At 42.9% G+C, this 72089-nt stretch overlaps 1 protein-coding gene across 1 annotated transcript; it reads right to left on the bottom strand.

Moving 5' to 3' along the window:
- Positions 1 to 18333: 18333 nt before the first annotated feature.
- On the bottom strand, positions 18334 to 67921 carry LOC112217434 (potassium channel subfamily K member 3-like). The gene is made up of 2 exons (XM_024377720.2): positions 67445 to 67921; positions 18334 to 21389 (listed from the first exon to the last, which is right to left on the bottom strand). The coding sequence occupies exons 1-2, from the start codon at positions 67725 to 67727 to the stop codon at positions 20452 to 20454; spliced, it is 1221 nt and encodes a 406-aa protein (XP_024233488.1). The 5' UTR covers positions 67728 to 67921; the 3' UTR covers positions 18334 to 20451.
- Positions 67922 to 72089: the final 4168 nt, after the last annotated feature.

Here is a 72089-nt window from a genome sequence, read left to right as displayed (position 1 = left end):
AATTCAACATTGAGTGGTTTTGAAGGAATCAGTGACAGTGGCTCACGTTAACTGCAAGCATTGCAAAGCAATCACTAGCCTTCTATTCAGTGAAGTGGCTGTATGGTCCCAAATCTGGGATTAGTTAGGGATAGGGTCTAGTTTCCTGAATTTCCGCCAGACTGACATGCCCAAAGTAAACTGCCTGTTACTCAGGCCCAGAAGCCAAGATATGCATATAATTGGTAGCATTGGATATAAAACACTTTTACATTTCTAAAAGTGTTATAATAATGTCTGAGACTGTAAAAAAAATGTATATGGCAGGCAAAAAGCTGAAGAAAAGCTCACAGGCTCTTATAATGGGAACCTATTGTTTCTATGTAAATCTGTCTCCCAGATTGCAATTCCTATGGCTTCCACTAGATGTCAACAGTCTTTATTCAAGGTTTCAGGCTTGTTTTTTGAGAAATGAACAAGTATTTGGAGTTTTTGTGAGAAGAGCACCGGAACAATATCAGTCTTTCAGCTTGTGAGGGAGAGGGCGCGTGCTTACTAATTTTCCTTTCCTATTGAACATACTACTTTCTGTATGAAATATTATAGTTTACTTACATTTTAGAGTACCTGAGGATTAAGTAGAAACATCGTTTGACTTGTTTGGACTAAGTTTAGCGGCAGCTTTTTGGACTCCTTTGTCTGCAAGTGGAACGAGTGGATTACTGAAATCGATGGCACCAACTAAACAGACTTTTTGGGACATAAAGAAGGATTTTATCTAACAAAATGACCATTCATGTTGTAGCTGGGACCCTTGGGATTGCAAAAAGAGGAAGATCTTCAAAAGTAAGTGATTTATTGAATTGCTACTTGTGATTTTATGAAGCCTGTGCTGGTTGAAAAATATGTTGACGTGGGGCACCGGCATCAGACAATCGCATGGTATGCTTTCTCCGTAAATCCTTTTTGATATCGGACAACGGATTAGATTAACAAGGATTTAAGCTTTTAAATTATATAAGACAGTTGTATGTTCATGACACTTGTATGGTTCTAACGCCAACCCTTCAATTTCACAGGATTTTGTCGGCTTGTGTCCAGCTAGCGAGACACCTATCCCTAAAGTTCAAAATAATAAACATTCAACGTGGCCATTCTGTCAATGAAGCATGATTTGTGCCGCACTCAAAACAACTGTTAACTCGGAACTACGAAAACCTGACTATACAAGCTCTGACTGGGAAAATACTTTTTGAACAGTCATCCAACTCGAATTGTAAATCCGGCCTCTTTCTAGAGCTACGACCTGAAGATCAAAGATGTCATCATGATTTGAATTGGTTTTTTTTCCGAGTTCCTAGTTGTTTTGAAGCACCATAAATCCAGAGAATGCCAGATTTTTGATGATAAAATTTGCCCACGAAGGACCGGTCGCCTCTGAAGTGAACACAGCAAAACAAGGTGAGTCCAAAAATGTATTGTATGCTGCTGAATTAATGATGTAATATGTCAGGGAGATATAAATACTGTAGCTAAGAAAGTAATACTAAGTCTATGTTGTGAAGTAAGATGTTAGTAGGCCATGTGCCTCACCCTAATAATTTGGTCTATTTTACCCTTCTTAACTTCACCTACTGTTCTGACTTGGTGGTGCACATGTAGCCTATAACCTGTTTTAGAGAAATGTAATCATTGAATATTGTAAGAGCTTTCATTGTTTGCGTATATGCCCCCTTTATTTATCATATGGTTCTGACTTGGTTTAAAGGGTGAATACTGTAAGAATGGCCCATGTTCTGAATTCTGTTGCTGTATATTTTAAAAGTGCTAAACAAATAGTTCTATTGACTACGTCCATCCTAGCTCACTCATTAATGTCTTAATCAAAATTATAGATAGTCTCTTTTCCACTTGTTGTCCCCTTATGCCATAGTTTGTACATCTCAATTGCCATTAGAAACCACATTTGTTTAAGCAAGTCAGCCATATCAGCTATGTTTTTTTAAAGGCAGTAAATGAGTCTGAATGAACTGTCAGACAAGTCTGAATTTCACTGTCAGACAAGGCAAGGACTGCTGTTGGGGCAGCTTTATGTAGGCCGTTCGTGGCTACCATTTGTCACCGTTAGAGTGCAATTTAATGTTGTGTAGTGGCTTTTGCCCCACCAAGAATTACATGCGAAAATTGTCAATGTGCATGACGCCAACACAGAGTGCCTGGATACAGCCTTTAGCCGTGGTATATTGGCCATATATCACAAACCCCAGATGTGCCTTATTGCTATTATAATCTGGTTACCACTGTAATTAGAACAGTAAAAAGTAACGTTTTGTCATACCCATGGTATACAGTCTGAAATACCACAGCTTTTAGCCAAACAGCATTCAGGGCTCGAACCGCCAGGTTGATAATTAGAGTTAGCAATCTAGTTAATATGTTTTCCGTTTCCACTTCCTCATGTGTTGAACCCCAAAATTAATAACCATATGAAATTAGTTAGTGAAAATAAAGAATGTAATTCATCTCTATTGAACAAAAAAAATCTGGAAAATCTGGAGTCCTATAGTCTATAGTACTATAGTCTAATTGTCATCACAAAATTCATGTCAGTCACTTTATTAGGTTGCACATCAAATAATCTTTAATCATGCATTCTTGCTTGGACGTGTTAAATGAAATGAAACAACTTCTTTATTGAATACCTCAGTTGCCTATTTATTACATTTTCTTAATAAAGCACTATGAATGACTTTATAACTTTATAATGACTTTTCTAATCCAACGAAGATGGCATAGCAGTCAGACATCTTTTGTCCTCGTCTTGTCGTGTCCCGTATATATATTTACAACTTTCTTCGCATACCTTTTTATATATATATTTTTTCTTTTCCATAAACTCATCTTCAAAACACTCTCCTGCAACCCGCCTCACCAATTTATATTAAAAAAAGAAAGTATTATTTACCTCAAATCTGTAATCCTCCATAGAAGCTAACCAGAAGCTAGCCAGAAGCTAACCAGAAGCTAGCCAGAAGCTAACCAGAAGCTAGCCAGAAGCTAGCCAGAAGCTAACCAGAAGCTAGCCAGAAGCTAGCCAGAAGCTAACCAGAAGCTAACCAGAAGCTAGCCTGAAGCTAACCAGAAGCTAATCAGAAGCTAGCCAGAAGCTAGTTAGCTTCTTTACTGGCTAATCGTTAGTATTCAGCTAACCACGGTTTGTGGTCATCAGCTATCCTTTAGCTCGAAAATCTATCGGCAGTTTTATACGGCCTATTTTTCTCTCGATGTCCCCGGATTTCAACCGCAAGCTCTGGACATTTATACCTGGATCTCGCAGCTAGCTAGCTGCTATCCGTGTGACTATCGTCTATTCCGGAGCAAACATCAATTATTCCGGAGCTAGCCATTTGAAGAGTTCCATCAGTCACTCCTGGGCTACAATCACCTATCCGGACCCGTTTTACTGCCAACGCGGAGCCCCACCAGGCCTTCACAACTGGACTACCAACGTTATCTGCCCGAGGGAGTTATCCAGCTGGCTCCTCCGTCGCGACGTTACCTGAACGCCCATCTGCGGTCCGCTAATCGTTAGCTGTCTCATCGGCTGCTATCTGAATAGACCTATCGGACAAAAAAAATGTTCTTCTAGGGCCTCTATAACTAAATCTATTTTTATTTTTTTGCGAATTGGATTGATCCCCTCTACCACACGGAACCCCACTAATATAACCGACGGAAACGCACGAGGTGGCTAAGAATAGACCTCCATCCTATGCAAGCTTGCTACCGATGGCCCGGCTAGCTGTCTGAATCGCCGTGACCCCAACCAACCTCAACACTCACTGGACCCTTTTGATCACTCGACTAAGCATGCCTCTCTTTAATGTCAATATGCCTTGTCCATTGCTGTTCTGCTTAGTGTTTATTGGCTTATTTCACTGTAGAACCTCTAGTCCTGCTCACTATACCTTATCCAACCCACACATGCGATGACATCTCCTGGTTTCAATTATGTTTCTAGAGACAATATCTCTCTCATCATCACTCAATACCTAGGTTTACCTCCACTGTATTCACATCCTACCATACCTTTGTCTGTACATTATACCTTGAAGCTATTTTATCGCCCCCAGTAACCTCCTTTTACTCTCTGTTCCAGACATTCTAGACGACCAATTCTCATTGCTTTTAGCCGTACCCTTATCCTACTGCTCCTCTTTTCCACTGGTGATGTAGAGGTGAATCCAGGCCTTGCAGTGCCTAGCTCCACTCCTATTCCCCAGGCGCTCTCTTTTGATGACTTCTGTAACCGTAATAACCTTGGTTTCATGCATGTTTACATTAGAGGCCTCCTCCCTAAGTTTGTTTTATTCACTGCTTTTAGCACACTCTGCCAACCCAAATGTTCTAGCTGTGTCTGAATCCTGGCTTAGGAAGACCACCAAAAATTCTGAAATTTTCTTAACTACAACATTTTCAGACAAGATAGAACTGCCAAAGGGGGAGGTGTTGCAATCTACTGTAAAGATAGCCTGCAGAGTTCTGTCCTACTATCCAGGTCTGTAGCCAAACAATTTGAACTTCTACTTTAAAAAATGCACCTCTCTAAAACCAAGTCTCTCACCGTTGCCGCCTGCTATAGACCACCCTCTGCCCCCAGCTGTGCTCTGGACACCATATGTGAACTGATTGCCCCCCATCTATCTTCAGAGCTTGTGCTGCTAGGCGACCTAAACTGGAACATGCTTAACACCCCAGCCATCCTACAATCTAAGCTTGATGCCCTCAATCTCACACAAATGATCAATGAACGTACCAGGTACCTCCCCAAAGCCGTAAACACGGGCACCATCATAGATATCATCCTAACCAACTTGCCCTCTAAATACACCTCTATTGTCTTCAACCAAGATCTCAGCGATTACTGCCTCATTGCCTGCATCCGCAATGGGTCAGCGGTCAAACGACCTCCACTCATCACTGTCAAATGCTCCCTGAAACACTTCAGCGAGCAGGCCTTTCTAATCGACCTGGCCGGGGTATCCTGGAAGGATATTGATCTCATCCCGTCAGTAGAGGATGCCTGTTTTTTTTTTTTAATGCCCCATTCAAGAAATTTAGAACCAGGAACAGATATAGCCCTTGGTTCTCTTGGTTCTCCCCAGACCTGACTGCCCTTAACCAACACAAAAACATCCTATGGCGTTCTGCATTAGCATCGAACAGCCCCTGTGATATGCAGCTTTTCAGGGAAGCTATAAACCATTATACACAGGCAGTTAGAAATGCCAAGGCTAGCTTTTTCAAGCAGAAATTTGCTTCATGCAACACTAACTCAAAAAAGTTCTGGGACACTGTTAAAGTCCATGGAGAATAAGAACACCTCCTCCCAGCTGCCCACTGCACTGAAGATAGGAAACACTGTCACCACTGATAAATCCACTATAATTGAGAATGTCAATGAGCATTTTTCTACGGCTGGCCATGCTTTCCACCTGGCTACCCCTACCTGGTCAACAGCACTGCACCCCCCACAGCAACTCGCCCAAGCCTTCCCCATTTCTCCTTCTCCCAAATCCAGTTAGCTGATGTTCTGAAAGAGTTGCAAAATCTGGACCACTACAAATCAGCTGGGCTAGACAATCTGGACCTTTCTTTCTAAAATTATCTGTCGAAATTATTGCCACCCCTATTACTAGCCTGTTCAACCTCTCTTTCGTGTCCCAAAGATTGGAAAGCAGCTGCGGGGTCATCCCCCTCTTCAAAGGGGGGGGGGGCAGTCTTGACCCAAACTGCTACAGACCTATATCTATCCTAGCCTGCCTTTCTAAGTTCTTCGAAAGCTAAGTCAACAAACAGATTACCGACCATTTCGAATCTCACCATACCAACTCTGCTATGCAATCTGGTTTCAGAGCTGGTCATGGGTGCACCTCAGCCACGCTCAAGGTCCTAAACGACATCATAACCACCATCGATAAGAGACATTACTGTGCAGCCGTATTCATCGACCTGGCCAAGGCTTTCGACTCTGTCAATCACCACATTCTTATTGGCAGACTCGACAGCCTTGGTTTCTCAAATGATTGCCTCGCCTGGTTTACCAACTACTTCTCTGATAGAGTTCAGTGTGTCAAATCGGAGGGTCTGCTGTCCGGACCTCTGGCAGTCTCTATGGGGGTGCCACAGGGTTCAATTCTTGGACCGACTCTGTTCTCTGTATACATCAATGATGTCGCTCTTGCTGCTGGTGATTATCTGATCCACCTCTACGCAGATGACACCATTCTGTATACTTCTGGCCCTTCTTTGGAAACTGTGTTAACAACCCTCCAGGCAAGCTTCAATGCCATACAACTCTCATTCCGTGGCCTCCAATTGCTCTTAAATACAAGTAAAGCTAAATGCATGCTCTTCAACCGATCGCTCCCTGCACCTGCCCGCCCGTCCAACATCACTACTTTGGACGGCTCTGACGTAGAATATGTGAACAACTACAAATACCTAGGTGTTTTGTTCGACTGTAAACTCTCCTTCCATACCCACATCAAACATCTCCAATCTAAAGTTAAATCTAGAATTGGCTTCCTATTTCGCAACAAAGCATCCTTCACTCATGCTGCCAAACATACCCTTGTAAAACTGACCATCCTACCAATCGTCGACTTCGGCGATGTCATTTACAAAATAGCCTCCAATACCCTACTCAACAAATTGGATGCAGTCTATCACAGTGCCATCCGTCACCAAAGCCCCGCCCCATATACTACCCACCATTGCGACCTGTACGCTCTCGTTGGCTGGCCCTCGCTTCATACTCGCCTCCAAACCCACTGGCTCCATGTCATCTACAAGACCTTGCTAGGTAAAGTCCCCCCTTATCTCAGCTCGCTGGTCACCATAGCATCACCCAACTGTAGCAAGCGCTCCAGCAGGTAAATCTCTCTGGTCACCCCCAAAACCAATTATTTATTTGGCCGTCTCTCCTTCCAGTTCTCTGCTGCCAATGACTGGTTAGAACTACAAAAATCTCTGAAACTGGAAACACTTATCTCCCTCACTAGCTTTAAGCACCAGCTGTCAGAGCAGCTCACAGATTACTGCACCTATACATAGCCCACCTATAATTTAGCCCAAACAACTACCTCTTTCCCTACTGTATTTATTTTATTTTATTTATTTTGCTCCTTTGCACCCCATTATTTTTATTTCTACTTTGCACATTCTTCCACTACAAATCTACCATTCCAGTGTTTGACTTGATATATTGTATTTACTTTGCCACCATGGCCTTTTTTTTGCCTTTACCTCCCTTATCGCACCTCATTTGCTCACATCGTATATAGACTTGTTTCTACTGTATTATTGACTGTATGTTTGTTTTACTCCATGTGTAACTCTGTGTCGTTGTATGTGTCGAACTGCTTTGCAGGTCGCAATTGTAAATGAGAACTTGCCTACCTGGTTAAATAAAGGTGAAATAAAATCAAATAAATAAATAAGATGGACCTAAATCATGGGCTGGTGCCACCAATTGTAAAAGTAAGTGGCAACAGTGACACCAGGGGAAAATGTTAGTCTAATTAACAGTTAGAGTAGGTGTTGATTCAGTAAAAAATACAGTATATGACAGGCACTAATTTGTATATAACCTAAGTCGTTAGCGTGGCTTTTATAACGTATAAGGCTTAAGCAGACAGGCAGTGATGTGGTATGGATTAAATGCTAGGGCTGAATTCTCATCACAGTACGCCCCTGGCCCAGTGTCAGGCAGCAGCAACACACATACACACACACACACACACACACACACACACACACACACACACACACACACACACACACACACACACACACACACACACACACACACAGACACACGCACTGTGCCTATTGTCAGGCTGCAACAACAGCAAAGCTGGAGGTTACGGTTCCATAACACAGCCTCCAACTCAGAGAAAATGGCAGCCGGTGACATGGATTCCGGGGTTTCATCTCATGCGATGGGGTTGACATCAATTGCATGTCAACCCCATCGCATGAGATGAAACCCCGGAATCCATGTCACCGGCTGCCATTTTCTCTGAGTTGGAGGCCAGCTAAACAATCACCCATTACAGTTGATTTGAAACAACTTTCACAACCAAGCAAGCTCCATCACCGAGACCAGCCTGCTCAGTTCAACGGTTGTGAAATTAAAGTAAGTAGCGTTGTCGTATAAGATTGAATGGGCATCAAAACGTCCTTTTTCATATGATCAGAGACAAGTAAACACACCACGTATGCCTCCCCCCCCCCCACACACACACACACAAGCACTCATACATGCACTTCTCACACATGCAGAGTGTTTGAGTTATTTAGAGGCCTCTTCATGCAATTGCTCTCTGCTCTTGGGCCAGTTGATCCCCAGCATATAAATGCACCAGCGGGTTGATTAAAAGCCTTTATAGCTCCCACGCAGGGCCTTTGGGTTAGCTCCGCTGTGAGCAAAAATAGAGTGTGTCAAGAGGAGAGAGATGTGGTAAGAAAGATGGCTCCGACAGATATAGTAGATCTGCTTCTAGCTGCTAGGCAATTCTGCAGTATTTTGCTTTGTGTGTTATTTCGCCATCGCACTGCACACTGTCCTATCCCATCTGGACAAGAGGAATAGCTATGTAAGAATGCTGTTCATTGACTACAGCTCAGCATTCAACACCATAGTACCCTCCAAGCTCATCATTAAGCTCGGGGCCCTGGGTCTGAACCACGCTCTGTGCAACTGGGTCCTGGGCTTGCTGATGGGCCGCCCCAGGTGGCGAAGGTAGGAAACAACACCTCCACTTCACTGATCCTCAACACAGGGGCCCCACAAGGGTGTATGGTCATTCCCCTCCTGTACTCTCTGTTCACCCATGACTACGTGGCCATGCACACCTCCAACTCAATCATCAAGTTTGCAGATGACAAAACAGTAGTAGGCCTGATTACCAACAATGACTCCTCCTACAGGGAGGAGGTAAGGGCCCTGGGAGAGTGGTGCCAGGAAAATACCCTCTTACTCAACGTCAACAAAACAAAGGAGCTGACCGGGACTTTAAGAAACAGCAGAGGGAGCATCCCCTATCCAAATCGACGGGACCGCAGTTGAGAAGGTGGAAAGCTTGAAGTTCCTCAGCGTACACATGACTGACGATCTGAAATGGTCCACATACACAGACAGGAGGCTGAAGATATTTGGCTTGGCCCCTAAAACCCTCATACTTGGGCTGTATCACCGCCTGGAACGCCAACTGCACCACCCACAACTGCAGTGCTCTCCAGAGGGTGGAGGGTCCAACGTATCACCGTGGGCAAACTACCTGCCCTCTAGGACACCTACAGCACCCGATGTCACAGGAAGGCCAAAAGGATCATCAGAGAAATCAACCTGCTATCGTCTAGAAGGTGAGGTCAGTACACGCACATCAAAGCTGGAACAGAGACTGAAAAAAAAGCATCTATCTTAAGGCCATCAGACTGTTAAACAGCCATCACTAGCCGGCTTCCACCCGGTTAAGCAACCTTGCACCTTCGAGGCTATATACAGCTGAAGTCGGACGTTTACATACACCTGTTAGGTGCCTCTTAAGAAGAGGTAGGTGTAGGAGTCAGGAGCAGGAGAGCAAGGAATTCCAGTTTGCACAGTCGTTTAATATAAGTCCCAACCCACCAACAACAGGCGGGGAAAATCATGAAACACACGGAGCAGAAACCTCTACTCCGAAATATAGTACCCACGTTACAACGGCTGTCAGGAAAAAACTCTGTGGCGCAAACACGCACCCCTAACAGAGCTAACAAGCACAATCAATCCCGCACAAAGACTAGCAGGCAGCGGAGGTTAATAAACCCACTGAAATAACTAATCAGACACAGGTGATAACAATAACAGACACAAACGAAAAGGAAAAATGGATCGGTGGCAGCTAGTAGGCCGGCGACGACGACCGCTGAGCACCGCCCGAACAGGGAGAGGAGCCACCTTCGGTGGAAGTCGTGACAACACCTTAGCCAAATACATTAAAACTAATTACAATTCCTGACATTTAATCCTAGTAAAAATTCAATGTCTTAGGTCAGTTGGGATCACCACTTTATTTTAAGAATGTGAAATGTAAGAATAATAGTAGAGATTTAATGAATTATTTCAGCTTTTATTTCTTTCATCACATTCCCAGTGGATCAGAAGTTTACATACACTCAATTAGAATTTGGTAGCATTGCCTTTAAATTGTTTAACTTAGATCAAACGTTTCGGGTAGCTTTCCACCAGCTTCCCACAATAAATTGGGTTATTTTGGCCAATTCCTCCTGACAGAGCTGGTGTAACTGAGTCAGGTTTGTATAGGCCTCCTTGCTCGCACACGCTTTTTCAGTACTGCCCACAAATTTTCTATAGGATTGAAGTCAGGGCTTTGTGATGGCCACTCCAATACCTTGATTTTGTTGTACTTAAGCCATTTTGCCACAACTGAGGAAGTATGCTTGGGGTCATTGTCCATTTGGAAGACCCATTTTGCGACCAAGCTTTATCTTCCTGACTGATTTCTTGAGATGTTGCTTCAATATATCCACATAATTTTCTTTCCTCATGATGCCATCTATTTTGTGAAGTGCACGAGTCCCTCCTGCAGCAAAGCACCTCCACAACATGATGCTGCCACCGCCGTGGTTCAAGGTTGGAATGGTGTTTTTCGGCTTGCAAGCTTCCCCCTTTTTCCTCCAAACATAACTATGGTCATTATGGCCAAACAGTTCTATTTTTGTTTCATCAGACCAGAGGACATTTCTCCTCTTTTTGGAGGTTTTGGAGCAGTGGCTTCTTCCTTGCTGAGCGGCCTTTCAGGTTATGTCGATATCGGACTAGTTTTACTGTGGATATAGATACTTTTGTAGCTGTTTCCTCCAGCATTTTCACAAGGTTATTTGCTGTTGTTCTGGGATTGACTTGCACTTTTCGCACCAAAGTACTTTCATCTCTAGGAGACAGAACATGTTTAGTTCCTGAGCGGTATGATGGCTGCGTGGTCCCATGGTGTTTAAACTTGCGCACTATTGTTTGTACAGATGAACGTGGTACCTTCAGGAGTTTGGAAATTGCTCCCAAGGATGAACCAGACTTGTGGAGGTCTTCAATTTTTTTCTGAGGTCTTGGCTGATTTCTTTTTATTTTCCCATGATGTAAAGCAAAGAGGCACTGAGTTTGAAGGTAGGCCTTGAAATTCATCTACAGGTACACCTCCAATTGACTCAAATTATGTCAATTAGCCTATCAGAAGCTTCTAAAGCATTGATATAATTTTGGGGAATTTTCCAAGCTGTTTTAAAGGCACAGTCAACTTAGTGTATGTAAACTTCTGACCCACTGGAATTATGATACAATGAGTTATAAGTGAAATAATTTGTCTGTAAACAATTGTTGGAAAAATTACTTGTGTCATGCACAAAGTAGATGACCGACTTGCCAAAACTGTAGTTTGTTAACAAGAAATTTGTGGAGTGGATGAAAAATTAGATTTAATGACTCCAACCTAAGTGTATGTAAACTTCTGACTTCAACTGTACCACTGGTATGCCATTTTTTTATTGTTCTAATTAGGTTGGTTTCCAGTTTTTAGTAGCATCAGACACCGTTGGGGTTTGTGGTATATGACCAATATACCATGGCTAAGGGCTGTATCCAGTACACTACATTACCAAAAATATGTGGACACCTGCTCGTCAATATCTCATGTCAAAATCATGGGCATTAGCATGCAGTTGGTCCCCCCTTTGCTGCTATAACAGCCTACACTCTTCTTGGAAGGCTTTCTATTAGTCAGAGCTGACAGACAGGTTGGTTGAGTGGCCAATTTTACTCAACTTAATTTCTGTCTCTTTACTAAAAATCCATTTCCCTTGCCAAAAACGTTGTGCTATTATCTTTAATCCTCTGTCTGGGGAAATGCTTTATCCATAACAGTTATATGGGGTCTACTGTCCTCCCCGGGAAACCTTTGTGCACTCGAGGAGTTAAATAGTTTGTTTTCTTCTATTACTAAATCAGAAGTTATTATTCTGGGTGACCTAAATCATGATTGGGAAATGCAGGCTTCAGGCAATCAAAAAAACATGTGTAATGATCTAAACCTAATCCAGCTGGTGACTAAGCCTACATGGCCCAACCCTAGAGATCCATCAGTCAACTCTGATTGATCTTATTTTAACGAATAGACATCTCCTTGGCCCGGGAGGCGTTCGGCGGTCGACCTCACCGGTCTTCTAGCCATCGCCGATCCACCTTTCATTTTCCATTTGTTTTGTCTTGTCTTCCCACGCACATGGTTTCAATTCCATCATTACATGTGTATTTAGCCCTCTGTTCCCACCCCCATGTCCTTGTCCGGAATTGTTTATTGTAAGTGCTTGTGCACGTTATATCTGGTGTGCTATGGGGTTTGTACCCATTGTATTTTGATTGTTTTGTTTACAGTGATTTTTATTATTAAAAACTTAGGGCTGCAATACCATTAACGGGATCGATATGACAACAGCCAGTGAAAGTGCAGGGCGACAAATTCAAAACAACTGAAATCTCATAATTAAGATTCCTCAAGCATACAAGTATCTTATACCATTTTAAAAGTAATCTTGTTGTTATACTCTGTTATACTCACAGACATCATTCAAACAGTTTTCGAAACTTCAGAGTGTTTTCTATCCCATACTAATAATAATATGCATATGTTAGCAACTGGGACTGAGGAGCAGGCAGTTTACTCTGGGCACCTCTGGGCACCTTTTCATCCAAGGTACTCAATACTGCCCCTGCACCCATAAGAAGTTAAACTGCGCCATTGTAACATAGTTTTTGCTCTCCTGCGCCTGACTTCTCTGCCGCCAGTACGCACCCGTTACAACACCAGTGTATTATATTTCTACTGGTGTCTTCACATTAGTAACCATTTCCCAATTGTTTGTGTTAGAGACGTGAGAATACAAAATAATAAGCCTCGTATCATCACAAAGAGGAATTTTAAAAACTTCAGTGAACAGACTTTTTTTTACATGATCTTTATTTTAGTGTCCTTGATTGTATTTCAGCTATACCTGAACCTGATTAAGCTTTGAGCGTCTTTGCAGATGTCTTCAATGCTATCTTCTATAATCATGCTCCCTTCAAAACATTATGGGTTGAAAGTAGATTGAATGCCTGGTACACTCCAGAATTATCAGAAGTAATTCTAATTCATAAAAGAGATGAGGCCAGGAACACCGGCTTAGGCCCAGACTGGCAAGCTTTTAACACTAGAACCTCCTGGTCTTTCAACCTATAAAAGTCGACAAAGTTGCCAGGCGTTCAATTTAGCATACACATCAGATGCATGTCAACCCGCAAAGTACGCAAACATAAGCACCAAGACTTGATAATTAGTGCATAAACAATTGTAAAGTATGAACTGCATGAAGAAATATTAGTGGAAATACAGTACCAGTCAAAAGTTTGGACACTACTACTCATTAAACGTGTTTTCTATATTTGACTATTTTCTACATTGTAGAATAATAGTGAAGACATCAAACTATGAAATAACACACATGGAATCATGTAGTAACCAAAAAATTGTTCAACAAATCAAAATAGATTCTTCAAAGTAGCCCGCCCCCCTTTGCCTTGATAACAGCTTTGCACACTCTAGGCATTCTCTCAACCAGCTTCACCTGTTGTAATGGAAACTATCGGCCTTACGACGAAGCAAGCTACATGAATGGGCAGCTAGGTGGGGTTCAGGCATTTGTGAAAACGTACTGTCAATATGCCCTGCTCATTCATTGTTATTCACACAAACTAAACGTAGTTTTAGCACAGTGGACAAGCAATATTCAAGACGCAAAGTATTTCTTTTGTATCATTGACAGTTTTCATAACTTTTTTACCTGGTCATACAAAAGGACAACCATGCTTACTGAGATTGACAATACCATTGTGATAACGGGAGGCTTTGCTATTCATTGGAACTTCAAAAGTAGAGCAGTGCATGCTGTGCACCAAGGCCAGAGATAATTGGATATTGTTAATTGAAATGCATTCCAGGTGACAACCTCATGAAGCTGGTTGAGAGAATGCCAAGAGTGTGCAAAGCTGTCATCAAGACAATGGGTGGCTACATTGAAGAATCTCGAATATAAAATACTACATGATTAGGTTACTACATGATTCCATATGTGTTGAACGAGACAAGTTCTGTGTCCTAGAGATGAACGTACTTTGGTGCGAAAAGTGCAAATCAGACCTATATCTATTCTACCCTGTCATTCTAAGGTCTTCGAAAGCCAAGTTAACAACAGATTACCGACCATTTCGAATCCCACCGTACCTTCTCTGCTATGCAATCTGGTTTCAGAGCTGGTCATGGGTGCACCTCAGCCACGCTCAAGGACCTAAACGACATCATAACCACCATCGATAAGAGACATTACTGTGCAGCCGTATTCATCGACCTGGCCAAGGCTTTCGACTCTGTCAATCACCACATTCTTATTGGCAGACTTGACAGCCTTGGTTTCTCAAATGATTGCCTCGCCTGGTTTACCAACTACTTCTCTGATAGAGTTCAGTGTGTCAAATTGGAGGGCTTGTTGTCCGGACCTCTGGCAGTCTCTATGGGGGTGTCACAGGGTTCAAAACTCTCCTTCCAGACTCACATTAAGCATCTCCAATCCAAAATTACATCTAGAATCGGCTTCCTATATCGCAACAAGGCATCCTTCACTCAGGCTGCCAAACATACCCTCATAAAACTGACCATCCTACTGATCCTCGACTTCAGCGATGTCATCTATAAAATAGCCTCCAACACTCTACTCAACAAATTGGATGCAGTCTATCACAGTGCCATCCGTTTTGTCACCAAAGCCCCATACACTACCCACCACTGCGACCTACACGCTCTCGTTGGTTGGCATTCGCTTCATACTCGTCGCCAAACCCACTGGCTACAGGTTATCTACCAGTCTCTGCTAGGTAAAGCTCCACCTTATCTCAGCTCACTGGTTACCATAGCAGCACCCACTCGTAGCACACGCTCCAGCAGGTATATCTCACTGGTCACTCCCAAAGCCAATTCCTCATTTGGTCGCCTTTCCTTCCAGTTCTCTGCTGCCAATGACTGGAACGAACTGCAAAAATCACTGAAGCTGGAGACTCACATCTCACTCACTAGCTTTAAGCACCAGCTGTCAGAACAGCTCACAGATCACTGCACCTGTACATAGCCCATCTGTAAACAGCCCATCTATCTACCTCATCCCCATACTGTATTTATTTATTTATCTTGCTCCTTTGCACCCCAGTATCTCTACTTGCACATCCATCTTCTGCACATCTACCGGTGTTTAATTGCTATATTGTAATTACTTCGCCAATATGGCCTATTTATTGCCTTATCTCCCTTATCTTACCTCATTTGCACTCACTGTGTATAGACTTTTTTTTGCTATCTTTTTTTCTACTGTATTATTGACTGTATGTTTTGTTTATTCCATGTGTATTCCATGTGTTGTTGTATCTGTCAAATTGCTATGCTTTATCTTGGCCAGGTCACAGTTGCAAATGAGAACTTGTTCTCAACTAGCTTACCTGTCTAAATAAAGGCGAAATAAATGTCATAGTTTTAATGTCTTCCCTATTATTCTCCAATGTAGAAAATAGAAATTCAGAAAAACCCATGAATGAGTAGGTGTGTCCAAACTTTTGACTGGTACTGTACATGGAGCAGCAGTCTCTAAAGTGCAGGGTAGAGTACCAGATGGTAGCCGGCTAGTGACAGTGTATAAGCTGGAAGGCAGGTACCGGCCAGCAGCCGGCTAGTGATGACTGCTCAACAGTCTGACGGCCTGAAGATAGAAGCTGTTTTTCAGTTTTGATATTCCTGTACTGTCTCCGTCTGTTAGATGGTAGTAGGGCAAACAGGCTGTGGCTCAGGTGTCTGAGGTCCTTGATGATCTCATTGGCATTGGTGATGGGTTGGGCTAACTGCACCATCCTCTGTAGAGTCCTGTGATTAAGGGGGTGCAGTTATCGTACCAGGCATGGATACATCCCGACAGAATGCTCTCGATGGTGCATCTGTAGAAGTTCTTTAACCTTTGAGGTTGAATAGAGCCTGTTGCGACTTCTTCACTACGGTGTTGGTGTGGGGGGACCATTTCAGGCCCTCAAGGATGTAAACATCGAGGAATTTTAATCTTTTGACCCTCTCCACTGCGGCCCCATCGATTTGGAGGTGGGCGTGCTCTCTCTGCTGTCTCCTGTAGTCCATGATCAGCTCCTTAATTTTGTTGACATTAAGGGAGAGGTTATTTTCCTGGCACCACTCCACCAGGGCTCTCACTTCCTCCCTGTAGGCTGTCTCAACATTGTTGGTGATCAGGTCTACCACTTCGGTGTTGTCAGCAAACTTGATGATTGCTTTGGAGTGCGCAGCCACACAGTCATCGATGAACAGGGAGTACAGGAAGGGGCTGAGCACGCACCCCTGTGGGGCCCTCGTGTCGAGGATCGGCGTGGTGGAGGTGTTGTTATCTACTTTTTCAACCTGGGGTTTCCTGGCAGGATAGGGAAGGAGCAGTGCGATTGCGATTGCATAGTCCCTGGATCTGTTGGGGCGGTATGCAAATTGAAGTGGGTCTAGAGTGTAACAGAGTATGTTGCAATCCCTTATGTCTCTCTGAAAGGATATCATCGCCCTGAGCTCATCTACGTTATTGTCCAGGGCCTTAACATTAGTGAGTAATATACTCGGAAGCGGTGGATGGTTTGCTCGCCACCTGAAACTGACTAGAACCACAGCTCTCCTCCCACTCCTCTGGTGTCGTTCTTTTGGTGGAGCACATGGGATGCTCAGGCTACCTCGGGAAATCCACACAAAGGATCCAGGTCATGTGGAGCACTGTAATAGCTGCCAAGGTTGGGGTGAGTTGTGACACAATGTTACAACTATCCCAAGTCAGATGTGGGTGCAGTGATTTGAAGCATACAAAGTTGTAGGCCAACAATGGAGTATGCATGTGTATATGTTTCACAACTGTGAATCTGACTGAAAATGCTTCCTATGTGTACGTTGGCATGCACGCACGCAGACAATTATTGTTTTAGTTGTTGTACTGTATAACTTACAAAGTCAAGTGTGAAAACAAACACAATATAACAATGATTGGTGTAGTTCAGTTGTTTGCATAACAACAGTTTTGTTTCATTAGACTTCAACTGAAAAAATGTCTTCATAAGGTTTGTGAGTTAAGTAGTTTCTTGGTTAAGAATAGTGCCACAATGTGTTAAAAATGACAATGGTCTTCTGATTGGCAAAGACTGGGGAGTTTTTGAGGATGAAAAGAAATGGGATGTAGCTAAGCACTGGCTAAATCCTAGAGTAAAACCTGCTTCAGTCTGCTTTACACCAGACACCGGGAGAGGAATTCACCTTTAAGTAGGATAACCTACACCACAAATCCAAATCTACACTGGGGTTGCTTACCAAGAAGACAGTGACGAAGTTACAGTTTTTCATTAAACTGGTTGAAAATCTATGGCAAGACTTGAAAATTGCTGGCTAGCTATGATCTCCAATACCTTCACAGAGCTTAAAGAATTTTGAAAAGAATAATGGGTGAATATTGCACAGTACAGGTGTAAAAAGCACTAATGAGATTTACAGCTCAGCTGTAAGGTGTTTCTAACATATACTCAGGGGGTGAATAATTATATATTAGTATATTAGTATATATTATATATATTAGTGTTTGTTTTTTGATTAATGAAAAATAAAACAATCTTCCACTTTGACATTAGAGACTTCTGTGTAGTATGTTGACAAAAAAATATAATTACATTTTAATCGCACTTTCTAACACAATAAAATTTGAAGAAATCCAAGGAGGGTGTAGACTTTCTATAGGCACTAAAACCACTTGGCTAAACAGGCAAAATAAATGATTAGATAGAAACACTTGTTCATTAACTTACTTAAATTAACTTACTTACTTAAATTATTCTCTTGTAATTGTAGGCTATTTGCTGATTATTTTCAATATTATTGGAACAGTAGGCCTACCTACTCAATAACATCATATGGGGTTACTCACCACAATCCATTGAATAATAAGAAGTGTTCATCATTAGCCGCAGGAAGGGGGGTGTTGGAATTATATCAAATTATATAATTACTCCTGTCTGTTCAGATATACAGGAAATCCTTGAAAATACTACACCAGATAACATAATTTAGCCACATGTGCATTGTTTCGTCACATCATTAAGCGCATTTTGATTGTATTATTATTTTATTTTATTTTATTTAACTATTTAAAATACATACTGATGTCCCACCAGGCAACAATTACATACTGTAATTCAAAATTCAAAAGGTAATCGCAAATCTGAACTATCTTTGTTGCAGGTTCATGGAAACAGTTGAATAAGATTGAGAAAAAAGAAGAAACCCACACACTGCTTTTGCCTTGAGGCCGATACGTAGGGCTTGGCGGGGAGCGGTGATACTAGCAAGAGTAGTGTGCGGGTTTCTTATTTTTTCTCAACAATTCACCAAGCTGTTGAAAAATACTGTGATGAACTGAGATTTTAACTTTCACTTTGGTTACCATTATCGCCCAATCAGAATATATAAAAATTAAAAAAGAAATGTTGGTATTAAATTTCCAACTTCTACACTTTATTAAGAAAATGTGATTAATAACTCCAACTCAAAGAAATGGTAATCTTCAAATCAATCTGAAGTGATTGAATCAAAAAGAGTTTCAATTTAAAATCTGTTAAACATTCATAGTACCATCTCATGATGTTTCAAACAAATCTCATTTCTCTATAACATAAATATTATTCAGTAAATCATTAACTTGTGATCCATATGACCCTCACCAAAGACGCTCTATCTGCTTGAAGATGTGCATTCCCAGTCGACAAAACATGCCATGTGACATCATAATGATGTAGGTTTCTGGTTATAAATTGGTTTTCTGGTTGAGGAGATGGAAAATAAACAGATTAAAACCAAGTAAAGATATAATTTTTCATAACGTCAAGACATCATATTTTGGTTTTTATGACAGCCAGATGTAGACATATTTTTCTGGATGCGAAAAAGGCATTTAAAAATCTATTTCAACCAACTGAACCAAAGACAAAAGACATCCGAACCAATACCCTGTGTAGTTCAAATGAAACAGCTGTAGCTTTTTGGATTTGTGCTTCGTCTTGGATGACACACACACGTTAAACACCGGCATATGGTAAGTTAATTCATATGAAAATACATATACATTTTAATATGAATTTGACGATGCAAATTTGAAGCAAATTCTAAGCCTACAAAACAAGGATCCCAGAAGTAAAAATGTGTGTCACTTTCATAGGGTATTACAAATCCCCCTTAGACAATATTTAAGAGCATTACACCTATAAGAATAAATTATTTAGGTACCAAAAAATCAGGTGAGTAAGCATAAATTCCAGTGCCTTAAAGCACACAATAATGTTATAAAGTGCAGCAGTAAATTAGACTGTCTACTACAGTATACACAGTGAGCCCAAATGCTCTCAGTAAAACCCTATCATGAAAACATAAAACAAATGAATAACAAACATACAGTAAATCAATTATATGGATGTAAAAAAAGCATTAGAAAGAAGATTACAATACTTTTTACAAAGTATGATAGGTCTTGAGGATTGAGAGAAAGATACAGTAAGTAACTAAAGCAGATCAAAAGTGTTCAGCTTGAAACTGAACTTCAGTTACAGACTCAAGACAGAGTCGACTGAGTTTTTAGAATACTTTAACTGAAAATATACCTTCTTCCCTAGTAACTACATTGGTTAAAAACTGTATTCATATGAGAAATATATTTACATTTATTTTATTGATGACTACTGGGAGTTTTTATTGATGATTACTGAGAGTAACACTTCTATATATCTCTTGTGATATATTGAAGTGATAATATTATTTGTAAAAAATAATGGTATCACTTCACCAAACATAAAATCAAGTGTGGCTTATGATGCACAGTTTCTTAAAATGAATAATCCTCGCTTTCACATAAAAATATGTCTCTCATAGTGCAATGTCCTCTTATCATTCAAACAATCTCCCAATATTGAAGATCATGAACTTCAACCTTAAATACGGCAAAATGTGAAAGGATGCTGAAAATATAGTAAAGATATAGTTCAAGGGTCAAAACTTCGGCCTATTCTTGTTTTTCGAAAATCAGTGACATTAATCGATCACTTAAGTGCCAGTGCAAAACAAATCACCACAGGACAGTGATCCCATGAGGACTGTTAGTTGAGCGCTCTTGGTTTAGTCCATCTAAAATAGTGCCACAGTCCTTCCATGTGGTAGAGAAGAGGTGGGGCTTGGTTTTATATGCATTGCATCCTCCAGGCCTCTATATGGAGCTTCGCCTCTTGCTGTGTCTTAGTCTGTATGGGGTGAGACTGTGCAGGCCCGTGGACACAGAGCTGATGGCAGAGTGGGGATGGTGCATGCTGCAGATGCAGCCGTTGGAGTGAAGCGGGTGGAGGGGGTCGGAGGAAAAGGCCTCCCCCTGCTCCATGTATGTGTCCGAGGTGGACAGGTCCCGGGGAATGATCATGGGGATAGAGTACTGCAGCTTCTCCCTACTCTTGTACCACAGGCAGGAGCACATGGACTGGAAGTGGAGCACCTCCGCATAGACGTTTCGCAGCCCCCTCCCTGTTCCTCCCACACCACTGTTCCCTGATCCTCCACCACACCCTGAGGCAGCTGAGGAGGAGGAGGGCAAGTCGGGGGTGCAGCGCATGTGGTTGTGCCCTCCGGCCTGGCCGTTTCGGGAGAGGAGGGCGCGCTGCTCGGCGTCCCGCTTCTCGTCCTCTGCGTTCATGGTCATGAAGCGCAGCACGACAAGGTTGAGGAAGGCTCCGATCACGGTCAGGCCAGTGAGAATGTAGATGAAGCAGAAGGCCACGTACTTGGGGTTGGTCTGTAGAGCGTGATCCTTCTGCAGTGCCACATAATCCCCGAAGCCGATAGTGGTGAGCGTGATGAAGCAGTAGTAGTAGGCGTGGAAGAAGCTCCATCCCTCGAAGAAGGAGAAGGAGAGTGCTCCAATGCACAGCGTGCTCATGCAGGAGATGAAGCCAATGGCCACCATGTTGACCATGGAGACCTCAGTGCGCCGCATGCCAAGGCACTTCTTCAGGCGGTGCAGCAGGTAGCGCACCAGGGTGTTGATGCGCTCGCCCAGGCTCTGGAACATGACCAGGGTGAGAGGGATGCCCAGCAGGGCGTAGAGCATGCAGAACACCTTGCCTCCATCCGTGCTGGGGGCCGCATGGCCGTACCCTAAGACAGAGACAGCAGTAGAGAGTCAGTGGGGTGGAACAGACAAAATTAAGTCAGTTGAGGTATTCAATTGAGTTTGTTGAGTTACTTTATTTAGTGAGTGAGCGAGTTAGTTGAGTTAGTTAGTCAGTCACGTTAGTTGAGTTTCTTCTATAGTTGTTAGTCTTTTGAGTTAGTCAGTTAGTTGAGTTACTTAGTTGAGTTACTTAGTCAATTGAATTAGGGATGAAGGTCAAAAGTGCCACAGTTTTGAAATTCTACACAATTTAATATTCCTAATTTTGAGGGGCTCCAGATAGGACTTTGGCAGAATACAAGGGAGTTATGAATGTGCGGCAGTAGTGGTGGTGAGAATGGTTCAGTGTTGATGTTGTGTGGGGGAGAAAGGCCTTCAATTATTCATAACGAGTCAGTCTCTCTGGGGTTTGGCAAGTATAGACCACTAAGGACAGTTGCTTCTAATTAGCCCCTTACATTGTTTTGGGTGAGATGCACTTGCTGTCAATATGAATGCTCGCTCTTATTGAAGGAAGATCAGTTAAGGGTATTATTTTTGAAAATTTTTCTGCTAGGTGTATTGTACACGGTTTGTATCATTAATTACAGTACACAGATACTGCATAATGGAAACAAAATGTATTCGGTATGCTAGGGTGTTACCTGACCAACTGAACAGGCTTTGACATGATTGATCAAGGGAAAGAAAGGACAAAGACTGTCTAAAAAATAGAGACACCGAATTTAAGCAGAAAGCCCAACTTCAGAATGCCAAGCAATAATGAAATATGATTTTACGATTAGCGCAATTCTTTTAAAACTTAACATTTTTTAAAACGGGTTGATATGAGATGAGAAACAGGTTTTAGTGATCTTGCACTTACTGATAGAGCCACTTAAAACCACTTGGAATGATAGAATAAAGGGTTTTTCAACACTTCACAGCAGTTCTGAAGAAAGGACTCATTCCATGGGTACACCAGCTGAGCTGACCAAGCTGATAAACCCACTGAATGAGTGATCTGCCATGCACCCTGGCACATTTCAGGTGAAATATCATTCGGGCTGAAAAATCTAGCTTTAACCGATTTATCAAAAGTGCAGCCAACCTCAATCCCACACACACCCCGTCCCACACACGTGTACTTTAACATGGTGCGGTGGACCAGTTGCATGCAAGATCCTTGCAACCCGGTGTCAGATAACAATGGTGCCAGAAAAGACTGTTCAATTGTTTGCATGTAATTACTTTGCTGTTTGATTTCATTTCAAGGGCTCTGGTTTTATTGTCACACCAACCTATGTGGTTAACTCGTCTGTCTCGCTGAAGGCAAATTAATTTAAAATCTCACCCGCCGCACTGCCTTGAAAGGGTAAGCTGTCCTGGGCTTGGCTCTTCCTCTCCGAAGTGAGAAGAAATAACATCCTGACGACACTTAGCTAGTTCTAGTTTAATCTACTGTACGTTAAAGCATTCATCTTCCTATCCTGAGACGTTTCATGTTATTTTCAGATGAGTTTTCCATCTCTATCTTTCTTCACCTTGTCCTATAGGGCAGATTAAGATGCTTTACGGTGTCCTACACTAACATACTTTTAAGACAATTTACAGCATATATCTCTTCATCCACAGTGCTTACAAGGACACAAATGTGGCAGGAGATTTACTGACTCGATTCTTATTTTCAACCTCCTTCAATCTTTCTGTCTCTCATATCTCTCTCTCTCTCATATATCTCTCATCTCCCCCTCTCTCTCGCTCTCTCTCTCTTCCATCTCCCCCTCTCTCTTTGTCTCGCTCTCTCTCTCCCCCTCTCTCTCTCTCTCTCTCTCTCAATCTTAAAATTATTAACTTTAGTTTATATACAAGCATCATGAAACACTATCAATTCATTTGGGGAAAACCTGTTTTTTTAACCTAACTTGCTTACTTCGTTTTCCATCTTGTTTCTTACTTGACAGACTCCTTGAAACGATGACCTCTTCCTAAATATATACAAAAAAATGTTTTGTATGCTTTCTTTGAAACAAGTGTGTGTCTCAATTTACCCCTTTGGCTCAAATTATCGCACTCTCCACTATAAATTGTGAAGATTAGCTGATATTGGATAAATACAGACCAAATTGAAGTGTCTTGGGTTTCTTTGCATGTCCTATAGTCTTGTGAAGATAGGGGGGTGACTGGGACAGGTAATGTAATAGTCCATAACGTTTTTTAAGGAAAAAGTTTTGTAAAAGTTGCACCTTACATCGGATCATCTTGAAACATTCTATTTCAACCTAACTTTCATTCATGTTTTATGTGGGTTTTTTTTCTCTTCTTCCGAAGAGGAGAGGCGAAAAGGATCAGAGGACCAATATGCGGCGTGGTAAGTGTCCATGGTTCTTTTAATACGTAAATGTACACATGAACACTACAAAACAATAAACATGGAAAACCTAAACAGTCCTATCTGGTGCAAAGACAGAGACAGGAACAATCACCCACAAACACACAGTGACACCCAGGCTACCTAAGTATGATTCTCAATCAGAGACAACTAATGACACCTGCCTCTGATTGAGAACCATACTAGGCCGAAACATAGAAATACCCAAATCATAGAAAAACAAACATAGACTGCCCACCCAACTCACGCCCTGACCATACTAAATAATGACAAAACAAAGGAAATAAAGGTCAGAACGTGACAGTACCCCCAAAGGTGCGGACTCCGGCCGCAAAACCTTAACCTATAGGGGAGGGTCTGGGTGGGCGTCTGTCCGCGGTGGCGGCTCTGGCGCGGGACGCGGACCCCACTTCACCATTGTCTTAGTCCGCCTTATTGTCCGCCTCCGTGGCTTTCTAACCATGGCCACCCCTCTCAATGACCCCACTGGACAGAGGGGCAGCTCGGGACAGAGGGGCAGCTCGGGACAGAGGGGCGGAAGCTCTGGACAGAGGGGCGGAAGCTCTGGACAGAGGGGCGGAAGCTCTGGACAGAGGGGCGGAAGCTCTGGACAGAGGGGCGGAAGCTCTGGACAGAGGGGCGGAAGCTCTGGACAGAGGGGCGGAAGCTCTGGACCGAGGGGTAGCTCGGGACAGAGGGGCAGGGGCTCTGGCGCCTCTGGGCTGAGGGGCTCTGGCGCCTCAGACTCCGGCAGCAGCGACGGACAGGCGGGAGACTCCGGCAGCAGCGCCGGACAGGCGGGAGACTCCGGCAGCAGCGCCGGACAGGCGGGAGACTCCGGCAGCAGCGCCGGACAGGCGGGAGACTCCGGCAGCAGCGCCGGACAGGCGGGAGACTCCGGCAGCAGCGCCGGACAGACAGGACCACCTGCAGGGAGGAGACAGAGAGACAGCCTGGTGCGTGGGGCTGCCACAGGAACCACCAGGCTGGGGAGACCTTCAGGAGGCTTGGTGTTAGGAGGAGGCACCTGAAGGACCGGGCTGTGGGGGAGCACTGGAGCTCTGGTGCGCAACCTTGGCACCACTTCCCCAGGTTGGACAACTACTCTAGACCGGACCCTCCAGAGTGCAGGCACAGGTTGAACCGGGCTGTGGGTATGCACGGGAGATCTAGTGCTTACTACACGCACCTCTCCCTTAGGCTCCACTCCCACATTTGCCCGGCACGAGCGGAGCGCAGGCAGAGGACGCACTGCACCCTCCCAGCGCCCCGGAGACACAGCACGCAGAGCCGGCGCAGGATACCCTGGACCAAAACTGCGTACCGGTGACCAGACCCGCTGAGCAGGCACCATACGCCCTGGCTCGATGCCCACACTCGCATGGCACTTTCGGTGGGCTGCCCTATAGCGCACCGGGCTATGGGCACGTACTGGCGACACCGTGCGCTTAACCGCATAACACGGTGCCTGACCAGTAATGCGCTGCTTATAATAAGCACGAGGAGTGAGCTCAGGTCTGCTACCTGGCTTAGTACCACACCTCGTCTGCCCCCCCCCCAAAAAAATTTTTGGGGCTGCCTCTCGTACCTGTCGCACTGCCGTGCTGCCTCCTCATATTGCCGCCGCTAGGAGACGAGTTCAGGAGTGGGGTTTAATACATTATCAGACTCAGAACATGACATCAAAACCAGTCCAATAATGTTAATAAACAGTAACACATACCAGTCCAATAATGTTAATGAACAGTAACACGTACCAGTCCAATAATGTTAATGAACAGTAACACGTACCAGTCCAATAATGTTAATGAACAGTAATACGTACCAGTCCAATAATGTTAATAAACAGTAACACGTACCAGTCCAATAATGTTAATGAACAGTAACACGTACCAGTCCAATAATGTTAATGAACAGTAACACGTACCAGTCCAATAATGTTAATGAACAGTAATACGTACCAGTCCAATAATGTTAATAAACAGTAACACGTACCAGTCCAATAATGTTAATAAACAGTAACACGTACCAGTCCAATAATGTTAATAAACAGTAACACGTACCAGTTTCTAAAATAGAAAAAACAGCAATCATTAGTAATTCTTAATCATCAATTACCATGTGAAAAGTTTCACAACCATAACGTTTTTAAAATAGTGTATGTTTTTAACCAGTAATATAAATGTCAGAATTAATTAACAATAATTAACTTAGTGAACAATAACTCAATAACATGTTAATTGTATTGTGTTTGTGTGCACTGTGTCGCCGTGCGCTTTGTTGATCAGATTCTGAATATCGAAATCAGCGTTGGGAAACATGCCAATACTCCCGTTAGAAACATGATTTGCCGAAACGTAAACTTCATCTGGAAGGCATCCACTTTGTCCCTCTGTTCAAATCGATTGTGCCCCTCCCTTGCATTGACACATTGAGCGAATTCAGATGATCAAAAATATCTGCCAGGTAGGAAACCCGTGCGAGCCATTCCTTCCAAGTCCGAATGGAGCTAGCCATTCGCTTGTGTGTAGCCGTAACGTTGTCAAAGTCAGCAACAATATGCGCTGAGGCCGTATCCTTTCAAAATAAAAGTGACACTGAGGGGCATTGTTTTTACAGCTAATGCCGGTCTGCCTGAGGCTGATGCCGTGCAGGTGTTTGTACACCTGCATATACACACACTCTCATTCAAATACGCACATACACGGACACACGCACATGTAAATAGTGCCAGACATGCACTCAAAGATATACAGTTGGCACTGCTGTTATGATTTTAGTTGTCCTTGATGTCCTTTGTTTTTTTTTGCATTGTTCTTTTCTGTTTTCCTTTGGGATCTTGGAGGATTTGGTCCCGGTTTTTGGCATTGAATCATGTAGTAACCAAAAAAGTGTTAAACAAATCCAAATAGATTTTATATGTGCGATTATTCAAAGTAGCCACCCTTTGCCTTCATGACAGCTTTGCACACTCTTGGCATTCTCTCAACCAGCTTCATGAGGTAGTCACCTGGAATGCATTTCAATTAACAGGTGAGCCTTGTCAAAAGTTAAATTGTGTAATTTCTTAATACATTTGGGCCAATCAGTTGTGTTGTGACAAGGTATGGGTGGTATACAAAAGATAGCCCTGTTTGGTAAAATACCAAATCCCATATTATGGCAAGAACAGCTCAAATAAGCAAAGAGAAATGACAGTCCATCAAGACATGAAGGTCAGTCAATCCGGAAACGTCGCAAAAACCATCCAGTACTATGATAAAACTGGCTCTCATGAGGACCGCCACAGGAAAGGAAGACCCAGAGTTACCTCTGCTGCAGAGGATAAAGTTATCAGCCTCAGAAATTGCAGCCCAAATAAATGCTTCACAGAGTTCAAGTAACAGACACCTCAACATCAACTGTTCAGAGGAGACTGAGTGAATTAGGCCTTCATGGTCAAATTGCTGCGTAGGAACCACTAGTAAAGGACACCAGTAAGAAGAAGAAGAGAACTTGCTTGGGCCAAGAAACATGAGCAATGGACATTAGACCGGTGGAAATAGGTCCTTTGGTCTGATGAGTCCAAATTTGAGATTCTTGGTTCCAACCACTGTGCCTTTGTGAGATGCGGAGTTGGTGAACGGATGATCTCCGCTTGTGTGGTTCCCACCGTGAAGCATGGAGGAGGAGATGTGATGGTGTGGGGGTGCTTTGCTGGTGACACTGTCTGTTATTTATTTCGAATTCAATGCACACTTAACCAGAATGGTTACCGTAGCATTCTGCAGCGATACGCCATACCATACCATCTGGTTTGCGGTTAGTGGGACTATAATTTCTTTTTCAACAGCACAACAGGACAATGACCCAAAACACACCTCCACTAAGGAGAGTGATGGAGTGCTGCATCAGATGACCTAGCCTCCACAATCAACTGACCTCAACCCAATTGAGATGGTTTGGGATGAGTTGGACTGCAGAGTGAAGGAAAGAAGCCAACAAGTGCTCAGCTTATTTGGGAACTCCTTCAAAACTGTTGAAAGGCAAGCGGTCCTTCACCATACATATACAGTAAACTGTCAGTTATGGATGACTGTAGAACTGCTCTGTAAATGACTGTGCAGACCTAGGTTTTGTTAGTAAGTACACTCTTTACTGCACACTGCACACAGTCCTTCAGCCTGGGTATATGATGATAGGACACTCTACTACTCTAACTGTACTCTCTACTCCAGGAGCCCCAGAAGTTAGTTTGGAGAGGCCCATGTGACAACACAATACTGCCCTTTACCCCGTGTCCCCTCACCACGACCTGATGACTTTGCCTTCCTGAGTCAGGATGTGTCAGTTTCTCTGGCCGGCACGCAGTTGTTCCTCCAGGGGCCACTCACATTGTTCAAAATGATTAGAGTCACTGGGAGAGAAAAAGTGGAGAAGTGTACCATCACCCTCTATGGCAGGTAAGGAGTCCACTCAGGGCCGTGCACTGATCTTTTCAGGGGGCAGGTGCTCAAAATGAAAATAATAATAATAAGACTTTCATAATTAATTAAACACTAACTGCCTCTGAACATTGACCATTTTTTAACATAGGCCTATTTATTTCTGCAATAACACACTCACTCATCACAAATTATTTGTAATCTCCTAACTCATGATATACACTGTGTCCAAAATATTAAGAACACCTTCCTAATATTGAGTTACACCCCCCTTCCTCTTTTTGCCCCCAGAACAACTTCAATTCATTGGGGCATGGACTCTGTAATATTTGTGTTGTGGAGAAATGACCAGGCAGGAGACGGGAGTACAGTTAGTTTTCGTTTAGTCAAAACCCCTCGAGCTCTACAGTTCCCGGCATTCCAGTGCGCATGTGCATTTCCTATTAGGTGTAGTAACTTAACACTGCCGTAATGCATTACTGCTTAGTAACAGCACAGTAACTAATATAAACAGATGTAGATCCCAGATACTACACTCCTCCCCCATAGTGTTTAACTCCCAGAGAACAAGGTAAATATGTTAGGTAACTACTAATGCAATATCTGAACAATGCATTCTTAAACATTTTTCAACTACTGGGTTGAAGCAGACTTTTCAGAGCCCAGCACAAATCCAGGGGATTATTCTGCCCCGAAGATGGAGTTTGTGTCCTAATAACTAACCCAGGTAATGTCCTTTTTCTTTCCTTTTATCTAGGACATATTAAAGTCTTTGTTTTACTGTCCGTTACCTCCTTAACCAGCTCAACTCACAGGTCAAGCTTTTGAGGTGCCCTTCGCTGTCGAATAGGATATCTCCGCTCCTCCTGTGCTTCCTGTGGTGGGCCAGGTTCGGGTGGAAGGTCAGGCTCTGTCTCTCCCGTACGTCCACAGTCAGGAGAATAGTCCTGGGGGTCGTTATTGTTCTTGTTCTCTCGGCATGTCTCTGCTGGGGCGTTGGACCGTAGCAGATGATCCACATGAACGTTGACCTGGCGATGACCAATTTGGACTTGGTAAGTCAAAGGTCCTCTGCGTTGCAAGATCACACCTGAGTTCCACAGGCGCTTGGGGTGTCTGAAATCGCGTACCATCACCCTCTCTTCCTCTTTGAATTCTCTGACAGTCTTTGAGTGTCTGTCATGAGCTTTCTTCTGCTGTAGCTGGTGCTTTGCCACAGTGCTTGACAAGTCTGGTTTCAACAATGTCAGGCGGGTACGTGGTTGGCGTTTCAGAAACAGTTCAGCTGGTGTACATTCCGTTACTGTGCGTGGGGTGTTACGGTAAGTAAACAGGAACCGGGGAAGCCTTTGGTGGATGGGCACAGACTGAACCTCGAGTCTAGTCCCGGCCTTCTTAAAGGTTTGCACGGCTCTCTCCGCTGCTCCGTTTGATGCCGGATGGTAAGGTGGTGACAGGATGTGCCTTACTCCGTTGTTCTTGAGAAACATTTCAAAATCGTTTGATGTGAACGGGGGGGCATTGTCCGATACAAGCTCCTTGACTAGTCCAAAGGATGCAAACAGGTGTCTGAGAAGATTGATGGTCTTCTCAGCTGTGGTCAGTTGAGTAGGGAACACTTCCATCCGCTTGCAATGGACATCGACGACAACAAGGAAATGTTGCTTGTCAATTTCGGCGTAATCCACATGGATGCGTTCCCAAGGTGTAGCAGCCCAGGACCTTGGATGAAGAGGTGCAGCAGCAGGCTTGTTGCGAACAGCTTCACAAGGTGAGCAGTGGCCTACATGCTGTTGAATGTCCTGATCCAGTCCAAGCCACCACAGATAACTGTGAGCGAGTGCTTTCATTCGAGTGATCCCTGGATGTCCCTCATGCAGGTCAGATAGCAGTCTCCTCTGGAATTTGTGAGGTACCACCACCATTGATCCCCACAGAACACACCCTTGATCAGTGGACAACTGGTCTTTCTTGTCAATGAATGGACAAAGGTTATCGTCATTTACGAAGGTTGGCCAACCGCCTAATGTTAAGTCCAAGACTTTGGAAAGCACTGGGTCTTTCCTTGTTTCCTCTGCTATGTCAGAAGCAGATATGGGCAGTTCATCAATGAGAGAGATCTGGAAGACTGCTCTATCATCTTCACAGTCGGAGTCACTATTGCATGGTAGTCTTGATAGTGCATCGGCATTTGCGTGATCACTGGATCGTCTGTACTCAATCTCGTAGTCGTAGGCTAACAATATCAGAGCCCAACGTTGCATTCGAAGTGCAGCAAGGGTTGGTATAGCTGATTTTGGTCCAAGGATGGCCAACAGAGGCTTGTGATCTGTCAGCAGTTGGAACTTCCTTCCGTAGAGGTATTTGTGAAACTTCTTCACTCCGAATATTATGCTCAGGGCTTCCTTCTCAATTTGAGCATAATTTTTCTCACTTGGTGACAGAGTCCGTGATGCAAATGCAATAGGGTGTTCTTCACCTGACGGTAGAACATGTGAGATGACGGCTCCTACTCCGTATGGAGATGCATCACACGCGAGTCTCAGCTTCATCTCTGTGTTATAGTGGGCAAGCCAATTGCTCTTTAGCAGACGCTGTTTGCAAGTCTTGAATGCTTCTTCGCATTGTGGGGACCAATTCCACTTTGTATCGGCCTGCAGCAGTTGGTGAAGCGGATGCAACAATGTGGACAAGTTTGCCACAAACTTTCCGTAATAGTTCAGGAGCCCCAAAAATGACCTCAGCTCTGAGATATTTGTGGGTGCTGGTGAGTTTACGATTGCTTCCACCTTGCTGTTGGTTGGGTGCAGGCCTTGTGCATCAATCTTGTATCCGAGATACTCCACTGAGTCCTGGAGGAACTCACACTTGCTGCGTTTCATTCTCACTCCGTATTTCTCCAGTCTTGACATCACTTTGTCCAGCACTACAAGGTGCTCTCCAATGGTTGGTGCTGACACGAGGATGTCGTCCATGAAGCACACAACATGGTCTATACCGTCCAAGATCTGATCCATTGTTTGTTGGAATATCGCTGGAGCTGTCGAGATTCCATAGTCCAAGCGATTTAATCTGAATAGCCCTTTGTGTGTATTGATGGTGTGCATGTGCATTTCCTATTAGGTGTAGTAACGTAACACAGCCGTAATGCATTACTGCTTAGTAACAGCACAGTAACTAATATAAACAGATGTAGATCCCAGATACTACAGACTCTACAAGTTGCACAGTGGTCTAAGAATCCGGAGTGGCGCAGTGGTCTAAGGCACTGCATCTCATGGAAGAGGTGTTACTGCAGTCCTTGGTTTGAATCCAGGCTGCATAACATCTGGCTGTGATTGGGAGTTCCATAGGGCGGCGCACAATTGGCACAGCGTCGTCTGGGTTTGGCCGTCATTGTAAATAAGGATCTATTCTTAATTGACTTGCCTAGTTAAATAAAGGTTAAATAAAAATGAAAGGTGTTGAAGGTGTTTCACAGGGATGCTGGCCCATGTTGACTCCAATTCCTCCCACAGTTGTGTTAGGTTGGCTGGATGTCCTTTGGGTGGTGGACCATTCTTGATACACACAGGAAACTGTTGAGTGTGAAAGACCCAGCAGATTTGCAATTCTTGACACAAACTGGTGTTCCTGGCACGTACTACCATACCCTGTTCAAAGGCTTTAAACCTCTTAAGGAACAGACACTTTAAAAAAAAAATTACTAACATACCCAAATCTACCTGCGTATAGCTCAGGACCTGAAGAAAGGTTTTATGTATTTTTGATACCATTTGAAAGGAAACTCTTTGAAGTTTGTGAAAATGTGAAATTAATGTAGGAGAATATAACACATTAGATCTGGTAAATGATAATATAAACAAAAAAAACATGCATTTTATTTTTCTCCATCTTTGAAATGCAAGAGAAAGGCCATACATTCAGATAGGAGTTGAGGTGTAATCTAGATTTTGGTCACCAGATGGCAGCAGTGTGTCAGACTGATCCAGTGAAGAATTACATTACTGCACAATATTTTGTATCAAGTTTTGCTGGTGTTTGCCCAAATGTGCCGAATTGGTCAATTGATACATTTTCAAATACATAACTGTAGAGAACATACAAAAATGCTATGGTAATAAAAAATGTAAGTTTACACACTCCCAGGAGTGTAATACATGATGAATCATTAGCTTATACATGAACTTTCACACATCTAGATGGCTGGGTGGGGTGGGTGTGGAGCCAAAGACAGCAGTGGGTTCAAACTGTAGACCCCAGATCCTACATTTTAACATAAAAATAGTTGTTATCAAACAAAAGTATGCTACATTTTATCTCTGGGACCCTCAGGATGACAAATCAGAGCAAGATTACTGAATGTAAGTACATTATTAATCATCAGAGGTGAATGTATCAAACCAGTTGCCGTGATAAAAGTGCTTTGCTGTTGTGCACTCTCCTCAAACAATAGCATGGTATTTTTTCATTATAATAGCTACTATTAATTGGGTACCACAGTTAGATTAACAATAATTGAAGCTTTCTGCCCATATAAGACATGTCTATGTCCCAAAAAGTTGGCTTTTGTATACAATAAATAAAGTTGTTCTGTTATGATGATTCAGCCTCATAGAAGTTAATTAACAAACTTTACATTTTAGTGTGTAGGCTAGGTGAAAGATTTTGTGAGGACAACACTATATTTGTCATACATGGGGCAGCAGAGAAAAACTCAAAAAAGTAACCCATCAGATAGGCAAAGAATTAAAAAATCAAATCAAATCAAATGTATTTGTCACATACACATGGTTAGCAGATGTTAATGCGAGTGTAGCGAAATGCTTGTGCTTCTAGTTCCGACAATGCAGTAATAACCAACGAGTAATCTAACTAACAATTCCAAAACGACTACCTTATACACACAAGTGTAAAGGGATAAAGAATATGTACATAAAGATATTATAAAGCATTTTAACAAGACCCACTAGCAGTATTGTATTGAGTGTTTGATTCAGACAACGGCAGCAATAACAGTTTAAGTCTGCCTGCCATGTTATCCTTAACCCCCCAAGGCCTGAACATAGTCTAGACCATAGAGGGACTTTGGTCGTTGTGCAATCTCTCCCTCAAAAAATGTGTTCACAATTTTGAATCCCCCATATTCATTTTATCAGGCCTTTGCTCGGCTTTACGCAGCTTTGAGCCATATTAACCTTTACACAGATTTTCAAAATTAAATTCCTGATATCTTCCAAATGTTTTTCTTACAAAACCTGCAGCAGGGTTTTAAACAATATGATCTATGTTCGGTCACCTTCATGGCTGTGGCAGCCGGTTAAGTGGTAAGTGGTTCAGTCTTGTGTACAGATGAGAGTGTATAGACTAGTTTCCCTCATCGTGACGTGTGCTTTCAGAGGCACCCACCTGATGCAGTTAACCGTCTTGATTATCCTGATTAATTGGGTGGAGACAAAGAGGCTTTGAAAACACATCAAGGATGGCATAATGTGCCTGTTAGGGCCCCCTGTCTCTGTCATTATTACATTTCCATTGATTACAGAGCACATTTTGTTCTCGCCAAAGAGAAGAGGAACACCACCCATTTATCAACCTGCAGAGCACGTACAGTACATCACCTCGCAAATGGGCCAGGATTCACAAAGGGGGTGAATCTATCAAAGAAGGAATTTGTGGAAAGGCTGAGGTGCAGTATAGACAGACCCATGTCTGGCAAAGAGCTGGAAATCAAAGAACCTTGGTCATGAGTTCAAGACAACATGAAATTGCAAGCATTAGGCAATATCTAACAGGCCTTTCGTATGAGGTATTTTCACATGACAATGTAAACAACTGGGACTTGAAAAGGACTAACGGTATAAAGATTACGAAACAAGACATGATACCCACATCAGGGTTGGCGTTAATTCCAATTTAATTTGAAATGTTACTGAAATTCCTGAATTAACTCATGAAGTAGAGAATGTATGTTGAATTCAATTTGTATGGAATTTAAGTTAAGGTCAAATAATTAATCTTAAGAAATGAATTGCAATTCAGTATTTTCAAAGTTAATGGAATTAACATAATACAATATAACATAATTTCACACATTACGACAAGAGAGACGACACCAACCCTACATAAAGAGAGACCTAAGACGACAACATAGCATAAGGCAGCAACACATGAAAACACAATTGACTACAGGATTCGTTTTAAAACATTTCAAGTTGTATTGAAATTGTAGCAGATTTGTGGAATTGTTGGGGATAATAATTAATTGGGATATGAATAATTGGAATTGACCTAACATTGGAATTGAGAGGAATTTTATTATATCTGAAGACAAGCTACAAGAGTAGGGGGACCATGACAGCAGAAGTGCCCTAGGTGGGGTCATGGACTCTGGGCTTCATCCCTTACTAGATGTCCTCTGACATCTGGAGCTCCCTGGAGACATGTGCAAGGCTGGATGCTGAATGTTAAACTGCCACAGCAGGAAGCAAAAAATAATCTGTGGGTGGTGGGTTCAACTATAGACATCAGATAGACTGTAAAACATGGGACACCTGTTGGTTCAAAAAGCAAAGAACATCTGCATCAATGACAATGGAGTTTGTTAGGAGATCCCATAGCTTTGCGATGCTGCCAAACCATATTTGGCTAGCATAGTTTTCCAGCACTGATGGCCACATTAAACTAGTCTTGTCATATTCCAAGCAAACTGTGAAAATTCCCAGAACTTTATCTAAGATTCCACTTATTTTTTAAACTTATTTTGTACATAATGTTGCCGCTACTGTCTCTTATGACCAAAAATAACTTCTGGACATCAGAACAGCGAATACTCACCAAGAACTAGAATAAACTTTTTCCTTTAATGAGTCTGACAAGAAGGATATACTGCTTTCCCGGGAACAGGCCCAAATCCCCATAATTTGCGTGAAGAAAAGACGGAGGAAAAGGGGGCGCATGTCGGGCTGCTAAAGGTTAGAGCTACCGCTTTCAAGGAGCAGGACTCTAACCCGGAAGCTTAGAAGAAATCCCGCTATGCCCTCCGACGAACCATCAATACAGGACTAAGATCGAATCGAAACGCTCATCGGATGTGGAAGGGCTTGCAAACTATTACAGACTACAAAGGGAAGCACAGCCGAGAGCTGCCCATTGACACGAACCTACCACATGAGCTAAATAACTTCTATGCAAGTAACACTGAAACATGCATGAGAGCATCAGCTGTTCTGGACGACTGTGTGATCACGCTCTCCGCAGCCAATGTGAGTAAGACCTTCAAACAAGTCAAAATTCACAAGGACGCAGGATCAGATGGATTACCAGGACAAGTACTCAGAGCATGCGCTGACCAACTGATCTCCCTGTCTGACTCTGTAATAAAAAACATTAATTTAATCAATTTTGGAATAAGGCTGTAACGTGTCAAAATGTGGAAAAAGTCCGGTTTTCACCCCCAGTCTAACGGCCAGTCAGCATGAGCCAATAAGGACCTGGCGACTGTTCTTCATTGCCTCATCTCCGCCCGGTTTTCAACCCCACCATCTGGAGCCAGCAACTCGTGTGAGTGGAATATACCCACAAAACCATTCCCTGCTCGGCTACTGGTCTCTCACCTTTCAAGTGTTCCATGGGATAAGAGGAAGAGGTCAGCACCCCCAGATGTTCGCTCTTCCCTGAGGAAGGCAGGAAGAGGCAGAAAGGTCAGAACTGGGAAGACTACCCATCTGGCCCAGATGTATACCCACAAAACCATTCCCTGCTCGGCTGGTCTCTCACCTTTCAAGTGTTCCATGGGATACCTGGGAAGAGGAAGAGGTCAGCATACCCTCGGCCCAGATGTCCACTCTCCTCCTGGAAGACCACCTCCACCACCTCCAGGTATCGCCGACAGGTGGACCACTACCGGATCACTGCTCACCGCTAAAGTCTCGGGCAAAGGTTATGGCCATCCACTTGAGATCTGCCCCTCTGGGTAGAGTGTCCTGTAAACTTTCCCCCATTTTATCGGCTCTTTTCCCATCTCTAAGATTCTTAAGCCCCTCTGCTGTTCCTCTTCTGTTGCCCCGAACCCTCTGTATACATCCCACCTTTCATGTGTCTAGGATTAAACCTCTGTCTCACAGCCCTTTGTATCCTGTTTCCAGGCCCACCCCTCTCCTGTCTCATCGACAGCCATCCGGCGTACGCGGTGAGGCGCCTCCTGAGTGTTCGACCTCTGGGCAGGGGATTCCAGTACCTGGTTGACTGGGTTATGGACAAGAGGAGAGGTGCTGGGCCCCGCTAGGAATATGCTGGACCCAGCCCTCATCGCTGAGTTCTGCCGCCGGCACCCTGTTCAACCAGGTATGTGCCCGGGGCGCCAGGTGGCTCCGCTAGAGGGGGAGGGGTGGTACTGTCACACCCTGATCTGTTTCACCTGTCTCATGCTTGTCTCCTCCTCCCAGCAGGTGTCTCCCATTTTATACCTTCGTTTTCTGTTTGTCTGTTGCCGGTTCGCCTTGTCCGTGAAGTCCTAACAGCATGTTCCTTTGGTTCCTGTGCTCTAGTTTTTGTTTTACTTAGTCTTCCCAGTTCTGACCTTTCTGCCTGTCCTGACCATCATCATGCCTGCCGTCCTGTATCTGCCTGACTCTGATTTGGATTATGACTCTTTGCCTGCCTTGACTTACCTTTTGCCTGCCCCTTGTACTATAGTAAACTCTGAGACTAGAACTATCCGCCTCCTGTGTCTGCATCTGGGTCATATCCTGAGTTCTGATACTAACACCAAACGACTCCCTGATTGTTTATTCATGCACTCCAACACGGCGCTGGCCCATCACTCTTGCCATCTCTCTTCCCCCTCCCCTTCTCTCCATTAGCCCAGCGAGCTTTTGCCCTATAAGAGACCCCTGCAACACAGCTGCTCTCACAGGGTTCTCCAGTGGTGTCCACATCTGCACTGTGAGACCAAGAATGCTGGGAATTACATTTTGTTGGAATAATAATTACATTTGACAATGAAAGTGTTTAATAATGTATCCTGAGTGAAAACATTTTTTACTAACTTTTACTGGCTTCATTAATGTTCAATCAGCTAAAAGAGGAAAAAAAACTTTTGGTGAGGGAAAAAAAAAGCATTTTTGAAGAAGAGTATCTAAAACATTTATTATGTGATATAATTTTAATCTACAGCACTTCTACAGTGGGGCCACAATGATCAGGACTAAACGTTGACATTAATATTTATTTCATTCATTCAGTTGATTTTTTGATTAACTGAAATTGCAGGATATCATTGGCCTTCATATTGATATCGGTTGATCATATTGATATCGGTTGATAATGGTGTAACGACCCTAGCCTGTTATGAAAGCATCCTGGGTTCCATCCCTGTTTAGGACAATACTCACACTCTGTTCGCTACAATGACAAAAAAATATGATAGTGTATTCAATTGCCAATATTCTGCCACTCGAACATGTGAAAATGTGTGGATCATGACATGGACCACGATAATATTTTGATCAATATCAAAGTTATATATGAAATTCCATGCCATGTCAGTTTTGGGATCAGACATAACATCTAACTGGCCAGCTACACCGGACACCTACCTTTTGCGGAGTGTGAGGCACCCATATTAATTTCTATGAAAGCTGGGCGTAGGCACTTTGGCTACATGAAAATCTTGCACAGCGCAACAAAAAAATCATCTTTTTGTTTCTATTTTCAAGATTTCAACATGCAACTCATGACCAAGAACATTAGGACAAAGTAGCTTGCTCTCCGCCCATGCCAGCAAAAAGTTACTCTTCCGGTGTAGCAAATAGAAAGCCTTTACTGTTTTCTCGATGTCCTTATGTAAGAAAATAGTGGTTATCAGAACACCCAGAATTTCTATATCGGCACATCTCTAAACAAAATAATTAAGCCATCAATTGTGGATCCCACTGAGTTGTTTCGTCATCAACTCCCTGGTTCAGCTCATTCAACCTCAAACAACCAGACTGGACAAACATCAGCCCAGGGGGAAAAACTGGTAGAAAAGACATCATTAAAACCAGAAACTGTTGCAACCAGTTTTGTACACTTGGTCCTTCAATGACAAAACAAACCTCTTTGCATGTATCGGTTGACGCTAAAAGCTAGTGCTTCGAAGCCCCATAATTTTCCACGGGTACAAACTGAAGTGACCTTAGCTGATGGGAGTCAAGGGCCTGGGGCCAGGGGCCGAATGGCTCTCATGTTTATGCCAGGCAGTGATCTGTGGCCACAGGGGCCCATGCAGGTCCACCAGCTCTCACAGTCTTGCACAAAGACCAGGCCATTTATTATCTGTAAACTGATGTGACGGCAGAGGAGAGACAGCACATTGGCAGCGGCGCTGTTTGGGTTAGGTTTAACTCAGTTACCCCTCCTGCGGGCTCTGGTCTCCAATGCTGGGCCCTTCAGCATCTATGTTACTCTCATCCACCCCACAGCTGAGTAATGTCATCATGTTCATCACAGCCCCAAAGAGACAGGACGGAGAGGGGTGGCTAGATCAGATAGTCGTTATTTGGTTGGCGCATCCCCGTCCACACACGCCTCTACCACCCCCTACACATCTGTGCAAACATCAACACACACACACACACAAACAGCTCAAAAATACATTCAACCCATGCATGTACAGGCTGTGTCAGTTGGTCCTCTAGTAGTCTAGACCAATAGAGTAATCAGGCCAATTATTTCCTGCAGTCACTTTGGAAAAAAATAAATAATGACAGGCGGCTATTTCCATACACTGTTTCCCAAGGATCCTTTTTAGGGGATATGAGAAGAAACCTTGGCAGCAAGCGAGGCATTCCAAACCGAGTGTGAGATCCCAGGAAGATTAATCAGTCACATGGTTTGTAGACCTGATACACAGTCAACAAGGACACATTGTCAGCATAGGGTTCAGCTGACATTTAATGGGCTTAGGTACATAGACAAGTTGAGTAAAGACAGTAGAAAGAAGGGTAAGAGAGGGGGAGGTAAGAGGAGGTGATAGGAGAAGAAATATTGAAGGAAAAGAGAACAGAGAAAATGTCCAAGAAGTGGACACAGTTTGATTACATATAGTACCAAGTCTAAAATAGAGTCTAAATAATAATGCTCTATAGTTCTCTTTTCTATTAGCATAGAATGGAATAGTGGTAATTACTTTAAAGTGAAAGTTCAACATTTTGACAATTAAGGCCTTTTTTTCTGAATAACTCATGGATACCATTTGTATGTCTCTGTGTGCAGTTTGAAGGAAGTTGAAAGTAATTCCTGGAGGCATTGCTAACTAGTGTTAGTGCAATGACTGGAAGTATACAGAAGCAGCTAGCATACAGAGACATAAAAATGGTATCCATGAGTTCATCTGACTCTGGGTAAGTAGAATCAAGGGTTCAAATTTGTTGTCATTGCTTATTCACTGACTCTGTGTAGGGGTTTCGATACAGGCTTTTAGAGGGGTAACTAGAATGACGGCCACTTCCGTATCAAGTGTCCCATCTGAGCAATCCTCACGTGTGTGTGTGTGTGTGTGTGTGTGTGTGTGTGTGTGTGTGTGTGTGTGTGTGTGTGTGTGTGTGTGTGTGTGTGTGTGTGTGTGTGTGTGTGTGTGTGTGTATGTGTGTGTGTGTGTGTGTGTGTGTGTGTGTGTGTGTGTGTGTGTGTGGGCGCATGTGTGTGGGCGCATGTGTGTGGGCGCGTGTGTGTGGGAGCGTGCGCGGGAGAGCAAGAGAGCGAGAGATGCAACCTGCTCTGTTTAGGTTGAGAGACTGACACTAACACAATGACAGTGTGTTTTACTGGGTATGTACTTGAAAGCACATGTACACGCTTGACATTAAAGGACATTTAATGGACACGGTCAAATTAAACTGTCATATAAAAGATTTGCAGAATAACATTTCAATATGAAGTCCCTTTATATTGCTTGGGGTTTAAAATCCATCCCTTGTGGCAAAGAGCTGGCAAAGCCCCAGGTCTTCTGGCCATTGTAAACCCTGTGGCACACTACTAGCATTGACAATATTGGACAGAACATTCCAAAACAAGTCAGCAGACATAAAGTACATGTCTAAGTCATGGGGTCTGACCAGGAAAAACACTTGGTAACACTTTAATTAACGTTGACAGGAATAATATTTTATCACTTGTTATAAGCATTTATGAGCCCTTATATTGTCTTATTATAAGGCTTGTAACATGTTATGCAATTCCTCAATGATTTAAATATAGCTGTTATTTAGTCAGGATCACTATGAGACGAAAGTAAGACATGGTAACACATTCGTTAAAGCTGAAATATAAAATGCTACTATTTATGAGCATGTACAGTTGAAGTCAGAAGTTTACATACACCTTAGCCAAATACAGTTAAACTCAGTTTTTCACAATTCCTGACATTTAATCAGAAAAAAATTAAATGTCTTAGGTCAGTTAGGATCACCACTTCATTGTAAGAATGTTAAATGTCAGAATAATAGTAGAGAGAATGATTTATTTCAGCTTTTATTTCTTTCATCACATTCCCAGTTGGTCAGAAGTTTACATACACTCAATTAGTATTTGGTAGCATTGCCTTTAAATTATTTAACTTGGGTCAAATGTTTCGGGTAGCCTTCCACAAGCTTCCCACAATAAATTGGGTGAATTTTGGCCAATTTCTCCTGACAAAGCTAGTGTAACAGAGTCAAGATTGTAGGCCTCCAGGCTTGCACATGCTTTTTCAGTTCTGCCAACATATTTTCTATAGGATTGAGGTCAGGGCTTTGTGATGGTCACTCCAATACCTTGACTTTGTTGTCCTTAAGCCATTTTGCCACAACTTTGGAAGTATGCTTGAGGTCATTGTCCATTTGAAAGACCCATTTGCGACCAAGCTTTAACTTCCTGACTGATGTCTTGAGATGATGCTTCAATATATCCACGTAACATTCCATCCTCATGATGCCATCTATTTTGTGAACTGCACCAGTCTCTCCTGCAGCAAAGCACCCCAACAACATGATGCTGCCACCCCCATGCTTCACGGTTGGGATGGTGTTCTTCGGCTTGCAAGCCTCCCCCTTTTCCCTACAAACATAACGATGGTCATTATGGCCAAACAGTTCTATTTTTGTTTCATCAGACCAGATGACATTTCTCCAAAAAGTACGATCTTTGTCCCCATGTGCAGCTGCAAAATGTTGTCTGACTTTTTTATGGTGGTTTTGGAGCAGTGGCTTCTTCCTTGCTGATCGGCCTTCAGGTTATGTCGATATAGGACTCCTTTTACTGTGGATATAGATACTTTTGTAACTGTTTCCTCCAGCATCTTCACAAGGTCCTTTGCTGTTGTTCTGGGATTGATTTGCCCTTTTCTCTAGGAGACAGAACGCGTCTCCTTCCTGAGCGGTATGACAGCTGCGTGGTCCCATGGTGTTTATATTTGCGTATTATTGTTTGTACAGCTGAACGTGGTAGCTTCAGGCATTTGGAAATTGCTCCCAAGGATGAACCAGACTTGTGGAGGTCTACAATTTTGTCTTGGCTATTTCTTTTGATTTTCCAATGATGTAAAGCAGAGGCACTGAGATCGAAGGTTGGCCTTGAAATACATCCACATGTACACATCCAATTGACTCAAAAGATGTCAATTAGCCTGTTAGAAGCTTCTAAAGCCATAACATAATTTTCTGGAAAATGTTTTTCCAAAATGTTTAACTTCTCTAGGATAGAGGGCAGAATTTGGAATTTTGGATGAAAAGCATGCCCAATTTCAACTGCCTGCTACTCATCCCCAGAAGATAAGATATGCATATTATTAGTATATTTGGATAGAAAACACTCTGAAGTTTATAAAACTGTTTGAATCATGTCTGTGAGTATAACAGAACGTATGTAGCAGGCGAAACCACAAGGACAAACCATTCAGATTTTTATTTTTGAGTTCACCCTCTTTTCAATGAGCTTTCATTGGGATTCCAGATTTGTAAGGGACTTGCTTACAGTTCCTACCGCTTCCACTGGATGTCACCAGTCTTTAGAAATTGGTTGAGGTTATTCCTTTGTGTAACGAAGAAGTACCGCATCTTGAACAAGTGTCACGTCACGTGTAAAGTTTACAGGTAACTTTTGAGATATTTTGTTGTCACGTTGCGCAAGATGGAACCAGTGTTTTTCTGAATCAAACGCGCCAAATAAATGGGCATTTTGGATATATATGGACGGAATTAATCGAACAAAAGGACCATTTGTGATGTTTATGGGACATATTGGAGTGCCAACAGAAGAAGCTCGTCAAAGGTAAGGCATGATTTATATTTTTTTGTGTCACGCCTGCAGGGTTGAAATGTTTTCTCTCTTTTGTTTACTATGGTGCTATGCTCAGATAATAACATCGTTTGCTTTCACTGAAAAGCCTTTTTGAAATCTGACATGTTGGCTGGATTCACAACACATGTAGCTTTAATTTGATATCTTACATGTGTGATATCATGAAAGTTTGATTTTTATAGGAATTTATTAGAATTTGGCGCTCTGCATTTTCTCTGGCTTTTGGCCACGTGGGACGCTAGCGTCCCACATATCCCAGAGTTAAAGGCACAGTCAACTCAGTATATATAAACTTCTCACCCACTGGAATTGTGATACAGTAAATTGTAAGTGAAATAATCTGTCTGTTAACAATTGGTGGGGAAATTACTTGTGTCATGCACAAAGTAGATGTCCAAACAGACTTTCCAAAACTATAGTTTGTTAACAAGAAATTTATGGAGTTTTAATGACTCTAACCTAAGTGTATGTAAACTTCCGACTTCAACTGTATGTGCCTTTTAAATGTTGTATAAGGCTTATAATATGTTATGTCTTTCTATTTAAAACAGTTTTAACTGCCTGACATCATAGAGAGGTCATAGGTGCTTATGATAAGTATATTATAATGCTTTATAATGTGGTCATAAGCACTTGTCCCTGCCTTCCTGCAGTGTCAGCATACCCCTGTCACTGATGACAGTGATGTACCCCCTTGAACGCATACAGCAGGCTATTTATGGCACGCGCCTACCTGAGAACACCCGCCTGTGACACACAGGATTGCAAACATGTCACGCAATTGGAAATATACGGAGCCAAGCAATGAAGCAATCTTGACAGACCAGCTGTAATTTTACATGGTGATTTTATGCCTGCCTAGTGATCGAGTAATTTTCACTGTGCAGCCGGTTAATGTTTTATTCAGTCAAAAGCTCTTTTCAAAAATAGCTTTTGCTCATCTCTCTCTTTCGTGCTCTCTCTCTCTCTCCAATGCTCTCTCACTCACTCCCCTTTTTTCTCTCTCTCTCCACTGTTCTCTTACTCTCCCCCTTCAGCTCCACTATCTCTCTCACCAACTCTCTCTCTCCCATCTTATTCGGTGAGAGCCCTTGCTCTATTGCAGCATGTCTAGAGCGCAGTCATCTGGCTGCACCAGCTGATTCCTCTGATACACTCTTACAGGAACGGGAGTGCAATAAGGGATAGGTGTTCCCTGGCACAGGGCCGGTCAATCACTTTGCTTTCAGGAACAGATGCCTGTAGCGAACCAACATCTGCTAAAGGTGAGGGGAGGCACTGAGGGAGAGACTGGCAGACACACACCGATCTCTCGGTTCACTTTAGTCTCACCACAAAAATAAAATAAAAAACACTGTAGAGCTCTCCTGGATGAAAAATAGGGAGATATGGTTTCCAAAGTTGATATGTAGCCAATAGTTCTCACACCTTCACTGGATGTGGTAGGGACAGGGTAAGGGCTGTCTGGGGATTGGGATCGAAAATGGACCCAGAGTGAATGGTTGAATGGTTTGAATCAGTACCAGCAGGTCTCTTCTGGAGTGGGTGAGTTTGCTGAGACTTTGGTTTGTATCAGCACATAGGCAGACAGCCATGACAGTTGGTTGTGCAACAGGCTTTGGGTAGGACCCGCCCCGGGGCATCTACGGTACCAAAACAAACGCAAACACACACACACAAAGGTTATACATCAGAGTCATGGATACCCAAACCCTCTCTGCACTTGTTCTCTCACTGGGCTTTGAGTGAAATGTAAACGCTATCACAATAGCGTTGCACAAGCCTATTATAGGCGCATCCTGCATAATGACTAGTGACTTCAGATCCAATTAAATCACGTAATGGATCTTATTTAGCCGTTATATGAAGAGCAATTTTTCCTCCTATTTTAATAGTTTAATACATGCCGGATCCTCTTTTGATTCCTTTCTGACATCAGTTTTAATATCATTATGCAAATATAAAAATAAGATATATAATACACTGATGTCAAACCAAATTAATTGTTCCTTCGCTACCGATTCTATCTTGTACATCTTATCCAAAAAAAGAAACCTCATCTTATGCTAAATATTCTCTATCTATTTCACAAGGCATTAATGAAACTGATCAATCAGGAACCTAACGTGCGGTGAACAATGATATTTTTCAAAGAAAGGGAAATATTTTGTTGTGTGTGTGGTCCAGCTCTGGTCCAGGGTGTTAGTACGGCTTGCTGTTCAGGAAGGCTCAGCGTCAGCAAGCCGCACTAACGCTCTGAACCAGAGCTATGTGTGGCCCCGAGTCAAACTGCATTGTGAAGTCTCCATCTTACCTCCATGAGGTAGCCAATGTAGCTAGTGCCTCAGGCTACCCATATTCCAAGTGGGGATGGGCAGGGAGGAAGAGAGATGGCATTGACAGGCCCAAACTGCCACCTGATCTGCATACTAGGATCCTTGTCTTACATTGCCAGGTACAAAACCTAACACCCTTATTTCACCATCACACGTCCAAATGTGTAAAAAGGCAGGGAATAGAAGAATAGACATGATATCACAGTGATATCTAACGGAGGTCTCCAGCACCACATCTGGGTTCAAATAGTATTTGTTTTCCTTCAAATATTTTCCAAATTTTATTGAGCCTGCCTGGAATGCCACGTGGCTGGGGTTTGCACATTTTGGACTATTCCATTGTGTTCCATTGTGCCAAGCATGCTAAATAAAGTGCAGCTAAAGTATGTGAAAAAATACACAATCATTAATGAATACTCTCTGTGCCATGAAGGACACCTGGTGGGTCCAAAGGCAGATGATATCCAAAGCCTCACAGACTCAAACAACACCCATAGATTCAGATTGTTTAATAGTCAAATGTACAGGGTTGCAGGTGTGATTGCAGGGTACAGTCAACATCTTAGGCTTCACGCTCCAACATGCAGGACTAGTGAAATAAAATAATGAAAATGGTAATAAAATAATAGAAATAACCAGTCGTGGAAAAAGTACTACATTGTCATACCTGAGTAAAAGTAAAGATACCTTAATAGAAAATGACTCTAGTAAAAGTGAAAGACACCCAGTAAACTCTAAAGTCTAAAAGTATTTGGTTTAAAATATACTTAAGTATCAAAAGTAAATGTAATTGCTAAAATATACTGAAGTATCAAAAGTAAAAGTACAAATCATTTCAAATTCCTTATATTAAGCAAACCATATGGTGCCATTTTCATGTTTTTTAAATTTACGGATAGCCAGGGGCACACTCCAACACTCAGACATAATTTACAAACAAAGCATGTGTGTTTAGTGATCAGCAGGGATGACCAGGGATGTTCTCTTGATAAGAGTGTGTATTGGCAATGATGAATAAATAAATGTCCATTGGGGGGGAGGCAGAGTAAAGGCTGTTGAGGAGATGGGGTGGAATGACCATAGGGGGTATTTGTATTTATTAGGGGTTCCCATTAGTTGTTGCCAAGGCAGCAGCTACTCTTCCTGGGTTCTAAACACATTAAGGAATGTACATTACATATAAAACAGTACATCATATAACATTATTACAGCACTACATATCTACAATACAAAATGTATAATACCACCAAACAACAATATTACAATGTACGTGTGTGTAGAGTGCATGTGCTAGCGCTTCTGTACATATGCATGTGTCTGTACTTTTGTGTGAGTCTTCACAGTCCCCACAGTTCCATAAGGTGCATTTTTACCTGTTTTTTTTATCTGATTCTACTGCTTGCATCAGTTACCTGATGTGGAATAGAGTTCAATGTAGTCATGGCTCTATGTCGTACTGTGCGCCTCCCATAGTCTGTTCTGGACTTGGGGATTGTGAAGAGACCACTGATGGCATGCCTTGTGTCATATGCATGGGTGTCTGAGCTGTGTGCTTGTAGTTTAAACAAACAGCTCGGTAATTTCAGCTTGTCAACAATTCTTACAAAAACAATAAGTGATGAAGTCAATCTCGCTTCCATTTTGAGCCATGAGAGATTGACTTGCATATCATTCATGTTAGCTCTCCATGTACTTTTAAGGGACAGCTGTGCTGCCCTGTTATGAGCCAATTGTAATTTTCCTAATTCCCTCTTTGTGACACCTGGCCAAACAACTGAACAGTTGTCCAGGTGCGACAGAACTAGGGCCTGTAGGACCTGCCTTGTAGACAGTGTTGTTAAGAAGGCAGAGCAGAGCTTTATTATAGACAGACTCCCTCCATCTTAGCTACTGTTGTATCAATATGTTTTGACCATGACAGTTGACAATCCAAGATTATTCCAAGCAATTGAGTTACCTGAATTTGCAAAATTTCCACATTATTCATTACAAGATTTAGTTGAGGTTTAGGGTTTAGTGAATGATTTGTCCCAAATGCAGTGCATTTCATTTTTGAATTATTTAAGACTAACCTATTCCTTGCCACCCATTCTGAAGTATATAGTGTTGAGTCTTCTGCATACATAGACACGCCAGTGGCATGTTGGTTGTAAGATTGAAAAGCGTAAGGGGCCTAGACCGCTGCCCTGGGGAATTCCTGATTCTACCTGTATTATGTTGGAGAGGCTTCCATTAAAAAACACCCTCTGTGTTCGTTCTGTTAGACAGGTAACTCTTTATCCACAATAAAGCAGGAGGTGTAAAGCCATAACATATACGTTCCTCCTGAAGTCCACAATCAGCTCCTTTGTTTAGCTAACGAGAGGTTGTATACGGCATCACGCCATCAGAGTGCCTACCTCCTCCCTGTTGGAACTGTGTGAGGCCACGCAGTCGTGGGTATACCTAGAATGCTACCACATTTTTCAAGACGTCCACCATTGTTCCTTACCGAAGAAAGCAAAGGTAAATTAACTAATTGACTATCGCCCCGTAGCACTCACTTCTGTCATCATGAAGTTCTTTGAGAGACTTGTCAAGGATCATATCACCTCTATCTTACCTGACACTCTAGACCCACTTCAATTTGCTTACCGCCCCCAATAGATCCACAGAAGATGCAATCGCCATCGCACTGCACACTACCCTATCCCATCTGGAAAAGAGGAAAACCTATGTAAGAATGCTGTTCATTGACTATAGCTCAGCATTCACCACCATAGTACCCTCCAAGCTCATCATTAAGCTCGGGGCCCTGGGTCTGAAACCCGCCCTGTACAACTTGGTCCTGGACTTCATGACGGGCCACCCCCAGATGGTGGTAGGGAAAAAACACCTCCACTTCGCTGATCCTCAACACTGGGGCCCCACAAGGATACACGCTCAGCTCCCTCTTGTACTCCTTGTTCACCCATGACTGCTCACTGTTCACGCATGCCTCCAACTCAATCATCAAGTTTGCAGACGACACAACAGTAGTAGGCCTGATTGCCAACAATGAAAAGACAGCCTACAGGGAGGAGGTGAGGGCCCTGAGAGTGTGGGGCCAGGAAAATAACTTCTCACTCAATGTCAACAAAACAAAGGAGCTGATTGTGGATGTCAGGAAACAGCAGAGGGAACACCCCACTATCCACATCAACGGGATACGCAGTGGAAAACGTGGAAAGCTTCAAGTTCCTCGGCGTATACATCACTGACAAACTGAAATGGTCCACCCACACAGACAGTGTGGTAAAGAAGGTGTAAAACCCTCACAAACCTTTGCAGATGCACAATTGAGAGCATCTTGATGGTATGTATCACCGCCTGGAACGGCATCTGCACCGCCCACAACCGCAGGGCTCTCTGGAGCGTCTGCCCAATGCATCACTGGGGGGAAACTACCTGCCCTCCAGGACATCTACAGCACCCGATGTGACAGGAAGGCTAAAAAGATCATCAATGACAACAACCACCCGAGAACACTGCCTGTTCACCCCGCTATCATCCAGAAGGTGAGGTCAGCACAGGTGCATCAAAGCTGGGACAGAGTGACTGAAAAACAGCTTCTATCTCAAGGCCATCAGACTGTAAAAAAAACTGTTAAATAGCCATCACTAGCACTAGCTGCCCTACATACATAGACTTGGAATCACTGGCCACTTTAATAATGGAACACTAGTCACTTTAATAATATTTACAGGTTTTGCAATACTCATCTCATACAGTTGAACTTGACATACACCTTAGCCAAATATATTTAAACTCAGTTTTTCACAACTCCTGACATTTAATCCCAGTAAAAATTCCCTGTTTTAGGCCAGTTAGGATCACCACTTTATTTTAAGAATGTGAAATGTCAAAATAATAGTAGAAAGAATCATTTATTTCAGCTTTGATTTTTTTCATCACATTCCCAGTGGGTCAGAAGTTTACATACACTCAATTAGTATTCAGTAACATTGCCTTTAAATTGTTTAACTTGGGTTCATTTCAGGTAGCCTTCCACACACTTCATACAATAAGTTGGGTGAATTTTGGCCCATTCGTCCTGACAGAGCTGGTGTAACTGAGTCAGGTTTGTAGGCCTCCTTGCTCGTACAAGCTTTTCCAGTTCTACCCACAAATGTTCTATAGGATTGAGGTCAGGGCTTTGTGTTGGCCACTCCAATACCTTGACTTTGCTGTACTTAAGCCATTTTGCCACAACTTTGTAATTACGCTTAGGGTCATTGTCCATTTAGAAGACCCATTTGTGACCAAGCTTTAACTTCCTGACTGATGTCTTGAGATGTTGCTTCAATATATCCACATAACATTCCATTCTCATGAAGCCATCTATTAAGTGCCCCAGTCTCTTCTGCAGCAAAGCACCCCAACAACATGATGCTGCCACCCCCGTGCTTCACGGTTGGGATGGAGTTCTTCGGCTTGCAAGCATCCCCCTTTTTCCTCCAAACATAAAGATGGTCATTATGGCCAAACTGATCTATTTTTGTTTCATCAGACCAGAAGACTTTTCTCCAAAAAGTACGATATTGTCCCCATATGCAGTGGCAAACCGTAGTCTGGCTATTTTATGGTGGTTTTGGAGCAGTGGCTTCTTCCTTGCCTGTTTCCTCCAGCATCTTCACAAGGTCCTTTGCTGTTGCTCTGGGATTGATTTGCACTTTTCGCACCAAAGTACGTTCATCTCCAGGAGACAGAACGGGTCTCCTTCCTGAGCGGTATGACAGCTGCGTGATCTTATGGTGATGGTGTTTATACTTGTGTGCGTACTATTATTTGTACAGATGAACGTGGTACCTTCAAGCGTTTGGAAATTGCTCCCAAGGATGAACCAGACTTGTGGAGGTCTACAATTTTTTCTGAGGTCTTGGCTGATTTATTTTGATTTGCCCATGATGTCAAGCAAAGAGGCACTGAGTTTGAAGGTAGGCCTTGAAATATATCCACAGGTACACCTCCAATTGACTCACATTATGTCAGTTAGCCCAACAGAAGCTTCTAAAGGCATGACATAATTTTCTCTAATTTTCCAAGCTGTTTAAAGGCACATTCATCTTTTTGTATGTACACTTCTAACCCACTGGAATTGTGATACAGTGAAATAGAAGTGAAATACTCTGTCTGTAAACAATTGTTGGAAAAATGACTTGTGTCATGCAGAAAGTAGATGTCCTAACCGACTTGCAAAAACTGTAGTTTGTTAAGAAGAAATGTGTGTAGTGGTTGAAAATGAGTTGTAATGACTCCAACCTAAGTGTATGTAAACTTCTGACTTCAACTGTGTATACTGCATTCTATCCTATTGTACTGTATCTTAGTCTATGCCGCTCTGACATTGCTGGCCCAAATATTTATATATTCTTAATTCTATTCCTTTACTTTAGATTTGTGTGTATTGTTGTGAATTTGTTAGATTTTACTGTTAGATATTACTGCACTGTTAGAGCTAAAAACACAAGAATTTCACACCAGCAATAACATCTGCTAAACAGATATCCCCTCCTGATTTATATACAGGAGGGGCCTGCGGATGTACCCTTGTGGGGCCTCCGTGTTGAGGATCAGTATCGAGGAGGTAATGTTGCCAACCTTTACCACCTGGGGGCGGCCCGTCAGGGAGTCCAGGACTCAGTTGCATAAGGAGGAGTTCAGACCCAGACCCAGGGTCATGAGCTTTTGTAATGATACCATAGTGCAGGGGCGTTAGGAGCCCCTGCCACATACGCCTTGTGTCCGACCCACTGAATTGCTCCTCCACTTTGACTCTATAAAAGTATTTAGTCAGCCACCAATTGTGCAAGTTCTCCCACTTAAAAAGATGAGAGAGGCCTGTAATTTTCATCATAGGTACACTTCAACTACGACAGACAAAATCAGAAAAAAAATCCAGAAAATCACATTGTAGGATTTTTTATGAATTTATTTGCAAATTATGGTGGAAAATAAGTATTTGGTCAATAACAAAAGTTTATCTCAATACTTTGTTATATACCCTTTGTTGGCAATGATAGAGTAATAACATTTTAAATGCTCTGTACATCAAGGTAGAGTGTAGTTATGTTCCATGAAGGAAAGTTTATAGAGAACATTACCTGCAAAAAACAATTGTAAAGTATCTAAAAACTTCCATAAAATCAATCAAATGTTAAGCATATTTTTGGACAACTAGCTTTACTCGTTGCCAGAAAGCAATTCAACGCGTGGTGTACTTTACTGAGTTTCTGTGGCCTGTGTTTTCTAGACGTATCTTTTTTCTGCGATGGCGCTCTCTTAATCACAAATTTCCACTCAAAGGATTAGCACATAAATCATATTGCTATACCTGTGTGTGTGTGTGTGTGTGTGTGTGTGTGTGTGTGTGTGTGTGTGTGTGTGTGTGTGTGTGTGTGTGTGTGTGTGTGTGTGTGTGTGTGTAAATATTCTGGGTACATGAGATTATGTCCGTTGTTTCATTCAGAAAACGCCACATTTTATCTGATTTATTTAACCTTTATTTAAACAGGAAGGGCTCATTGAGATTTAAAATCTATTTTTCAAGAGCGTCCTGGCCAAGATAGGCAGCACCAAGTCATTACAGAAATGACAGACACAAAAGTAATCTAGTAAAAGCCATATCATTCACAAGAGTATAACAAAATCAAAAACAGCAAATTAAAAACATTGACAGGTCAGGGAATCAGTCTCAAGATCATTCATCAGTGATTTAAAAATACTAATCGGGACAAGTTCTTCCAGTTTAAAAGTATTTTGTAAGGCGTTCCTAGACGATGGCGCAGAGTACATAAAAGCCCTTTTACCAAATTCAGTTCGGACATTTGGAACAGTTAGCAGGATAAAGTCCAGCGAACGAAGAGTGTACCCACCACATTTCTGAACAATAAAAATGCCCAAATAAAAAGGTAGTAAACCCAAAATGACTTTGCACCTGTGCCTGAGCCTACGAGTGACAAGAGAAGGCCAGCCAACCCTGGTATACAAAGTGCAGTGGTTTTGCAGTTTAAAATAAATCTCAAAGTGCCATGGTAAAGGGTGTCAATTGATCTCAAACACTGAGCGGAAGCATTCATATATAAAACATCCCCATAATCTAGTAAAGGCATACATGTAGCTGATACTATCCTCCTTCTGGCTTCAAAAGAAAAACCTTATTCCTAAAATAAAATCCCAATTTCAGCTTAAATTGTTTTGTAAGTTGTTGAATATGCAATTTAAAAGAGAGGCCGTCATCAATTAAAATTCCAAGATATTTATATGAGGTTACAACCTCAATCTCCTTGCCCTGACAGGTAGTAATAGGTGAAAGGTTCAGAGGTCTATTTCTTGCTTTAGAAAACACCATTATTTTAGTTTTGTCAGTATTGAGGATAAGCTTCAGTTGACACAAGGTATGTTAAACAGTAGAAAAAGCAGTTCGCAAGTTCTCCACTTTTGTAAGAGACGAGGCACAACAGTAAATAACAGTATCATCAGCATAAAAATTAAGTTGTGCATTTTGGACATTTTTGTCTAAATCATTTATATAAATAGTGAATAAGAGAGGACCAAGTACAGAGCCTTGGGGCACACCATTAAAGACAGACAATTTAACAGACATAAGCCCATCAAATTGAGTGTACTGAGTTCTATCAGACAGATAGTTAGCAAACCATGCAACTGCATGCTCTGGAAGACCTACACTCGACAATCTCTGCCTTAGTATAACATGATCAACTGTATCAAAAGCCTTAGAGAGAACAATAAAAAGTGAGACACAGTGCTGTTTTTTGTCAAGGGCATCAGTGATATCATTTAAAACCTTCATGGCTGCTGTAAATGTGCTATGCTTCTTCCTGAAGCCCGATTGGAACATTGATAAAATAGATTAGGTAAATAAAAACTCTTTTAGCTGTTCACTCACAAGGGTTTCAAGTATTTTCACCAGGGGTGACAGCTTTGAGATTAGCCTATAATTATTTAAAGGAGTTGAATCTCCCCCTTTTGAAAGTGGTAGGATAAATGCTGATTTCCAGATTTTCGGAATTTCATTACATTCCAGGGTTAGATTGAACAGATATGTAAGTGGTTCAGCTATGAAATCAGCTGCCAGATTTAAAAAGCAGGGATCCAAAAGATCAGGACCTGCTGGCTTTCTCTGATCTAAGGATTTCAGGGCTTTATGTACCACCTGCACTGAGAATGGCAAAAAGCTAAAAGTTTGACCAGCTCTCACTGGTTCATCCACACAGGGTTGTACAGAGACAGAGGACACTGAATCAAACAGCCTACCAGATGATACAAAGTGCTCATTGAAACAATTCAGCATTACAGTTTTGTCATGTACAGCAACAGAGTCCTTCAAAACACATAATGGTAATTCATTAACATTACTGTTTACCAGACATAGACTTAATAGCCTTCCAAAACTATTAAGGGGCAGCGAGGGACAGCGTGTATGTATGAGTCTGAATGTGAGTATTTGCCATTGTGAGTAGATTGGGTGTTGAGGTCGATTGAGAGAACGTATTGGGGATTGTTGAGCTGCCACTGACAGCCAGGCAAAGAGCAAAAAGGAGCAGCTTCGACGAGACACTCCGCGGATGAAGAAGGAACTCAGGTCAGCCAGAGATAGGGTTACTTTGGTTAACTTCAAGTAATGAAGTGCCGAGTTGAGAGAGACCCGTGATCTTTACACCAGCAAAAACAAAATAGTTTGCACTACACAACAACGAAGTTATGCAACCATAAATAAATAGGTTATTAGTAGGAACTTGGTTTAGGAACTTGGTTTCCATCACATGGAAACTGGTGGACTGAACTGGTGGGGTCGAAAACGACAATATTAAGTTGATTTGCCGGACGCTGCAGGTGGTGCATTGTATTTACTTATCCCTTGGATTGAACCTGAATTTGTGAATGTCTCATAGAGGGATTTGGATCCTATTTTGTATAGTTTAAAGCTGACCAGATCCCGCTAGCTTATCTTCCTATGAATGAACACAATAATGTTTTGTTTAGCAAGGTTAACCATCAGTCATTTTCCATTAAAACAACAGAACATAAGAACACAACAGAAAAAAATTCTGCAAACATGTCAGGAGCACAGCCACATCTCCAATATCCTCAGTTTCACAGCACCACACAGAACGAGCTTTCGCAGCCAAAAATACTCTGCATCGTTTCATTATTTTCTCTCTCTGCTTTCCTGACGAAAATCCTGAAAATCCATTAAATATTTTGACAAATCCGATGTCAAATTGACAAGGATTCATTTCCTTTAATCTGCCATGCCAGGGCTATACCCGGCTTGTTGCTGGTACAGTAGTAGGAGTGGCTACTGCCTGGCTCTGACTGGTTGTTCTATAGTGCCACTGACACTCAGGGCTCCAGTTCTCCTTGTCACTTTGAATCTATGTTTTTATGTTTCCTTTATGTAAGTGCTTGAGGAAGCAGGGACTAGGAGGCCACTATTCTCTCTTAATAATACCACTGCTAATATGACGCTCACTCATCATGCCTCCGCAAGTACTCATGGCTATCATTTTATTTTCTGAAATTAGGATAAGTGCCTTGTCATCTTTTGGAGGTATTGTTTTGATTCAGAGTGAAAGAGGAGGGTACTGCTAATGGGGGTGAGGTGGTGGCATCCAAATTGAATAGTTCAAAGAATGTTTGAATATGAATATTTTAAAGGGATAGATAGTTTGGCAAAATTACATATTTCGGTATTTCTTTCTTTACCTTGAAAGCAGTCTATGGACAAGGAGTGACTGCAATCCACACTTTGTTTTGCTAAACACGCCACTACTATTAGCATTTTCAGGCCAAAAAATCTGAGCTATTGTCCTTTGAGCATGTTTTAATGTCGTGCCCATGACTGCTTTCAAGGAAAGGAAACAAAAATGCTAAACTATCCCTTTAACCCTTTATACTCATGGGAATTGGCATGTATGGGTATGGCTCAATTGAAATGTTTCTTACAAAAGAAATATGAAAAGCATGTGCATAACCGTATTAGCAATTGAAAGGAAACAGTTTGGGGATTATTGGGAAATTAGTAGACCAAATGTCAGGACACAACAGTTCACCTAATAGTCTGGATACATTTCAGCAACATGATACAAATATTTCTAGAAAATCTGGGGTAAGTGCAACATAAAACAAAATAATTACAGGGGTTTGAGTAAAATAACTAATGGGTCCTCCAAGTGGCCACACACCTCTCAAATGTGGGCACAGTTCCTAAGTAATTTCAGTGCACTTTTATGACTCAAAGAAGAGTCTTCAACTATAAGGTGCTTTTATGAGCTCTCCTAGCAATGACACTTATAGTTGTTTTGTTTGGAACACAACCCTGCATCCCCACCATAACACAATTACTGTTGTTTACACAATCGCCCAAAAACGGTCCATTATAAATCCCAATCAGGTTCAGATAGGCATCATTTGACCGCTTGACTATTGCCAACATGATTAGCTAAGTATAATAAATAAATATGGTATTACAGTGTTAGGCTTTCACAATGCAATTCAGGGAAACACATCATTATTTTGGTGCGCATGGAAAGGTGACATGAGTGCATTCAGGTGCATGTTTCTACTGCAAATTTTCTTCACAATAGACAAACCGGGGATCATTCTATTCAGAATAACACATGGTAACTTTACATCAAACATAGTGATCATAAATGTTGACACTGTATATGACATGATTGGAAATGTGAAGTGCACATTTGGACTCCTGGGTGTTCTCCTCAACGTCTCATCTTTCAAAATACATAGTCCTCTTAATAACGGTGTTTCCCTCAATCAGACAACAAAAAATGTGCTAAAGTTGCCTAATTAGCAAGAGGGATAGGGGCAACTGCTTGTTGCGCGAGGTGCTCAAGTTCAGAACAGGTGTCAGTCAAAAAATCTGTTGATAAGCAAATGCTTGCTAAGGTTACGGTTAGTACGGAAGCCCAAAAGCCCAGGGCAAAGAAAATTATAAAAGTTGACTCTTGGAATTCTCATCCAAATGACTTAGTATCTTGTTCCAACGACTTAGAATCTCATTTGAACGATTTAGTGTCTTGTTTGAACGACTTAGTCTTTTTCCCTATGTCGTTCAAATGACTTAGGCCTCATTTGTTATGCAGCGCCAGCTGTATTTGTCAGACAGTTGCTGCAGCCGTTCATGAACTGATTACATCCATTGATATGATAAATTCTCCTTCCAGACTCACATTAAGCATCTCCAATCCAAAATGAAATCTAGAATTGGCTTCCCTATTTCGCAACAAAGCATCCTTCACTCATGCTGCAAAACATACCCTCATAAAACTGACCCTCCTCCTACCGATCCTCGACTTCAGCGATGTAATTTACAAAATAGCCTCCAACACTCTACTCAACAAATTGGATGCAGTCTATCACAGTGCCATCCGTTTTGTCACCAAAGCCCCATGTACTACCCATCACTGTGACCTGTACGCTCTCGTTGGCTGGCCCTCGCTTCATACTCGTCGCCAAACCCACTGGCTCCAGGTCATCAACATATCTTTGCTAGGTAAAGCCTGCATTATCTCAGCTCACTGGTCACCATAGCAGCACCCACCCGTAGCACGCGCTCCAGCATGTATATCTCACTGGTCACCAACAAAGCCAATTCCTAATTTGGTCGCCTTTCCTTCCAGTTCTCTGCTGCCAATGACTGGAACGAACTGCAAAAATCACTGAAGCTGGAGACTCATATCTCCCTCACTAGCATTAAACACCAGCTGTCAGAGCAGCTCACAGATTACTGCACCTGTACATAGCCCATCTGTAAATAGCCCATCCAACTACCTCCTCCACTTACCGTATTTATTTATTTATCTTGCTACTTTGCACCCCAGTAAATCTACTTGCACATTCATCTTCTGCACATTAATCACTCCAGTGTTTAATTGGTATATTGTCATTATTTCCCAACCATGGCCTATTTATTGCCTTACCTCCCTTATCTTACTTAATTTGCACACACTGTATATAGACTTTTTCTACTGTATTATTGACTGTATGTTTATTTATTCCATGTGTAACTGTGTTGTTGTATGTGTCGAACTGCTGTGCTTTATGGCCAGGTCGCAGTTGTAAATGAGAACTTGTTCTCAACTAGCCTACCTGGTTAAATATAGGTGAAAAAAATAAAAATGATTACTCATTAACAGTTCTTTGATAGGGCTACTTTGAATGCCCGAACATGTAAGTGGGCCGACAAGATCTCATGGTTTTACCAATTTGACTTCAGCGATGTGACCAAGAACCCGATGGTCACTCTGAAAGAACTCCAGTTCCTCTGTGGAGATGGGAGAACCTTCCATCTCTGCAGCACTCCATCAATCAGGCCTTTATGGTAGAGTGTCCGGACAAAAGCCACTCCAAAGTAAAAGGCACATGACAGCCAGAGTTTTCCAAAAGGCACCTAAAGGAGAAACAAGATTCTCTGGTCTGATGAAACCAAGATTGAACTCTTTGGCCTGAATGCAAAGCATCATGTCAGGAGGAAACCTGGCACCATCCCTACGGTGAAGCATGGTGGTGGCTGCATCATGGTGAGGGGATTTTCTCAGCGGCAGGGGATGAAAGACTAGTCAGGATCGAGGGGAAAATGAACAGCGCAAAGTACAGAGAGCTTCTTGATGAAAACCTGCTCCAGAGTGCTCAGGACCTCAGACTGGTGTGAAGGTTCACCTTCCAACAGGACAACAACCCTAAGCACACAGCCAAGAAAATGCAGGAGTGGCTTCGGGACAAGTCTCTGAATGTCCTTGAGTGGCCCAGTCAGAGCCCAGATTTGAATCCAATCGAATATCTCTGGAGAGACCTGAACATGGCTGTACAGCGACGCTCCCCATCCAACCTGACAGATCTTGAGAGGATCTGCAGAGAAGAATGGGACAAACTCCCCAAATACAGGTGTGCCAAAGTTGTAGAGTAATACCCAAGAAGAGTCGAGGTTGCATTCTCTGCCAAATGTGCTTCGCAACAAAGTAGTGAGTAAAGTGTCAGAATACTTATGTAAATGTGATATTTCACTTTTTATTTTAAAACAGTTTTTGCTTTGTCATTTAAGGGTATTTTGTATAGATTGATTTTGTATTATTTTTATATTTCACCAATTGTTGAAGGTAGGTAACAACACCTCCTCCACACTGATCCTCAACCCCACAGAGCGCATGCTCAGGCCCCTCCTGTTCTCCCTGTTCACCAATGACTGTATGGCCATGAACGTCTCCATCTCAATCATCAAGTTGGCTGACAACACAACAGTGGTAGACCTGATGACCAACCATGACGAGACAGCCTACAGGGAGGAGGTGAGACCCCTGGGGGAGTGGTAATAGAAAAATAACCTCTCCCTCAATGTCAACAAAACAAAGTTGCTGGTTGTGGACTACATCAACAGTGTCTCGCTCTGACCTTAGAGATCCTTTTATTTCTCTATTTGGTTAGGTCAGGGTGTGATTAGGGTGGGCATTCTAGTTTTCATTTCTATGTTGGCCTGGTATGGTTCCCAATCAGAGGGAGCTGTCTATCGTTGTCTCTGATTGGGAATCATATTTAGGCAGCCTTTTCCCACCTGTTGTTTGTGGGATCTTGTTTTTGTGTAGTGCCTGTGAGCACTCCATTACTTCACGTTTCGTTTGTTTCTGTATTGTTTTGGTGAGTTTCAATAATTAAACATGCAGAACTCTACGCACGCTGCGCCTTGGTCCATTTATTCGACAAACGATCGTGACAGACAGGGCCGCAATGGAGAGGGTTAAAAGCTTCAAGTTCCTCGGCGTGCACATCAATGACAACATGAATTGGTCCCTTCACACAGACAGCATGGTGAAGAAGGCATAACAGCACTTCCTCAACCTCAGGAGGCTGAAGAAGGTTGGCTTGGCCCCTAAGACACTCACAAACTTCTACAGATGCAACATTGAATTATCCTGTCAGGCTGTATCACTGCCTGGTATGGACATTGCACCATCTGCAACTGCAAGGCTTTCCAGAGGGTGGTGCGGTCAGCCCAAACCATCACAGGGGGCACACGGTCTACCCTCCTAGACATCAACAGCACCCGGTGTCACAGGAAGGCCAAAAATATCCTCACGGACCTCAGCCACCAGAGCCACGGCCTGTTCACACCGTTACCATCTGTAAGGCGGAGACAGTACAGTTGCATCAAAGCTGGAAATGAGAAACTGAGAAACAAAATCAAATCAAACCTCATTTTATTTGTAACATGTGCCGAATAACCTTACAGCGAAATGCTTACTTATAAGCCCTTAACCAACAATGCAGTTCAAGAAAGAGTTAATAAAATATTTACTAAATAAACTAAAGTAAATTGTTTTAAATAAAAAATAACTCAATAAAATATCAATAACGAGGCTATATACAGGGGGTACCGGTACCGAGTCAATGTGCGGGGGTACAGGTTAGTCGAGGTAATTTGTACATGTAGGTAGGGGTAAAGTGACTATGCATAGATAATAAACAGCGAGTAGCAGCTGTGTAAAAACAAAAGGGGGGGGGGGATAAATGTAAATAGTCCAGGTGGCCATTTTATTAATTGTTCAGCAGTCTTATGGCTTGGGGGTAGAAGCTGTTAAGGATCCTTTTGGACCTGGACTTGAGCCATGATCAGCCTTTGAAAGCAATTCATGCCTACCGACGTGAGTAATACAGGGTGATAGTCATTTAGGCAGATTACATTCGCTTTCTTGGGCACACGGACTAGGCTGTTCTCCTTGAAACATGTAGGTATTATAGACTCTGTCAGGGAGAGCTTGAAAATGTCAGTTGGTCCATGCATGCTCTGAGTACATGTCCTTGTAATCCGTCTGGCCCCGTGGCCTTGTGAATGTTAACCTGTTGAAAAGTCTTGCTCACATCGGCTACCGAGAGTGTGATCACACAGTCGTCCAGAACAGCTGATGCTCTTATGCATGCTTCACGGTTGCTTGCCTCGAAGCAAGCATAAAAGGCATTTAGCTCTTCTGTTAGGCTCGCGTCACTGGGCAGCTCGTGGCTGGGTTTCCCTTTGAAGTCCATAATAGTTTGCTAATCCTGCCACATCCAGCGAGAGTCAGAGCCTGCATAGTAGGACTCAATCTTAGTCCTGTATTGATGCTTTGCCAGTTTAATGGTTCATCTGATGGCATAGCTTGATTTCTTAGAAGATTCAAATTAGTGTCCAGCTCTTTGAAAGCGGCAGTTCTAGCCTTTAGCTCAGTGCGGATGTTGCCTGTAATCCATGGCTTCTGGTTGGGATATGTACTTGATGAAGCCCGAGTAGGTATACTCCTCAATGCCATTGGATGAATCCCGGAACATATTTCAGTCTGTGCTAGCAAAACAGCGTCCACGTCATCCTACCACTTCCGTATTGAGCGAGTGACAATGGGTGACTTGGCTAGATTTATCTCTCCGGAGACAAAAGAAAAATCCTGATTGGATCTTTATTTCTCTTCAGAGTTAACCCTTTCTAACAAAAATTGAAGAGATAAAATCAGAACGAGATTGAAAATAATAATATCATTATTGTTATTATTATATTATTATAATAATTATTTTATAAATCCTTTGCCCTTTTCTGAAGGTGTCACGACTTCCGCCAAAGTCGGCTCCTCTCCTTGTTCAGGTGGCATTCGGCGATCGAAGTCACCGGCTTTCTAGCCATCGCCGCTCCATTTTTCATTTATGCATTTGTCTTCTCTTGTTTCCATACACACCTGGTTTTCCTTTCCCCAATCAATCTACTTGTATTTAACCCTCTGTTTCCCATTATGTTTTGTGTGTAATCGTTTCATGTCATTGTGGTGTTTAATTACGCACTTTATTTTTGTATGTTCCATGTTTTGAGCGCATTTGATTTATGTAGTGCTCTCGTTTTTGGAACTAAAATAACAGTGCACCTGTTTACATCCCTCTACCCTCCTGCACCTGACTTCGCCTCTATAAACCTGTTGACAGAATTACACACCGAGCAATGGAGTCAGGTGCCCATGGAGTTAGGAGGGGCTGCCATAGGGAGACTGGAGGAGGAGCCATCACGTGCGCCATCTGTGGCCGCAGAGGACACACTGCTGGTCGGAGCCGTGTTGGTTCCTCTGGGAGTGGAGGCAACATGCAGGGCACTCTGGCGTCACCCCAGGTGAGCATGCACCACACTCATCCAGAATCCTCTGTTGATCAACTATTTGTGCCTGTTTGTTTCCCTGAGTTTTCGCCACATTCCCAGCATAAGGCGCTCGTCGCTTCAGTCGGAGCTGGGAATTTTATCGACAGAGCATTAGCCATTAGGTTAGGGATCCCCATTTTTCCTATAGTTAGACCCTTCCAGGTACACGCTCTAGATAGTCGACCATTAGGGTCCGGGCTAATCAGGGAGGCCACCATCTCCTTAGAAATGGTTATGCAGGGGGATCATGAGGAGAGAATCAGTCTCTTCCTCATTGACTGTCCTGCGGTTCCTGTGGTACTAGGCCTTCCCTGGTTGGCTCTGCATAACCCCACTATTTCCTGGCAACAGAGGGCTCTCAAGGGGTGGTCGCGAAATTGCTCAGGGAGGTGTGTAGGGGTTTCTGTTGGTGCTACCACGGTGAAAATTCCAGACCAGGTCTCCACCGTGCACATCCCCCAGGATATGCCGATTTGGATCTCGCCTTTTGTAAAAAGAAGGCGACTCAATTACCACCTCATCGACGGGGGATTGTGCGATAAATCTCCTGGCAGACGCTACGCTTCCCAGGAGACATTGTATCCCCTGTCACAAGCAGAGACGGTGGCTATGGATACATATGTCTCTGAATCCCTGCGTCAGGGGTACATTCGGTCCTCCACTTTACCCGTCTCCTCGAGTTTATTTTTTGTGAAGAAGAAGAATGGAGGTCTGCACCCGTGCATTGACTATAGAGGTCTCAATCAAATCATGGTGAGGTACAGTTACCCGCTACCTCTCATCGCCACGGCGATTGAGTCAATGCATGGGGCGCGCTTCTTCACGAAACTGGATCTCAGGAGTGCGTATAACCTGATGCGTAACTGGGAGGGAGACGAGTGGAAGACAGCGTTCAGTACCACCACAGGCCAGTATGAGTACCTCGTCTTGCCGTACGGGTTGATGAATGCTCCATCAGTTTTCCAATCCTTTGTAGACGAGATTTTCAGGGACCTGCACGGGCAGAGTGTAGTGGTGTATATCGATGACATTCTGATTTACACATGCCGAGCACGCTACACGCGCCGAGCATGTGTCCTTGGTGCGCAAGGTACTTGGACAACTGTTGGAGCATGACCTGTACGTCAAGGCTGAGAAATGCCTGTTCTTTCAGCAGGCCTTCTCATTCCTAGGGTATCATATTTCCACATCAGGGGTGGAGATGGAGAGTGACCACATTGCAGCCGTGCGTAATTGGCCGACTCCCAATTACTACCAGAGATTTATCCAGGGTTTTGGCCAGGTTGCTGTGCCCATTAGCTCACTGCTGGAGGGGGGTCCAGGGTAGCCTAGTGGTTAGAGCGTTGGACTAGTAACCGAAAGGGTCCAAGTTCATATCCCCGAGCTGACAAGGTACAAATCTGTCGTTCTGCCCCTGAAAAGGCAGTTAACCCACTGTTCCTAGGCCGTCATTGAAAATAAGAATTTGTTATTAACTGACTTGCCTAGTTAAATAAAGGTAAAATAAAAAGGTTGCAGTGGTCGACTGTGATGGACAGGGTTTTTGGGCAGCTAAGAGCTCTGTTTACTTCGGCTCCAGTGCTGGCCCATCCGGATCCCTCTTTGGCATTCATAGTGGTGGTCACGTCCGAGGCTGGGTATGTTACAGATTACAGCTTCCCTCTGATTATCGTTTTAACCCCTTGTTCCATGTGTCTCTCCTCATGCCGGTGGTGGCTGGTCCGCTCCAGGAATCTGAGGTGCGGGAGGTCCCTCCACCACCTTTGGACTTCGAGGGGGCCCCGGCGTACATCGTTCATTCCATCCTGGATTTGAGGCATCGGGTGGGGAACCTTCAGGAGGGGTACGGGCCAGAGGAGAGGTGCTGGGTTCCGGTTGCAGATGTTTTGGATCCTGATCTGCTGTGGGAGTTTCACAGTCGCCGGCCGGATCGCCCTGCGCCTCATCCTCCGTGTCGTCCTAGAGGCCGGTGTTGGCGCACCGCTGGAGCCACGCGTCAAAGGGGGATACTGTCACGACTTCCGCCGAAGTCGGCTCCTCTCCTTGTTCGGTGGCGTTCGGCGATCAACATCACCAGCTTTCTAGCCATCACCGCTCCATTTCCATATATCCATTTGTCTTGTCTTGTGTCCATACACACCTGGTTTTCATTTCCCCAATCAATCTACTTGTATTTAACTCCCTGTTTCCCATTATGTTTTGTGTGTAATTGTTTCATGTTATTGTGGTGTTTAATTACGCACTTTATTTTTGTATGTTCCGTGTTTTGAGCGCATTTTATTAATGTAGTGCTCTCGTTTTTGGAACTAAAATAAAAGTGTGCCTGTTTTCATCACTCTACTCTCCTGCACCTGACTTCGCCTCTATACACCCGTTGACAGAAGGAGCACATTGTTCCCCACTGTGTTTGGGTAAGTAATCATTGGTAGAGTGGCTCTGTTTTCCCTCGGCATGCATTTTTTCACTATTTTGAATGTCTAAAGAATCCATATTTTCTGAAATATAAACACAGAAATACTGGACATTTTGAACTCTTATTATGTTGGTGATTTCAACACCATTATCTCAGAAACCCTAGACCCTCTCCAATTTGCTTACCGCCCCAACAAATCCACAGATGATGCTATCTCTATTGCACTCAACACTGCCTTTTCCCACCTGGACAAAAGGAACACCTACACTACCTGTCAAAAGTTTGAGAACACTGTCACTCCCTGGGCTTAGTTATCTTTGTTTTCTTTATTATTTTGGTTAGGTCAGGGTGTGACATGGGGTATTTATGTGTTTTGTCGTGTCTAGGGGATTTATGTGTTTTGTCGTGTCTATGGGTTTGTATGTTTATGGGGCTGTTTCCTGTCTAGGTAAATTGTATGTCTATGGTTGCCTAGATTGGTTCTCAATTAGAGGCAGCTGTCTATCGTTGTCTCTGATTGGGAACCATATTTAGGCAGCCATATTCTTTGGGTATTTTGTGGGTGATTGTTTCCTGTGTCAGTGTTTGTGCCACACGGGACTGTTTCGTTGCCAGTTCACTTTATTATTTTGTATCTGTGTTCGTGTTTAGTTATTCTTATTAAAAACCATGGACACCTACCACGCTGCGTATTGGTCCGATCCTTGTTTCACCTCTTCAGAGGAAGAGGAGGAAATCTGCTGTGACAAACACCTACTCATTCAAGGATTTTTTTCTTTATTTGTACTATTTTCTAGATTGTAGAATAATAGTGAAGACATCAAAACTATGGAATAAAACATTTGGAATCATATAGTAACCAAAGAAATGTTAAACACATCTAAATATATTTGATATTTGAGATTCTTCAAATAGCCACCCTTTTCCTTGATGACAGCTTTGCACACTCTTGTCAAAAATAAAGAAAAACCCCTGAATGAGTAGGTGTTCTATAACTTTTGACTGGTAGTGTATGTGAGAATGCTATTCATTGACTACAGCTCAGCATTCAACACCATACTGCCCTCAAAGCTCATCACTAAGCTAAGGACCCTGGGACTGAAGACCTCCCTCTGCAACTGGATCCGGGACTTCCTGCCGGGCTGCCCCCAGTTGGTAAGGGTAGGCAACAACACATCTGCCACGCAGATCCTCAACACGGGGGCTCCTCGGGGGTGCGTGCTCAGTCCCCTCATGTACTCCCTGTTCACACATGACTGCAAGGGCAGGCACGGTGTCCACATCACCAACAAACTATCATGGTCCAAAAACACCAAGACAGTCGTGAAGAGGGCACAACAATTCCCCCTCAGGACACTGAAAAGATTTGGCATGGGTCCTCAGATCCTCAAAAAGTTCTACATTTGCACCATCGAGAGCATTCTGACCGGTTGCATCACTGCCTGGTATGGCAACTGCTTGGCCTCTGACCGCAAGGCACTACAGAGGGTAGTGTGTACGGCCCAGTACATCACTGAGGCCAAGCTTCCTGCCATCCAGAACCTCTATACCAGGCCCTAAAAATTGTCAAAGACTCTAGACACCCTAGTCATAGACTGTTCTCTCTGCTACCGCATGGCAAGCGATACCGGAGCGCCAAGTCTGGGTCCAGAAGGCTTCTTAACAGCTTCTACTCCCAAGCCATAAGACTCCTGAACAGCTATTCAAAAGGGCTACCCAGACCCCTCTTTTACACTTCTGCTACTCTCTATTTATTATCTATGCATAGTCACTGTAACTCTACATACATGTACATATTACCTCGATTAACTGGTGCACCCACACATTGACTCTGTACAGATCCCCCCTGTATATAGCATCGCTATTGTTATTTTACTGCTGCTGTTTTATTATTTGTTACTTTTATTTTCTATTTTTTACTTAAACTTCTTAAAGCATTGTTGGTTAAGGGCTTGTAAAGTAAGCATTTCATTGAAAGGTATAGTAGACCTATTGTATTCAGCGCATGTGACAAATACTATTTGATTTGACAAAATTACAATCACGGTCTTGAATTGAACTCACATTTTACTGATCTCGGTCTTGACTCGGTCTCGTTTTGAGAAATGGTCAGTGTTTTCGGGTTATGCAGTATGTTTCTCAAGAGATGTAGCTGTGTGTCTGCCAGAGATGTGACTTCACTGTCACGCACTATCATGGGGTTATGGTGTAACTTGGTGTAATAATACAGTTTGTGTGTGTGTGTGTGTGTGTGTGTGTGTGTGTGTGTGTGTGTGTGTGTGTGTGTGTGTGTGTGTGTGTGTGTGTGTGTGTGTGTGTGTGTGTGTGTGTGTGTGTGTGTGTGTGTGTGTGTGTGTGTGTGTAGAGTATACAATATACTGTAAGAGTAGGTGTGTGGATGAGAGGCCAGTTGAACAGTGCAAACTCTGGTGTTGCCATCAATAGTTAATGGTGAATTGAAAAGCCAAACACTGTGTCACTGCCAGCCAGTGGGCTCACAATTACAGCATGCGGTTTCAGCTTCTTGGATCGGGTTCGCATGCAATAAGTCCTCTACATGTGATAGGGTTATCACCACCTTGGGTCACCAGGCACAACTGCCCCAAGTCATCCAATACAGAGCCGAGCCAGAGGTGGGGACCAGAGATGAGGCTGGGGATGAGGGTGATGGTATGGAGGAAGGTGCATTGCAGTTACTTAATATAAAAGGTGATAGTGGGAAATGTGGTGAAGGGATTTAGGTGAGTGTACTTCCTCCATCATGTAGGCTACATTTCTCTTTTGGCAGTAGAAACAACTTTCAAACCTAAATATTATGTTGAGATGAATTTTTAACATATAGAATATTATCTGGTGAGACTTTTAAAGACCACGCTTTGGTTAGGCTCAACATTTGCACCTGATACTTCTGAATACCCATTATTCCAACGCCTCTTGCAAAGATTATGATTGCAACCTGTTAAAGATAATATTTATTCTACGGTTGTGATGGATTGCTTTGTAAGACATATTCCATACCAGAAGTCCAGTCAAAAAAGAAGCAGGGTCCTAACAAGATTAAACACCATATTTGCAGTGGTATCTCACTATAAAACAGATAAAAGTTGATCTTAATAATTTCAAAACCTACTGCAAACTCTCATAGCAGGGCCGGCCCTAGGCATAAGCGATCGCTTGGGGCCCCGTGGCTGCTAGAGTGCCCCCAACAAAAACACACATGCCAAAGTGAACATGCCAAAGTGCCCTGACCTCCAGGGGCCTCACATTGATTTTGTTAGTCACACTAACTCAGATATCATATTAGTATTGCATAAGTCATGGAAAAATGTGTAGAACTGCAGGAAATGAGTTTGAAAACTGCAAAAATGTTTCTCCACCCTATGGCATAATGTGGAGAATTGCATAATGAGTACAATTGCATGAAATTAGTTATAAAATTGCTAAATCTTCGCTTCACCTCACTGGAAATTCTGTAAAATTGTAACAAACTTGCTTTAAAAATGCAACATTTTCTCTACACCCCATGGCAAAATGTGCAGAATTGCAGGAAATTAAGACTAAAACAAAAAACAAAAAAATTATCTGCTGCAAAAGAAGAGGGCCACTAAAATGTTTTGCCCACCAGGAATTTTCTTTGGCAAGCCCTGTTCCATACCAATGCAACTATTTAGAAATATTCTGCAAACTAATTTTAAATGTGTCTGTTTGCTTTAGTAAAGCCTATGCTAATAATAATAATAACCCAATAGACTGAACCAAATGGGATTGTTTGTCAAATAAAAAAAGCATGAAACGTGATGGACTAAATGTAATCTTCAGCAAGGTCATAAAGGCTAGTTTGAATAAATCCCTTCTCGAACATGCAAGGCCATGGCACATAGCCTACGCATTATCTAGGCTATTTTGGTGTTTACTTTGATTAATGCAACAGGTTCAAATGCAAAACGTCACTGGTATAACAAATCTTACCTATGGTCGTGATCACCGTGATTGCAAAGTAAAAAGATCCAGCGAATTTCCACTGTACCCCGGCTTTGTGAGGCTTCAGCTGCAACACCACCCTCTCCAGCTCATCGAAGTTGAATTGAGAGAGATTGTAGGTGTTCATAAGCTCTTGTTTTCGGTCGTACACTTTCTTTTTCTGGGTCTTCTCCTTCTTAGATTCCAAGGCATCGAAGACAGCCGCACCGACTAGCAGGTAGGTGAACGTGCAAATGATGAGCGACAGGGTCCTCACGTTTTGTCTCTTCATGGTCAGGGTGAGTAGACGGGCTCCAGAAGTTTGAACGCGGATCTTGAGGATGGGGAGCTCGGCTGGTTCATGGCTAGGCTGTCTCTATAGACAGGGACAGTGGCGCTATGAAAGCTCTCTGATTACCTTATTTGCCGAAGCGCCCATTTACTCGCGGAGCTGTTCGTTTCAGCACCACCCACTCCTATTGCGAACCCCCCTCACACTGCGTGCCTTCTGCGTGTGCGTGCTCAGGGTCTGTGCGTTTGTCTGCAGAGAGCGGGAGGTAGGCAACTGTAGACGGCAAGTTTTAGGTTATATCACCATTTGACAAAATAGTGCTGTTTTTTGACATTGCATTAAAGGAAAAAACATCCCATTGCCCACCACAACTTTATTTCAACACGGAAAGGTGATATTTGGTTGAGACGTTGATTAATGAGCGGGGAACTGGTATCCTTGCGGTTAGAGCATTGGACTAGTAACCGAAAGGTTGGAAGAGCTGACAAGGAAAATATCTGTCGATCTGCCCCCAACAAGGCAGTTCGTAGGCGTCATTAAAAATAAGATGTTGTTCTTAACTGACTTGCCTAGTTATTAAATAAAGGTAAAACAATTAGATGTCAACCTTTATTAACCCACTAAAGAAAGCATCCAGAAGTGTGATGAATTCCCAATGTGTTATCACTATGGTTTCAACCATTTAACAACACAACACAAAATGTGTTATCACTGCAATTTCAACAATTTAAAAGCACAACAAAGTTCAAATTAAAATACAATGTCAGATATTTTGTATATCACTGTGGTTCATCTATAATAGCACAACCAAATAACCCGGATACAGTTGAGATTACATTAAAAGTACATTGTGCAAGTGATCAATGCTGCTAAACATTCTGCACAGTTTTTAACAGCAATTGTGAAGATTGCCACAGACCTGTGACCTTTGCATGCTATCTTGAACATGATTACATAAGAAGACACTTACAGTTACAGTAGGCTAACCTCAAAATGTGTCCATGGATGTGTTGAATAACAACTGTTACATTCGTTTGTAAGAAAACCTTAACTTTAGGCTAGTTACTGTAATTACAAAAATATTTATTTATTGTGTTTGGTTGACAACGCAACGAAATATAAAATCTATGTATTTATTTTTTTATATATTTTTTTAGGGGGTAGATCAGCTTTAATATTGCAGATAGATTGTAGCTTCAATCAATGTAATTGTCTGCATCACTTCCAATCCCCCATATATTATTTTGCTAATATATACATACACATACACACATATACATACACATAGAAATACATACATACATATAAATACATATACACTACCGTTCAAAGGTTTGGGGTCACGTAGAAATGTCCTTGTTTTTGAAAGAAAAGCACATTTTCTGTCCAATAAAATAACATCAAATTGATCAGAAATACAGTGTAGACATTGTTAATGTTGTAAATGACAATTGTAGCTGGAAACGGCTGACTTTTAATGGAATATCACTCCTGTGTTCCAATGGCACGTTGTGTTAGCTAATCCAAGTTTATCATTTTAGAAAGCTAATTGATCATTAGGAAACCCTTTTGCAATTATGTTAGCACAGCTGAAATCTGTTGTGCTGATTAAAGAAGTAATAAAACTGGCCTTCTTTAGAATAGTTGAATATCTGGAGCATCAGCATTTTTGGATTGGATTACAGGCTCAAAATGGCCAGAAACAAAGACCTTTCTTGTAACGGTCGTCATATGAATAAGGTGAGGACCAAGGTGCAGCGTTGTACGTGTTCATCCTTTTGTTAATGGAACTGAACACTGATTAACAAAACAACAAAGAGAACAACCAAAACAGTTCTGTCTGGTGCAGACACAAAAACAGAAAGCAACTACCCACATGATCTTTATGGCCTTCCTGTGACATCGGGTGGTGTAGGTGTCCTGGAGGGCAGGTAGTTTGCCCCCGGTGATGCGTTGTGCAGACCTCACTATCCTCTGGAGAGCCTTACGGTTGTGGGCGGAGCAGTTGCCGTACCAGGCAGTTATACAGCCCGACAGGATGCTCTCGATTGTGCATCTGTAAAGGTTTGTGAGTGCTTTTGGTGACAAGCCGAATTTCTTCAGCCTCCTAAGGTTGAAGAGGTGCTGCTGCGCCTTCTTCACCACGCTGTCTGTGTGGGTGGACCAATTCAGTTTGCCGTGATGTGTACGTCGAGGAACTTAAAACTTTCTACCCTCTCCACTACTGTCCCGTCGATGTGGATAGGGGGGTGTTCCCTCTGCTGTTTCCTGAAGTCCATGATCATCTCCTTTGTTTTGTTGAAGTTGAGTGTGATATTTTCCTGACACCACACTCCGAGGGCCCTCACCTCCTCCCTGTAGGCCGCCTCGTCGTTGTTGGTAATCAAGCCTACCACTGTAGTGTCGTCCGCAAACTTGATGATTGAGTTGGAGACGTGCATGGCCACGCAGTCGTGGGTGAACAGGGAGTACAGGAGAGGGCTCAGAACACACCCTTGTGGGGCCCCAGTGTTGAGGATCGGCGGGGGGAGATGTTGTTACCTACCCTCACCACCTGGGGGCGGCCCGTCAGGAAGTCCAGTACCCAGTTGCACAGGGCGGGGTCGAGACCCAGGGTCTGACGAGTTTGGAGGGTACTATGTTGTTAAATGCTGAGCTGTAGTCGATGAACAGCATTCTCACATAGGTATTCCTCTTGTCCAGATGGGTTAGGGCAGTGTGCAGTGTGGTTGCGATTGCATAGTCTGTGGACCTATTGGGGCGGTAAGCAAATTGGAGTGGGTCTAGGGTGTCAGGTAGGGTGGAGGTGATATGGTCCTTGACTAGTCTCTCAAAGCACTTCATGATGACGGAAGTGAGTGCTAAATGTCGGTAGTCATTTAGTTCAGTTACCTTAGCTTTCTTGGGAACAGGAACAATGGGGGCCCTCTTGAAGCATGTGGGACTGGCAGACTGGGATAAGGATTGTTTGAATATGTCCGTAAACACACCAGCCAGCTGGTCTGCGCATGTTCTGAGGACGCAGCTGGGGATGCCGTCTGGGCCTGCAGCCTTGCGAGGGTTAACATGTTTAAATGTTTTACTCTCGTCGGCTGCAGTGAAGGAGAGTCGGCAGGTTTTGGTAGCGGGCCGTGTCAGTGGCACTGTATTGTCCTCAATGCGAGCAAAGAAGTTATTTAGTCTGTCTGGGAATAAGACATCCTGGTCCGCGACGGGGCTGGTTTTCTTTTTGTAATCCGTGATTGACTGTAGACCCTGCCACATACCTCTTGTGGAATCAGATTGGTTTGTATAGTCAAACTGGAATTAAAGCCAGACTAAGTTAGTGGCACAGATTGAACTATCCAAACAGAATACACATCTCCTTCAAATGTTGATATTTGGTTGCGTTGACAACCAACCACAATTCAATATCCAGTTTGCTACAAATTAATCATTGACATGTTGGATTCACGCCTCCATCATAACCAAACATCAAAGTTAAAGAATAGGATGGAATCTAATCTAATCAAACTTTAAAAACATTTAAATAAAGTTTTATTTGATTTTTGAGATGAAGACATGAATCCAACATATTAATGATACACTTGAAGATTACTTTTGAAATAAACCAAAGCTTGAAACCCTTGGACTATTTGTTGTTACGTTCCCCAGTTTCTGTGTTGTAGTTTGTGTATTTGAGTGTGTGTTTCAGGAAATGGCTTCCTGAAATTCTCCCCAAGCAGCTGGTTGGTCGGCCCCGAATTGATGATTGGAGAGCTGACCTCGTCCCCTCGTCAGGACGCAGCTGTCTCCAATTACCAATGCCTTCTGTAGCTATATAAAAACCAGTGTTCTGTTTCTCAGAAAAAGATTGATTGTAATATCCTGAGATGATTGCTGAGAGAGGAGGCTGATGGCTATAGCATATGTTGGTTGTTTCTCAGAAAGAGATTTGGTATGTATTATGTTAGTTATTGCTGAGGGAACTGATTGGTTATGTCTGTAGTGTGTTAATAGGATGCAGTGTTTTGATATGTGAAATTGTTTGTAATATTCTGTTTTTTTGTTCCCAGGGGGGAAGGGGAAGGCACCTAGGGAGTGCTTAGGCAAGAGGCCCGCGGGCATACATATACCCATAGTGTATTCACTGTCTAGGCACACTAGGTAAGACCTGGGTGGACCACCCCCTGTATTTTGGTTAGGGCACCAGGTGGTGCTAAATTAGGTAAGTAATGGTTAGGCAGGTAAGATGGAGGGGGCTTTGACATTTACTTTCTTCGCTTTGGTTCCGTCCAGCCCCTTTTCCCCATATTACCGTGTGATGGAATAAATAAACGGTACCACTCTCCGCCTTCCTCATCCTTACTCGCACCTACAGTC

Source organism: Oncorhynchus tshawytscha, linkage group LG18, assembly GCF_018296145.1.
Source record: "Oncorhynchus tshawytscha isolate Ot180627B linkage group LG18, Otsh_v2.0, whole genome shotgun sequence".
Classification (NCBI taxonomy): domain Eukaryota; kingdom Metazoa; phylum Chordata; class Actinopteri; order Salmoniformes; family Salmonidae; genus Oncorhynchus; species Oncorhynchus tshawytscha.
Note: the sequence above shows the minus strand (reverse complement) of the source record. Positions and strands in the feature narration are given on the sequence as shown.

Excerpts from the sequence above, each read along its gene's own strand:
- LOC112217434 (XM_024377720.2), bottom strand. The coding sequence starts at position 67,727 with ATGAAGAGACAAAACGTGAGGACCCTGTCGCTCATCATTTGCACGTTC. Across the intron at positions 21,390-67,444 it reads CACGGTGATCACGACCATAG|GGTACGGCCATGCGGCCCCC; the intron begins GTAAGATTTGTT and ends TCTCTGTCTTAG.